A 72089-nucleotide genomic window follows, 5' to 3' on the forward strand; every position below is an offset into this window, starting at 1 on the left:
TATTAGTGCTACGATTGCCAGACTGAGTGTTTTTACATGCCATCGCTTCAAGACATACTTTTGTGTCTCTGAAAGCGAAACACATTTTTAGAGTGAATATGAGCTGGATTTAACGCCTCTTTGAACATTTTTCAAGTTTTAAAAAATGACGGTGACGTCACACTATTGTTCTTGCACTTGATTCTGAGCTAGGATATCACTGGTGAGTTTGAGCGTGAAATACACCAATCATGCAGCATCTATGTGAACCTAGTGATACGTCTTCGCACCACAATATATTTAATAGTAGTGAGTGAGTTGGGTTAAACGCCGCCTTTAACAGTATTCCATTTACTAGTATATCGCGGCGTGTCAGCTTAATGTGGGAGGAAAGCCCTAAGTGATGCGGTTCTTAGACGTTTACCACTTCGGTGAGACCCACGAGCACGGGTATGGTGCTGACAAACCTAGAAACATAATCGGGGCGAACCAGGATTCGAACCCACAACTCTGCACATGCGAATCGCGGCGCCTTAGACGACTGGGCCACCCGTGTCCCCAATTAAAAGTAACACAATATAAATGCAATGTTAGTGTATGGGTTTATAATTTCTACACATGCAGGAAAGGTATATTATTGATGTGTCACCTTGGTGACATCAGTTGCATGCGTACAGTGTTGCGATGAGCTTGTAGTTTATGAACCTTACACTTCATAACGTGACTCCAGTGAGGCACATTTGAACTCTGAAAACATCAACAATATCCACAGTCTCAGTTTCGTTAAGGACAACCAGAATGCCCATCGACCAAGAATATGAGACTTAAATATTCGGTCAGTTGCTAATTAAATATGCTTCACTGCTAAAGATACCAGTGACACGCACATACGCAAACACGCACAAAAGCACGCGCATAGACACGAAAGCACGCACGCACACACACCCGCGCAATCACGCACACACAAACTCACACACGCACACATCATCTGGTTCATATCTTTGTCCTGGGTCGTGTAAGTGGTATTTACGGTAGCGTTCACCAGCTGCTCCGCCATAACAATATATCTCCAACAACAATGTCTCCAGAATGTGCACATATGCTGCCAGAGATCGAACATTAACGGCTGATGGTTTGAAATGAAGCCGATATAGCGACATATCGGAAACAGGAGGCCTTTTGTAAAACATGGAAAATCAGTTATTTTTAAGGTATGGTGTATAAAATATAAATTGCTTGTCACGTGATGCGAACAGTGATCCACCAGAGATGTCACGTGATAGTTACACGCACACACCTCTCTCCATCCCTTCCTCACCCCAACACACCCCACCCCCAACACACACACACAAACACTCCTCTAAGAGAGACAACTAACGGGATTGGGTGGTTAGGCTCGCTGACTTAGTTGATGCATGTCATCGTATCTCAATTGCGTGGATCGATGCTCATGATATCAATCACTGGATTGTCTGGTCCAAACTCGATTAAAATATTACTTACTCTAATATGTATAATAGGGTCACCTTAACCACTCATAGATAGTGTTAGGGGCAAGGATGGCCCTCTCGTCTAAGGCACCGCAATTAGCTGTTCAGAGTTGCGTCCCTTGGGCATGCAAGAAACCTATGATCGTAGGTTCGAATCACAGTTGGCCCCGATTATGTTTCTAGGTTTATTCAGCACCATACCTGTGTTCGTGAGTTTCACCGAAGTGATAAACGTCTGAGACCTGCATCACTTCGGCTTTCCTCCCACATTAAGCTGACACGCCGCGATATAACTTGAATACTTTTAAAAGAGAAATGTCAGAGAAGAATCTACTGTAAACAGGGAATTTTTTGCGACCGTTTTATTATTGCGAGTTTTGCGAACGAGACTCAATCGCAAAAATTAAAAACGCAAAAATAAGTATAAATGATACATACATACTTTATTCATTGCAACATGTCATCAAATGTTGAAATCATCAACGAAAACCACAAGTTACTCAATAAGTTAAAAACACAAATGAATGCAGAATGGTCACACAATACATCACAAATGCCAGTGTAAACAGACCAATTAGTGTCACTGTTACCCCTTGCAATCCCTTCCGGTCAACTTTCCGGCCAACTCAGATTAACTAGCTTCTGAGAGAAGCTGTCTATTGTTTGGTAATCGAGGGGCCATCTCAACACGGCAACTCGCAAAAATATCTCGTCGCAGTATTGTCTTTGGTGTGGTAGTCGCAATATTTTAACGGCGCAGAAATAAAGCTGTTTACAGTACATTGTTCCATCCGTTGAAGGGGCGGTCGGGTAGCCTAGTGGTTAAAGCGTTCGCTCGTCATGCCGAAGACCCGGCTTCGATTCCCGACATGGGTACATTGTCTGAAGCCCATTTCTGGTGTCCCCCGTTGTGATATTTCTGGAATATTGCTAAAAGCGGCGTAAAACCATACTCACTCACCCTAATACATACAACATCGCTACATTCCATGACTGCTGCTGTATATATGAAAACAAAACACGCTCACTCACTACATCCATTGATTCTCAACATGGAATTAATTATGCACACTCATCAATTTTTGACGACATTCTTTGGCAATGAAGGCAATAATGGAACATATATATTTTTCTAGAAAGTTTCTCTGGTCGAATTTACATCAATTATGCGGAAATAACCCCTTTCAAATACCATTTGTACACATATAACAGCTAACACATTTATTAACAATTTGAAACACAGCGTGACACCATTCGATGATGTCTTGTGTTGTCTTGAGGCTAAACACGTGGAGATTCCGGGTTAGAATTGGTCCCCAGTGCTGGTCGTAAGAGGCGACTTAATGGACTGGGTGGTCAGACTCGGTGATTTTGTTGAGGGCGTGTCATTGTGGCCTGTCGGCGTAGGTCGTTGCTTATAATATTGTAAATTGCTCCCACGATTAACATATATATATATGAACTGTTAAAACAATTAAACTGTACAATAAACTTTGAAACTTGAAAGTGTCCGAACTTGGCGGCAACCGGAACTGGATCCATGTAAGGTAAACAATTCCGGAAGTCATGTGACCCAGAATGGATGACAATGAGGCCACACCTCCGAGAGCTGTCAAACTGCGATTTAAGTCAGCATGAAATCAAATCCTAATTAAAGCTTGGAATTAAATATATAGGATCGATTCTAGAACGATGCCTGTAAACATATGTAGATAAAAACCATTGACTGTGATGGCATCATCACGCCACTTGATAATGTAAACAATCCGGTCGGAATGACCTCGGATCCCCCGGATCGCGATGACAATCGACGACTGTCAAAACATCTAAATATAGGCTGTAAACTGCAATACTTTATACGCACGACAAATCACTTGCGACTTGAGATAACTGTAACTGTAACTTGAGTAAATACGATTTTGGAATATTCCGTCGGAATGGCTGTCGGAATCACGGGACTGTCAGACGTCATCCGGACGTCACCAAAACGTCATCCGGATAACCACAAAGGAAAATAATCACTAATCCACGATCAAATACTTAGAGAGCAGGCCAAGTATTAATATAAGCCATTTAGATTAGAAGCTATACAATAAAAATCTCTTAGAATGCGAAAAATATAATTTAGCTGTGACGTAACCCTGGGACCCTACCTTGCTTGTCAAAGTCAAAATTGCCGCCTCGAAGTTCACCTTGACAGGTCTATTTTTAGGTGACGTAAGGTCACATGACACGCAAATGTGACGTCAGAAAATCCAAGATGGCGACTGTAAACATGACTGACGTGACTCGGGTTGGAATTTACTGTTATACTTGATTCTGTAATTTGGAAAAACACTGCATAAACGGTATGTCATCCTTATAACGTACAACATGATGCAGGTACCATAGTTGAACTTAGTGTGAAGGCTGGGAGTTGTTCCACTGTCATAAAAGGCTGTAAGTGTGATCCTTGAAGTACGTGTTAACCTTGCTGGAACAGGAAGTTTTGTTACAGTATCAATCACTGGATTGTCTGGTCCAGGCTCGATTAAGTACAGATCGCCGTCATATAGCTGGAACATTACCACGCCAAACAACACACACATACATGCAGGCACGCACGCAAGCACGCACGCAAGCACACACACGTTCGTAACATGGCATGAATCATTGATCTCTTGTTACGCCCTGAAACGTCAGACACCTCGCAAACGTCACGTTACGTCTAGCGTGAAACATGCCCTACGGCGGAACTGGCGTCCTTGACCTCATGTCAAAGGTTGAAGAGCGACACTCCTAGGCCATGTTAAGTCCCAAAATGAAGCTTACAAATGTCTTTTTACAATGAAACACTTCCGGTGACGTCATGCACGAACGTTCCAATGGTTCCTCGGTGAAACACGCTGGTTCAGGTCGATCCGTTTACTGTCGATCATCTGCTATTCATGTTTAGGGTCCCCGTCAACACAACATCGGATCGGGCAATATGGATACGATAACTTATATATCAAAGGGGCACAACTCTGCTGACTTAAGTATCCGCCGCCGTAGAACCGACACAAGACTTTTCACATTTCTTCAATCCTTAGCACAGTCTTTCTCCGCGGTCTGTGATAGTTCCACGTCCACTGCTGGGACTTCTTTCCAGAGCATTCCTCCATTACGACATGCTGCGTCGCGTTCACGCTCAAACAATTATTGTGTCGCCTTATCAACTTGTCCTGGAACACAGAAATAAACACTGTCAGTCAAACAGTCACCACGTCCCTCTTATTAACTTGTCCTGGAAAACAGAAGAAACAAACACGCCATGTCAAACAAGTATTGTGTCGGCGTATTAACTTGTCCTGGAACACAGAAACAAACACGATCAGTTAATCAATCACCATGTCGCCTAATTAACAAACACGGTCAGTCAAACAATTATTGTGTCGCCTTAATAACTTGTCCTGGAACACAGAAGAAGCAAACACGCCAAGTCAAACAAGTATTGTGTAGCCGTAATTAATTTGTCCCGAAACACAGAACACAGAAACAAACGGGATAAGTGAGTGAGTGAGTGGGTGAATGAGTGAGTGAGTGAGTGAGTAGATGAGTGAGTGAGTGAGTGAGTGAGTGAGTAGATGAGTGAGTGAGTGAGTGACCGGATGAGTGAGTGAGTGGATGAGTGAGTGGATGAGTGAGCGAGTGAGTGAGTGAGTGAGTGAGTGGATGAGTGAGTGGATGAGTGAGTGAGTGAATGAGTGAATGAGTGAGTGAGTGAGTGAGTGAGCTACCTTGTATTCCCAGGTGTGGTCCCGTGACCCCCAGTTGCTCTTGTAGCCAGACACACCACCATGCACACGGGCCAGACAACGGTTCAAGGACACAATCTCTCCAAGATCTGTCATGTCGAATAACTGAAATACCAAATAAAATAATATGAAATGTGTGTGTCCAATAGTGACGCAGGAACATGACATTATGGTGAATCTTATGTGGTATTCACGACGGGTAGCGGATCCTGACACGATTAATGGACGTAACTCTACACAATCAGGATTCATTCTTCAACCAAGCACTACATGAAACCAATACTTTCCCCCCGCCCTCGAAACATTTTGGAAAACCAGCAACAAGCGAAACAAAGCGGAGAGGAAATAAAATTTTAGCTTTCACTGCAAGTACGAGTAGTTGTTAGAGAGGTTTGTTTGTTTATTTGTTTGTTGTTTAACGCAGCAATATTCCAGGTATATGACGGCGGTCTGTAAATAATAGAGTCTGGATTAGACATGCCAGTGATTGACACCATGAGCATCAGTGCACGCAATCGGGACATGTATCAACAAGTCAGCAAACATGACCACCCAATCCCGTTAGTCGCCTCTTACGACAATGGGCGACCGCGTAACCTAGTAGTTAAAACGTTCGCTCGTCAAGCTGAAGAGCCTGGTTCGATTCCCCACATGGTTACAATGTGTGAAGCCCATTTCTGGTGTCCCCCGCCGTGATATTGCTGGATTATTGCTAAAAGCGGCGTAAAACCAAACTCACTCACCCACTCTTACGACAAGCATGGGTTGCTGAAGACCTATTCTGACCCGGATCTTCTCGGGTCTGTAAGAGATGTATTTGTCAGTACACCCTGATAATTCTGATACTCTTTTTGTCTCTTTGACTCTTTGTTTTCTTAATAACTTCGGCTCCAGGGGCCTTCAGTTAGCTCACCTGGGTACCCCCCTGCCCATGACAGTCAAACATGGCGGGGTGACCCCCTTCTTTGGACGTCATCATGTCGAGGCACTTTTTTGGAAAGGCTTCGTTACGTATCTGAAAAAATGGAAAATACTGATGAGGTCAAATACTGAACTTATGGATGTCACCTTCGTTATTATGAGGAACACATTAATGACTTCTCATCCATAAATTGGCATCAAGATATCTATATATTCTGTGTATCACTTCTAAATGCCATTCAAAGAGAGAATAATCGAAAATGTGCAACCAAAGTGGCACTGTTATGCTTCCGTACATGTATAAAGGCCATATCCCACAGTAGAAACCCAAATAGAAAGATTCATGCGTTGTATATTCGTATTGCAGACAAAAGATCAAAGTTCAGGGCATATAATTATTAATTTGGCTGGTTAAACTGCCCAGTTTCCATTTTAATATGTTTTCATAATCGGATGTACATTCTGTACAGTGAATACATTCTAGAAACATCACTCGCGGATAAGCCAATCCAGCCATGCTTTCGTTTGTTTCAGCAGTTAACTGTGTCATGTTCAACTGAGAGAAAAGACAGCTTCCGGTCGTCTTTAGTCACTGACTTACCTCCCCTGAATATACTCCATCTCCAGGCAAGGCCACTTCCGGGTATACGTTTTGGATGTACCAGGAGAAAGGCTTGCATCTGATTCTCTCCCTCAGCTTCAGGCGTTCAGAGACATCTCCTGGTTGCTGCGAAGCAGTAGTTAGAACGTGGGTGAAGAAAAGGTCCGGTTGGATTCACAAATTACAGGGTGTGATGAGGGTACCCATTTTGGGTATACATAAATTAAGAAATGAGCAAATGTTGAAATCAATATGATAGTTATCAGATGCGTTTGTATTGATGCGTATAGGAATTTGTTTATTTCCATACTTGCATGTTTTGGACATATAAAAAGGTAAAAATACTAATTGTACAGTTAAACCTAAAATGAGTTAAATGTGCTTATTTAAGAGGTTTTCAGAAAGTTTATTTCTAATATTTGAACACGAGATCCGGAGTAGAATAGGTCTTCAGAACCCATGCTTGCCGTAAACGGCGACTATTCTTGTCGTAAGAAGGCACTAACGGGATCGGGTGGTCAGGCTCGCTGACTTGGTTGATGCATGTCATCGTATCCCCATAATGTGGATCGATGCTCTATCACTGGATTGTCTGGTCCAGACTCGATTATTTACAGATTGCCGTCATACAGCTTCAATATTGTATTATTATCATTATTATATATAAAGACAATACACATATACACGACGTCGTATATATGTCACGTTTCTATCCTTACTCAATTTAGCCATAATGCAATTTATAAGTATGTGATAATGTCAAAAGTTCAAACCTTGCAAGTGTAAGATAGGAAACAGGTCAGCTGTTAGTCTGTTTCGCAGTCGCTGAACCATTTTATTTCCCCTTCCACCCATCCCTTACTGCTATGCTAAATGAACAAGTTTAGATTTTCCTCAGGTCCATCTGACGTGGACTTCTTTTAAATATTTAATGGACCCATGAAGATCCGGGGTGGAATAGGTCTTCAGCAACCCAAGCTTGCTGTAAAAGGCGACTATGCTTGTCGTAAAAAGCGACTAACAGGATTGTGTGGTCAGACTCGCTGACTTGGTTGATGCATGTCATCGTATCCCAATAGCGTGGATTGATGCTCATGATGTCAACCACTGGATTGTCTGGTCCAGACTCGATTATTTACAGACTGCCGTCATATAACTGGAATATTGCTGAGTACGGCGTTAAACAACAAACAAACAAACACATATTTAATGGAGTATTTTTTGTTTGTATCAAAATTAAATATTTTTAGAGATCGAACGTTAGTGTGTAATTGTCATAACAACATTTCAAAGTTTCCGCAACTTAAAATTGACATTTCCTGTGAGCCAAAATATCCCTTATCCTAATTATCCTTCGTACGGTAAGGACGATAAGGGGACAGTAGATGCTATATCTATGCGTTGGGGTTGTAACGCCGCTCTGAACAGTATTCCATTTACATCACGGCGTGTCAGCTTGAAGTGGGAGGAAAGCCCTAAGTAAAACAGTTCTCATCAGACGTTTACCACTTTGGAGAAACCCATTAGCATGGGTAGGGATATGCTGACAAACCTCGAAAAATAATCGTGGTAAACCGGGATTCGAACCTACGATCATAGGTTTCTTGCATGCCCAAGGGACGCAACTCTGAACAGCTAATTGCGGCGCCTTAGACGAGAGGGCCATCCTTGACCCTAACACTATCTATGAGGGGTTAAGGTGACGCTATTATATATATTAGAGTAATTTTCTATATAAAGACGTACGTAGCGTTCTTTACTCATCGGTCTCCTGTAGTGGCCGTAGTACTTCTTGTAGTCATCCATCCACACCTCTACAACACGGGCGTTGTTTACCTCGCCGGCCACGACGGCCCCTTCACGGAGTCCCCGGTAGCTGCTGTGGCTGTGAAACACGTGACCGACACGTGAACAGATGGGCGTCTCAATCCGCCCGCCGCACATCCAGATCTGATGAAGTATTCATGGTAGTATCGTTATCGACAGGAGAGGTAATTACGACATGGGCGTCTCAATCCGCCCGCCGCACATCCAGATCTGATGAAGTATTCATGGTAGTATCGTTATCGACAGGAGAGGTAATTACGACATTGGCGTCTCAATCCGCCCGCTGCACATCCAGATCTGATGAAGTATTCATGGTAGTATCGTTATCGACAGGAGAGGTAATTACGACATAATTATAAGCTGAGGTCCTCGTGTAATTTCACGCTGTTTCAGTATATTTTCAACCTTGATCATATGTTTGCATACCGATGACCATAAACCAAAACAGTCTTCCAAATAGAGATATCGCTTGAGGGTAAGTTTAAGAAATATCTCGTTGTACCATATGCATTGTGATGTCATCGGATAGACGGTTGTGTGTTAAAATCGTCGAAATCTGGTTCTCCCAAGGGACGCAAAACAGTAAATTGCGGTGCCTTAGAATTGGAGTGAGTGAGTGAGTGAGTGAGTGAGTGAGTGAGTGAGTGAGTGAGTTGGGTTTAACGCCGCTTTTAACAGTATTCCAGTTATACCACGGCGGGTCAGCTTAATGTGGGAGGAAAGCCCGAAGTGATACAGGTCTAAGACGTTTACCACTTTGGTGAAACCCACGAGCACGGGTATGGTGCTGACAAACCTAGAAACATAATCGGGACGAACCGGGATTCGAACCCACCATCATAGGTTTCTGCCGTGCCCAAGGGACGCAACTCTGTACAGCGAATCGTGGCGCCTTAGACGACTGGGCCACTCGTGCCCCCCGGTGCCTGAGAAGACTGCACCGCCCGCTCCCTATTGAAGTTAGTAAGGAACATAATCGATCAATGACACTAACTGAAAACAGCATTACAACTTGACAGCAGTGTTTTAAGAATTTTACAATGCATTTCCAATTTGCTTGTCTTGTGGTGGCATTTGTTAGATATAAGGGTGGGGGCAACTCCTATGACAATTCCTCTTGGCCCTGAAGAGTTGAATATCGACCCGTGAAGATCCGGGTTAGAATATGTCTTCAGCAATGTATGCTTGTCGTAAGAGGCGACTAGCGGAAAGGGGTGGTCAGGCTCACTGATTTGGTTGATGCAAGTTATCGTATCTCAATTGCGTTGGTCGATGCTCATGATATCAATCACTGGATTGTCTTTTTCAGATTCGATTATCTACATACCACTGTCATACAGCTTGAATATTGCTGAGGGCGGCGTTAAACAACAAACAAACAAAATATCAATGCATAAAATATAGGGATGAGGAAGTTGAACTTCTATATTATGAGGAACACAGCGTTTATACTCCGAAACGGTGTGTTCCTCATAATAAAGGAGTTGACATCAATAAATTCTCTTCCTTCTGTGTATCAGTTCTAAATGTTATTCAAAGACGTACAAAAAGTGAATTGCTTTACTAGAAATTCTTAAAAAATATTAGAAAAAAATACTTTGAGAATACGAGAATGTTTCACCCAAAACGATGTCACACAGTATAGACTCACCTTAAACGACATCTCGATATTCTCCCCACCCCATATTTTCATCCCAGGGTCAAATCCTCCCAGAAGATCGAAGTACTCCCTAGTGATGGAGAAGAGGCCTCCCGCCATTGCTGGGGATCTGTGATGTGTAAGAAGTTGAATGTCAAGTCGATTATGTATTACACGTAATGGTGAGGTGAGGTGAAATGGGGTTTAAAGTCGCGTCTAAGATTATTGCACTTATATAGCGACGTGCATGCACGTGTGTGTGTGTGTGTGGCTGCTTGTACTAGACCGGACTAATGCCGATTTATAGTGCCAGCACACTGGGATACAATGCATACACAGTATACTGACTCCGAGCCGACCAGTCCTTGTTTTAGCCCCTTAATGCCGAGCGCCAGACAGGGTAACAACAAGTACCATCTTTTAACGTCTTTTGGTATGACGCGGCTGGGGATCGAACTCCGGACCTTCCGCTCTCCGGGCGGACGCTCTACCACTAGACCACGGAGGCGGTCTACACGTAATGGAACCGTGTGTTATTACGTTGAGTGTATTTATCCATGAAGGTAACAGGATGAACACACCCAAACCGAATATGACCACTGGCGGTTTGGAGAATCAGGGCCGATCAAACAAGGAACGAACTCGAGACAAGGAACGAATACTTGACATGCCTCTGCATGTGTTTGTGACGGTGCAACTGGTGGGGCAGGATACGTCCACCTTTTCGCCAACGTCTGGTATCATCACTATTTGATTGTCACACACATGTCATGTATACCGTATTTAATTATAAGCCTAATTTAGGAGGACAATACTACGTAACACGGGTCGTAAATGTTTCCACTTTAGGAAACACGGTAACACGGTAACACGGTAATACAGCGCTGACAAACCAGGGTTCATGATCAGGACGGGTCGGGGATTCAAACCCATTATTTGAAACGACAAAGGAACGCAACTCTTGACATAAACCGCCGCCTTTGATCCTATGATGAAAGCAAGCTGTCAATTGATTCAATTTGTGTGTACAAATGCACATCGATACATAACAAAACTAAATATATCACCTGACAGGCTCCAGCTTGCTCTTCCTCCGTTTCTTCTCTCTTGGGGGCTGAAGTCGCCAGCCAAACTGGAGTGTCGGGAACTCCACCACCCCCACCAACACAGCTGGCCCCACACCAATGCCGAAGTTGTTCTTGTCGATGCTGTCAATACAGGGCGTGGTCACCACCTTGGGGTCCGTGGCTAGAGGGGTCAGCAGGGGCTCCAGCCACCCTGAAGTCATAATGACGACGCTTGTATTTCTACTTAATACATAGTGAAGTAAACTGACACATCTTGATGTAAACTGACACACCTTGATGTAAACTGACACAAAATGATGTAAACTGACACAAAATGATGTAAATCGACACACAATGATGTAAACTGACACACAACGATGTAAACTGACACACAACGATGTAAACAGGCACACGATGATGTGAACTGACACACAACGATGTAAAATGACACAATGATGTAAACTGACACACAATGATGTAAAATGACACACGACGATGTAAAATGACACACAATGATGTAAAATGACACACAACGATGTAAAATGACACACAATGATGTAAACTGACACACCTTGATGTAAACTGACACACCTTGATGTAAAGTGACACACAATAATGTAAATTGACACACAGTGATGTAAACTGACACACAACGATGTAAACTGACACACCTTGATGTAAACTGACACACAATGATGTAAATTGACACACAATGATTTAAACTGACACACAACGATGTAAACTGACACACCTTGATGTAAACTGACACACAATGATGTAAACTGACACACAACGATGTAAACGGACACACACCGATGTAAAATGACACACAATGATGTAAACTGACACACAACGATGTAAACTGACACACAATGATGTAAAATGACACACAATGATGTAAACTGACACACCTTGTTGTAAACGGGCACACAATGATGTAAACTGACACACCTTGATGTAAACTGACACACAATGATGTAAACTGACAAACAACGATGTAAAATGACACACAATGATGTAAACTGACACACCTTGATGTAAACTGACACACAATGATGTAAACGGACACATAGGGTTTATGAACATGACGGTGTACAGTTTCAGTAACTCTAGAACAATACAAGTCTGCCCAGCCATCCACATTACCTGGGAAACATTCACAGTGAGAGTCCAGGAATGTGATGACGGGCGCCGTGGTGTAGTTGTAGCCCAGCGTCCTCGCCACCATCAGCCCCAGCCCCTTTGAGGCTCGGACTATCTGCACCTTGGGGAACCGAGCCATGTACACGTCCAGCGGCCTGCCCAGAAAATCTGGAAATGGAGAATCCGTATACTTACTCGATTCTGATTGGTTAATCAGAGGTTTTAAACCGCAGTTTCAACACAGCTGACCGCTGACGGCGATCTGACGGCCGCATTACCGCGAATGTTATTGTAGGAAAATACTCTGTTCTTAAACATTATCGGTACTGGCATTTTGAAATAATTGTATAATGTAGGTTACAAATGCCAAAGTATGGTTCCTAGAATAATCAAATTATGTGTGGCGGTGCGTTTGAATAATAAATCTTGCATGATTCAATCCAACTCTCTCTCTCGCTCTCTCTCTCTCTCTATCTCTCTCTCTCTCTCTCTCTCTCTCTCTCTCTCTCACACACACACACACACACACACACACACACACACACACACACACACACACACACAACCATTATTGCCTGTCACGAACAGTGCACCTACCCCATGACGAGCCATCGTCGACGAGGATCACCTCCTTCACCAGGTGCGGTGGGGTGTTGTCATGGATACTGTGAACCAGCCTTAGCAACGTTGACCACGCCTCGTTGACGAAACAGATGATGATGCTGGTCTGGGGGAGACCGGCGGAGGAGTAACGCTCGGCACAGCTACATTGTGGGAGTAAATGTATTATTGTACCGAAGACATGAAAATACATGAACATTTCCGAAGCAAGTGTTTGTTTGTTTGTTGTTTGTTGTTTAACGCCGCACTCAGCAATACTCCAACTACATGACGGCGGTCTGTAAATAATAGAGTGTTAACCAGACAATCCAGGGACTGACATCATGAGCATCGATCCACGCAATTGGGATACGATGACATGCAAAAACCAAGTCAGTGAGTCTGACCACACGATCCCGATAGTCGCCTCTTACGACAAGCATAGTCGCCTCTTATGACAAGCATGGGTTGCTGATTCTAATTCGGATCTTCATGGGTCGTTCGTTCGTTCGTTCGTGAGTGAGTGTTTAACGCCGTAATCCGGCTTCTAACTAATTTAAGCGCGTTATAACTGTAGTTCGTTATAAGTACATATGCAGCATTACTAAAGCAAGTAGTCGGGACCAAAAAGTAAGTTCGTTATTTCCGTCAGTTCGTTATAAGCGTGTTCGTTATAACCGTAGTTTACTGTATGTCATGGCGACATGTAAATGATCAATGAAATGAAGAGTTCCTGGACAAAGACAAGCACAAATTAATTTGACCTTAGGTTTTGGATGATGTAATTATAAAAAAAGAATATTGTGCGCCTGGAAAAATACTAAACCCATCTATCTGGAAATTAATCGAATCGTGAATCCATGAAAACATTTATTTGTAAATATGTTATTTACAACCATGGATACGTAATATGAAACACCGTATGTGAAAAAGTCATTTGTAAACCGTGCTTCTGTAAACCCCGTATCCGTAAATCACCAGGCCCGTAAAGATCCGGGGTAGAAATAGGTCTTCAGCAACCAATGCTTGCCGTAAAAGGTGACTATGCTTGTCGTAAAATGCGACTAACGGGATCGGGTGGTCAGGCTCGCTGACTTGGTTGATGCATGTCATCGATCCCAATTGCGTGGATCGATGCTCATGATATAAATACTGGATTGTCTGGTCCAGACTCGATTATTTACAGACCGCCGTCATATAGCTGGAATATTGCTGAGTTTGGCGTTAAACAACAAACAAACCAACCAACGTAAATCAACCTTCCAAACCAATCATCTGGATCCCTCACCCCTCAAGCCTTGGATCTCTCAGTCTCCGTCTCACGCCGATGATGTTGCTGACGTATTCGTTCATGGCGTTCTTTCTGAAGGCAGTGTCATATTTCTTGAGCTCCTCTGGGGGTAATCTTTGAGGGTCTATTTTAAACGCTTTACCGCCATCGCCTACAAGATATAATTTTTCCATAAGTATAACGTCATCTTCCCGACGTTAGGGAGTTAACTGACTGTAAAAGTGGAAGTTGGACTTTTAAAGTCAGTTAACTCCCTTGCCTCGGGGAGATGGTATAACATTGAATTTCACCATTCAAATCTAAGTTATTAAGAAATCAAGCTCCTACCTCTAGCTCGTAGAAATGGTTATAAAACTAGTTTTTCCAGCTGATCTCTCACACAGTGATTTTCATATAACCATGTGCAGAGGGTAAGTGCGTGAGTGAGAGAGAGAGGTTTTACGCGGGGTTTAGCAGTACTGCAATATGACATCTTCCCGAGGCAAGAGAGTTAACTGACTCTAAAAGTCCAGTTTCCACCCTTGCCGAACTAGGCTAGAATTCCTGGGCTCGATCGTAGCGCCACCAGTGGCTATTACGAGTCGTGTCCTTTCTATGCCTCTCCTATTGACCAATCAGATTCAACCTCTCGTGTCACATGCATTTGCTTCAAACAAAACGGTGGCGCCCACTCAAGACGATCTGATCGATAATCAAGATCTTACATCGCGAAGTGCATCAAATCACGTGAGCACCTTGATTAAAAACATGAAAAGATTTAGAAAATATCTGTTGACAACGAGTTAGTGGTGCACATGCTTTGCAAATCCTGCAGTCAACCGAAATCTGCATGACACTTTACGAACCGGATTTCGATTTCGGTGAGCGATTTTGATTTGACTATGCATAGACTCGTTAGTCCAGCCAAAAAGTAACACCATAATACGAGCCTAGTTCGGCAAGGGTGGACACTGGACTTTTATAGTCAGTTAACTCTCTTGCCTCGTGAAGATGCAATATGACGATGGGGGACGCCAGATGTTCATTTGGATTGATTTGTGATCTTTAATCATAATGTCCATAATGAAATAGTTGAATGTATACTCGAAATTGAAATATCTGTCGGCAACCTCAAGCTTAATTATCTTGGCGATGTACATTTTCGTTCAGATTGTCTTGACTGGGCGCCGCCATTTTGTTTGAAGCCAATAGAGGGGACATAACTCTTATAGCCATTGGTGGCGCTACGATCGAGTCTGGAAATTCCAGCCTAGTTCGGCAAGGGTGGAAACTAGACTTTTATAGTCAGTTAACTCACTTGCCTCGGGAAGATAGGCGATGTAGTAACCTGTTTATTGTTGTTTAATGCCCCCACGCAGCATTATTCCAGCATCATTATTCCAGCTATATGCCGACGGTCTGTAAGTAATCATGTCTTGACCAGACAATCCTTAGCCTTTAGTTGGGATTGAAAGAAGACAAGAAAAACAAGTAATTATGGCGATGTGATCTTGTGTTGACAGACTGTAACGTACCAGCATTTGTAATATTGAATAGTTGTCGCACAACATCAAAGTCTGGTTCATTAGGCATTGGTTCAGGAGGCAAATCACCTCTGAACACAACAGTAGCGTTGCCGGCGTCATCTTTAACGTTCCTCTTAACGTCGCCTACTCCGGCTTTCTTGGACAAATACGCCTTGTGCACTTTGTCGTCCCCGTGACGCTTTGCGGGGTCCTCCCTTCCTGTCGCTATTCTGTATTCCTCCTTTGGAAAGACGTCTCCCCTGATCCTCGGCCAGGACGATCCTTCACCCTCCATGTGTGTCCACATCAGGAACAGGCAAGTCATTCCAACCCACAGAAACACAACTGTCAGAAAGTACACGCCTTGTCTGCGCCGAAAACTTGATAGCATTTTGAGGATGAACATGAATGCCCTGACGACGACGATGGAAAAACCTGAGTGTTATAATAAAAAAAACAAATGAAATTTCATTGCTGAGGTAAGTCTACGCAATACAGGTTTAGGTTTGTCATTACAGGTGTGGGGGTTAGTCATTGCAAGTGTGGGGGTTTGTCATTACAGGTGTGGGAGTTTGTCATTTCAGGTGTGGGGGTTAGTCATTGCAGGTGTGGGGGTTAGTCATTGCAGGTGTGGGGGTTTGTCATTGCAGGTGTGGGGGTTTTCATTACAGGTATGAAGGTTTGTCTTTACAGGTGTGGGGGTTTAGACATTACAATTGTGGGGGTTTGTCATTACAGTGGTGGGGATTTGTCATTACAGGTGGACGGATTATCCTGATTTTTTTTACCTATGAGAGAAAATCTCCCGTGGTCCAAAAGCAAAGAGATTTTTTGGCGTGTGATGAGATTTTGCTTTATTTCAGAGACATTTCATCTTCACACTGGAATCTGTATTTGATTTTCGGTAATTGTGGTGACTCTAATAATGTTGCAAGTAATATTACCAGATTATATAGATATATCCTCGGATATCCTACTTTCGAACATTAGTTATTCCACTGCGAATACATGTATTTATAAATATTAGCATTAGTATTAAGAAAACATTACATGTGTCTACTTTAGGAGAAATTACACTTATTTTTATGTATTTCTGTTCATTGTCGACTTGATGGGGAATTATTCGCGAGGACAATTATAGATAATTTAGGAGGCATGTTTACCACCATCAGCTGTTCATTTCGTTGGCATACAGGAGACAATCTGCAGTTATCAAATTTCGACAATGTGTGTTTAGATCTTAACTCAATAAATTTAGAGTGATGACATGAAACCGCGACTGTTGATGCGTTCTGTTGTATTTTTGTTGTTGTTGTTGTTGTTTAACGCCGCACTCAGCAATATTCCAGCTATATGACGGCGGTCTGTAAAATAATCGAGTCTGGACCAGACTATCCAGTGATTGACATCATGAGCATCGATCCAGGCAATTGGGATCGATGACATGTATCAACCAAGTCAGCGAGCCTGACCACCCGATCCCGTTAGTCCCGACAAACATAGTCGCCTTTTACAGTAAGTATGGGTTGCTGAAGACCTATTCTACCCCGGAATCTTCACGGGTCCGTTTTGTTGTAGGTGTGGCGATGACACACAAGGGACTATTATTAGGGCGTATCAGGGATACGAACAAATGATTAGCCTACTGCGGTGCGTCAGACCACTGGGTCACTCAGTGGAGGTCAGGGCACCTGTACCACTGTAACGAAAACGCACCGAACAAGGACTGCTGTAGACAGGTTTACGGTGACGGAAGACACAGCTGTGACCAGTCCGGGGTCACCCTGACCTACAATGTCAGGATACCTCCCACTATCGATCGACCCGTGAAGACCCGCTGACTTGGTTGATGCATGTCATCGTGGATCGATGCTCATGAAGTCACTCACTGGATTGTCTGGTCCAGACTCAATCATTTACAGACCGCTGTCAAATAGCTGGAATATTGCTGAGTGCGGCGTTAAACAACAAACAAACAAACAAACCCACTATCGATCACTGGTTTCACTGATCAAGACTCCATTGCCCGCTGTGATACATACTGATGACAAAGGAATACAATCTCTCACCTGATTTAACGAACCCCGTTGTGCTACTAGAAACAAAATAAAGGCATGGTGTAATGAAATTTTTAATAGAATTATCATAAGCAATTGTTCGGAATACATACCTAAAACAAGTCTATCCGGCCACGCGTCCTCCTCGCGTCACAGTGGCGTCAACGTCGCCATTCCGACCCCAGTACAACAAACGGATGATTCACTGAGGTAAACTTAATACTGTCTATCAACACGGATGCCCATGCTGCGTCGACTAAACATAACCTTATAATTCACCAGAACTCACTAACCTAATTTGTCTATGAGAACAGCAACGCAGCCACGGCTAAGAAGAGCGTTGCTGTACCGTAGTCTCATCAATAAAGGGCGTGTCCTCCACGTGTTACTTGCACGATGATGGATTGCTTCTGAAAATTGATTTTATTAGCACGAACAGTACACGATTCTAGGAATAATACACTCTGAGTTTATTGATGTTAGGTGAGTGTTTATGGTTTTACGCCGCTTTTAGCAATATTCCAGCAATATCACGGCGGGGGACACCGAAAAAAGGGCTTCACACATTTTACCCATGTCGGGAATCGAACCCGGATCTTCGACGTGACGAGCGAACGCTTTAACCACTAGGCTACCCAACCGTCCTTATTGATGTTTAGAAACAAGAGGCGCCGATGATAATTCATTACCTATGTTGGGCCGTGGAAAACTATATTACCTATATTGGCCCGTGGAAGACAATGTTACCTGTATTGGCCCGTGGAAGACTATATTACCTGTATTGGCCCATGGAATACTATATTTCCTGTATTGGCCCATGGAAGACTATATTACCTGTATTGGCCAGTGGAAAACTATATTACCTGTATTGGCCAGTGGAAGACTATATTACCTGTATTGGCCCATGGAATACTATATTACCGATATTGGCCCATGGAAGACTATATTACCTGTATTGGCCAGTGGAAGACTATATTACCTGTATTGGCCCATGGAATACTATATTACCTGTATTGGCCCATGGAAGACTATATTACCTGTATTGGCCAGTGGAAAACTATATTACCTGTATTGGCCCATGAAGGACTATAGTACATGTATTGGCCCATGGAAGACTATATTACCTGTATTGGCCCATGGAAGACTATATTACCTATATTGGCCTGTGGAACGTAACAACAAAACAGGTAAACAAATTAGGTCAGAGTGCGTGGCACAGCCGGGCTATCGACCACCAGCAAAGCTGTTCAACTCTTCTTTAGAAAATGTCCGGTATTGATTCAGCCATATTTGAAGTGTCTGCAGTACAAATGATATTTTCACATTAAGCCATTGGACGCATCCATAAATAACGATGAGTGTGTGAGTGAGTGAGTTAGGTTTAAGCCACTTTCAGCAATATTCCAGCAATATCAGGGCGTGGGACACCAGAAATGAGATTCACACATTTTTACAACACGAGCGTGTGAAATACCCTTTTTTCACAAATGGTTGTCATTTTCTGCTAAAAAGTAATTACTACACGCACGTGCGTTTAAGAAAATAAGCCAGTTTCTTTTTGTTTGTCATATGCTTTCATGTTTTCAAGGTTTTCGATATATGCCTTACAATATATTTTAGGCATACAGAAGGAATACTTGGTGCGTTGTGCTGTACGGTAGTGTCCAACAGCTGTTCCGCTGTATCAATGATTCAGCGATGATGTGAGACACATACGTTACCAGATCGAAGAAGCTATAACAATGGAATGCCTGTTACGGTCTCCTTATAAGCAAGGTTAATATTTTGAGTAGGATGTGAAGAAGAACCTTATTTATAAGTGTATAAAACGAGCTCACAAAACAGATGTCACTTTTTAAAGGTGGGGTTAAATGGAGTTTAACGTCGAGTTCAAGATTATGGCACTTGGATAGCGTGCGTGCGTGCGTGCGTGCATGCGTGCATGCGTGCATGCGTGCGTACCTTCTTGTACCAGTGCTTGTTTTATCCCATAATGCCGAGCACCAGGGCAGAGCAACAACAAGTACCATCCTTTAACGTGTTTTTGTATGACGCGGTAAAGACTCGCACCACCGACCTGACCCGTGAAGGTCCGGGTTGGAATAGGTCTTCAGCACCCCATGCTTGCCGTAAAAGGCGACTAGAAAGATAATTGTCGAAATAGGTGAATAACGGGTGGTCAGGCTCGCTGACTTGGTTGATGCATGTCATCGATCCCAATTGCGTGGATCGATGCTCATGATGTCAACTTACTGGATTGTCTGGTCCAGATTAGATTAGTTTCAGACCGCCATCATAAAGCTTGAACATTGCTGAGTGCGGCGTTAAACAAACAAACAAACAAACAAACAAACAAACAAACCACCGACCTTCCGCTCTCCGGGCGGAAGCTTTATCCACTAGACTATGGAGGCGGTCCATTTCTTAAACTCTTTTCATGACTCTTTTGTTCTGTTTGTTGCTTAAAGCTACAACATTCCATCTATACGACGGTTATCGAATAATCGAGTCTCGACCAGAAAATCCAGTGATTGAATCATGAGCATCGATCTACGCAGTAGGGGTGCGACATGCAATGAGTCTGACAACCCGATCCCGTTAGTTTGCTCATACGACAATTGCTTGCCAGGGACCAGTACTGTAACCCGGAATTCCTACGAGTGTTCGTTATCATCGTATTTTGATATCGATATTCTGGCCACAAAATAAGTGTAAATGTGTCGTGACTCTTCACTTATTTATTAGGGAATATATTACGTAGATATCCTTCTCCTCTTCCAAACAAGGGGGCCCAGGTGGCCCAGTCGTCTAAGGCGCCGCGATACGATGTGAAGAGTTGCGTCCCTTTGGCAGGTCAGAAGCCTATAATCGTGCGTTCGAATCCCTCTTCGCCATGATTATGTTTCTAGGTTTGTCAGCACCATATCCGTGCTCGTGGGGTCACCGAAGTCGTAAACGTCCGAATCCTGCATCACTTCGGGCTTTCCTCCAACATCAAGCTGACGCGCCGTGATACAACTGGAATACTGCTATTAGCGGCGTTAAATTAAACTCAACTTACTTACTCTTATCACGAGTGTATCTTGTATAGACCTCCTGCCCCAACCAAGGAGCATATCCATTATACACCTGCTTTGACCTGAGATTATCCCGTGTATGGACCTCCTGCGCCAACCATTGACCTACTGTTCCAAAGGAGGTGTATATCGTATGTAAACCTCCCGCTCCAACCGGGCAGTACATGTTATACAGACCTCCTTCTCCGACCCGGGATTACATGCTACACAGACCTCCTTCGTGGACCCGGGATTACACGCTACACAGACCTCCTTCGTGGACCCGGGATTACATGCTACACAGACCTCCTTCGTGGACCCGGGATTACATGCTACACAGACCTCCTTCGTGGACCCGGGATTACATGCTACACAGACCTCCTTCTCCGACCCGCGATTACATGGTTTATAGACCTCCTTCTCCGACCCGGGATTACATGCTACACAGACCTTCTCCGACCCAGGATTACATGTTATTCAGACCTCCTTCTGCGATCTGAGGTTATATGTAATATAGACCTTCTTCTGCGACCTGGGGGCACGGGTGGCCCAGTCGTCTAAAGCGCCGCGATTCGCTGTGCAGAGTTGCGTTCTTTGGGCACGCCAGAAACCTATGATTGTGGGTTCGAATCCCGGTTCGACCCGATTATGTTTCTAGGTTTGTCAGCACCATACCCGTGCTCGTGGGTTTCACCGAAGTGGTAAACTTCTGAGACCTGCATCACATCGGGCTTTCCTCCCACATTAAGCTGACACGCCGCGATATAACTGGAATACTGTTAAAAGCGGCGTTAAACCCAACTCACTCACTCCCTCTTCTGCGACCTGCAAATATATCTCCTTCTCCGACCTGGGATCATATGCTAGAGAGCTCTCCTTCTCCGACCTGTCACTTCAATACAAAATGAAAAGGTTCTGTTTCAAATATGATCTTGCAATCTAAGTTAAAGCTGCCTATGTGAATGTAGGGGACACATGTGGCCCTGTTGTCCAAGGTGCAACAGTTCGTATGATCCTTGATCACATGTTCGAATCCCGCTTTGCACTGAATATGTTTTTAGGTTTGTCACTTGTGCTCCTGGGTTTCAACAGGGTGACAAATGTCCAAGACCTGCATCACTTCCTCCTACACCAACCCACATTGTCGTTGTAATATTATTGAAATCCTATTCAAATATACCGTATTCAACGTAATAAGCGCCCAGGGCGTTCTCAAAATTAGAAATAGGGGGCTCTTATTAGAATATTTTTTTGGTGGAAAAAACAGTTGAAAGATAAATTTCGTGGTTTATGCGGAGGGCCTGACAGTTTATATACGACAGATATATTTTTCCAGAAGTTAACTTCCCATAATTAAGGGTGCATATAACACACGAGTGCGTATTATACACGAATAAATAAATCTTGTGTACATTGATCAATCGGAAGGGGTGCTAATTGGGATTGTTCACTTGCCAATATATTAGCAAATATCGCCGTGGGCGCTTTTAACAGCGGGGCGCTTATTACGTCGAATACTTTAACTGAAATACTGTTTGCTCACTTACTCTTCCAATGTAGTGCAGAGTGTGTGGTAGTCTTGCATACCTTAGACCGGGTTCAATTCCTCACTTTGGTCCGCTTATATTGCTGGAATATTGCTTGAAAATCGAGGATTCCTGGTAATGGGTCTCATCTGGAGGATGTACGACAAACTTTATCTGACCTGCAGCCCGCACCCAGGTCAGTCTTCATTCAAGCATCCGAGGCATCTAGAGAACTGCCACCCAGGACTTTCCACTACATGCATCTGTAGAACCACCACCTAGGACAGTGTTCCACTACAGCCATCTGTGGAATCACCACCCAGGACAGTGTTCCACTACATGCATCTGTAGATACTGCACCCAGGACAGTGTTCCACTACAGCCATCTGTAGAACCACCACCTAAGACAGTGTTCCACTACAGGCATCTGTAGAACCACCACCTAAGACAGTGTTCCACTGCAGGCATCTGTAGAACCACCACCTAAGACAGTGTTCCACTACAGGCATCTGTAGAACCACCACCCAGGACAGTGTTCCACTACAGACAACTGTAGAACCACCACCCAGGACAGTGTTCCACTACAGGCATCTGTAGAACCTCCACCCAGGGCAGTGTTCCACTACAGGCATCTGTAGAACCACCACCCAGGACAGTGTTCCACTACATGCATCTGTAGATACTGCACCCAGGACAGTGTTCCACTACAGCCATCTGTAGAACCACCACCTAAGACAGTGTTCCACTACAGACAACTGTAGAACCACCACCTAAGACAGTGTTCCACTGCAGGCATCTGTAGAACCACCACCTAAGACAGTGTTCCATTGCAGGCATCTGTAGAACCTCCACCTAAGACAGTGTTCCACTACAGGCATCTGTAGAACCTGCACCCAGGACAGTGTTCCACTCCAGCCATCTGTAGAACCACCACCTAAGACAGTGTTCCACTGCAGGCATCTGTAGAACCACCACCTAAGACAGTGTTCCACTACAGGCATCTGTAGAACCACCACCCAGGACAGTGTTCCACTACAGACAACTGTAGAACCACCACCCAGGACAGTGTTCCACTACAGGCATCTGTAGAACCTCCACCCAGGACAGTGTTCTACTGAAGGCATCTGTAGAACCACCACCCAGGACAGTGTTCCACTACATGCATCTGTAGATACTGCACCCAGGACAGTGTTCCACTACAGCCATCTGTAGAACCACCACCTAAGACAGTGTTCCACTACAGCCATCTGTAGAACCACCACCTAAGACAGTGTTCCACTACAGACAACTGTAGAACCACCACCTAAGACAGTGTTCCACTGCAGGCATCTGTAGAACCACCACCTAAGACAGTGTTCCATTGCAGGCATCTGTAGAACCTCCACCTAAGACAGTGTTCCACTACAGGCATCTGTAGAACCTGCACCCAGGACAGTGTTCCACTCCAGCCATCTGTAGAACCACCACCTAAGACAGTGTTCCACTGCAGGCATCTGTAGAACCACCACCTAAGACAGTGTTCCACTACAGGCATCTGTAGAACCACCACCCAGGACAGTGTTCCACTACAGACAACTGTAGAACCACCACCCAGGACAGTGTTCCACTACAGGCATCTGTAGAACCTCCACCCAGGGCAGTGTTCTACTGAAGGCATCTGTAGAACCACCACCCAGGATAGTGTTCCACTACATGCATCTGTAGATACTGCACCCAGGACAGTGTTCCACTACAGCCATCTGTAGAACCACCACCTAAGACAGTGTTCCACTACAGACAACTGTAGAACCACCACCTAAGACAGTGTTCCACTGCAGGCATCTGTAGAACCACCACCTAAGACAGTGTTCCATTGCAGGCATCTGTAGAACCTCCACCTAAGACAGTGTTCCACTACAGGCATCTGTAGAACCTGCACCCAGGACAGTGTTCCACTCCAGCCATCTGTAGAACCACCACCTAAGACAGTGTTCCACTACAGGCATCTGTAGAACCTGCACCCAGGGCAGTGTTCCACTCCAGCCATCTGTAGAACCTCCACCCAGGGCAGTGTTCCACTACAGGCATCTGTAGAACCTCCACCGAGAACAGTGTTCCACTACAGACATCTATAGAACCTCCACCCAGGACAGTGTTCCACTACAGGCATCTGTAGAACCTCCACCGAGAACAGTGTTCCACTACAGGCATCTGTAGAACCTCCACCGAGAACAGTGTTCCACTACAGGCATCTGTAGAACCACCACCTAAGACAGTGTTCCACTACAGGCATCTGTAGAACCACCACCTAAGACAGTGTTCCACTGCAGGCATCTGTAGAACCACCACCTAAGACAGTGTTCCACTACAGGCATCTGTAGAACCACCACCCAGGACAGTGTTCCACTACAGACAACTGTAGAAGCACCACCCAGGACAGTGTTCCACTACAGGCATCTGTAGAACCTCCACCCAGGGCAGTGTTCTACTGAAGGCATCTGTAGAACCACCACCCAGGACAGTGTTCCACTACATGCATCTGTAGATACTGCACCCAGGACAGTGTTCCACTACAGCCATCTGTAGAACCACCACCTAAGACAGTGTTCCACTACAGACAACTGTAGAACCACCACCTAAGACAGTGTTCCACTGCAGGCATCTGTAGAACCACCACCTAAGACAGTGTTCCATTGCAGGCATCTGTAGAACCTCCACCTAAGACAGTGTTCCACTACAGGCATCTGTAGAACCTGCACCCAGGACAGTGTTCCACTCCAGCCATCTGTAGAACCACCACCTAAGACAGTGTTCCACTACAGGCATCTGTAGAACCTGCACCCAGGGCAGTGTTCCACTCCAGCCATCTGTAGAACCTCCACCCAGGGCAGTGTTCCACTACAGGCATCTATAGAACCTCCACCCAGGGCAGTGTTCCACTACAGGCATCTGTAGAACCTCCACCGAGAACAGTGTTCCACTACAGACATCTATAGAACCTCCACCCAGGACAGTGTTCCACTACAGGCATCTGTAGAACCTCCACCGAGAACAGTGTTCCACTACAGGCATCTGTAGAACCTCCACCGAGAACAGTGTTCCACTACAGGCATCTGTAGAACCACCACCTAAGACAGTGTTCCACTACAGGCATCTGTAGAACCTCCACCTAAGACAGTGTTCCACTACAGACATCTATAGAACCTCCACCCAGGGCAATGTTCCACTACAGGCATCTGTAGAACCACCTCCTAAGACAGTGTTCCACTACAGGCATCTGTAGAACCTCCACCCAGGACAGTGTTCCACTGCAGGCATCTGTAGAACCATCTCCTAAGACAGTGTTCCACTACAGGCATCTGTAGAACCTCCACCCAGGACAGTGTTCCACTACAGGCATCTGTAGAACCACCACCTAAGACAGTGTTCCACTACAGACATCTGTAGAACCTCCACCTAAGACAGTGTTCCACTGCAGGCATCTGTAGAACCACCACCTAAGACAGTATTCCACTACAGACATCTGTAGAACCTCCACCCAGGACAGTGTTCCACTGCAGGCATCTGTAGAACCACCTCCTAAGACAGTGTTCCACTACAGGCATCTGTAGAACCTCCACCCAGGAGAGTGTTCCACTGCAGGCATCTGTAGAACCACCTCCTAAGACAGTGTTCCACTGCAGGCATCTGTAGAACCACCTCCTAAGACAGTGTTCCACTACAGGCATCTATAGAACCTCCACCCAGGAGAGTGTTCCACTGCAGGCATCTGTAGAACCACCTCCTAAGACAGTGTTCCACTACAGGCATCTGTAGAACCTCCACCCAGGACAGTGTTCCACTACAGGCATCTGTAGAACCACCACCTAAGACAGTGTTCCACTACAGACATCTGTAGAACCTCCACCTAAGACAGTGTTCCACTGCAGGCATCTGTAGAACCACCACCTAAGACAGTGTTCCACTACAGACATCTGTAGAACCTCCACCTAAGACAGTGTTCCACTACAGACATCTATAGAACCTCCACCCAGGGCAGTGTTCCACTACATGCATCTGTAGAACCACCACCTAGGACAGTGTTCCACTACAGCCATCTGTAGAACCACCACCTAAGACAGTGTTCCACTACAGGCATCTGTAGATACTGCACCCAGGACAGTGTTCCACTACAGGCATCTGTAGAACCACCATCCAGGACAGTGTTCCACTACAGGCATCTGTAGAACCACCACCTAAGACAGTGTTCCACTACAGGCATCTGTAGAACCACCATCCAGGACAGTGTTCCACTACAGGCATCTGTAGAACCACCACCTTAGACAGTGTTCCACTACAGGCATCTGTAGAACCACCACCCAGGACAGTGTTCCACTACAGGCATCTGTAGAACCACCACCACCTAAGACAGTGTTCCACTACAGGCATCTGTAGAACCTCCACCTAAGACAGTGTTCCACTACAGGCATCTGTAGAACCACCACCTAAGACAGTGTTCCACTACAGGCATCTGTAGAACCACCACCTAAGACAGAGTTCCACTACAGGCAACTGTAGAACCACCACCTAAGACAGTGTTCCACTACAGGCATCTGTAGAACCACCACCTAAGACAGAGTTCCACTACAGGCAACTGTAGAACCACCACCTAAGACAGTGTTCTACTGGAGGCATCTCCCAACAAAACAAATCCAGGAAAGAGTGTCATTTTGGTTCTACCTTTATTTGAAGCCAGTTGTACAAATATACTGCATCTATGTCTGCTACTGCTGCAAAGTGTATAACATTGTAAGCCGATACCTAAGTACATTCACATGTACACGTTTGAGTAGAATACTTGTCAGTAGACAGCCTAATTACCAAAAGCTTTGACAATCATCACTCTCGATAGATTCATCACAAAAAACTACCAACTCTCAACAAATAGTCTTTTTACAATTCTTTCCACTCTGGAACATTACCATGATTACTTGAATACAAAAACTCTATGAGTTACAAGACAGTTGATCAATACCATATTTGAATACATGATACTTTTTATGGATAGCAACTTCTTTTATTCTTTGTATGCCATGATGTTTCAGAGCTACTTCTTGCTCCTTCATCAGGTGAATACCTATAAAAGACTTTATATCAAATTTAGTGAAAGAATTGTCACTCAGGCCACTACAACTGATAACTTGTTCATCAGAATCAAAATAAATAAATTACAATGTGTCTGTTAATTTGGGATTACGGTCATAAGGTTTTAGTGTATTACAAAACACAATCACAACTAGTGTCAAGAAAACTTAATTAAACCCCAAACATCAATCAATAGTCAAGTTAAAAAGTGCTAATAAAATGACAGTTGCAGTAGTAGCTTCTAATCGTTTTCCAGGGATTATATGAAAAAAAAAGGTTTCCCCTACACTGGGGAGGTTTGTGGTTCAATCCTCAGGTGGTACCTGTTATTACTCTGCTTGGTGCCCAGCTTTATGGGGCTCAAACAAGGAATGGTTGCCTTGGAGTCTCCGACCTTGGATAATATCTTATACAGACCTCCGTCTCCGACCTTGGATTCCCTAGATGTAAAATGATGGTACTTGTTGTTACCCTATCTGGTGCTCAGCTTTATGGGGCTCAAACAAGGAATGGTTGGCTTGGAGTCAGAATACTGTGACTGTGTGGGGTATCCATGTTAAAATGCAGCATGGTATCTCAGTGGGATAGCACTATAAAACCGACATTAGTCCGGACAAGTACAAGCAGCCACACACACACAGAGACACAGCTTTCACGTTAGTATGTAAGTGCAATAATCTTGAAAGCAATGTTAAACCCCATTTCGCCTCACCCACAACCTTCTGATCAGAGATGGCAACTCTACGTACACATTACGACTACCTAAGTGAAAGCATACTAAGTATGTACCACAGCTCAGTGAGTGAGTGAGTTCAACGCCGCTTTTAACAGAATTCCAGTTAAATCACGGCATGTCAGCTTAATGTGGGAAGGAAGCCTGAAGTGATGCAGGTCTCAGATATTTACCACTTCAGTGAAACCAAAGCGCACAGGTGTGGTGCTGACAAACCTAAAAACATAATTGGAGCGAACTGGGATTCGAACCCACAATCACAGGTTTCTGGGGCGTCCAAGGGATGAAACTCTGCACAGCGAATCGCGGCGCCTTAGATGACTGGGCCAGCTGTGCCCCCCTCACAGCTCAGAAGGATATTGACATTCTGTCTCTATTTTCAGGAACAGTTTGTCATTTCAACCAAATAATAAAACCGACTCCAAGCTCTTGTACTTCAACTCTGTGAACAAATAATCAGTTTGTCTTGGCCTTAAGTACACGCACTGACTTAGACTTGTAGCACTGTGGCTGTATACAACCATCAGCACATTGTATAGTTGATACTGTCATACATGTAACATAATATGAAACATGAATACAAGAGAATAACCAGTTTAGATTTTCTTCCGAAACAGATTCCATTTGGCATAAAGGCCAAAATTACTGCGAAAATATATGAATGGACCACTGAAAATCAGTGATGACACCAGGTGTTTGCGAAAAGGGTAAGCATGTGCTGCCAGTAGCACCCTCCATTCACATGTAAGTATTTATTACAGAAGTACAGCTATGCTTCAAGCCATAGTGAAATTATGTGAGTGAGTGAGTGAGTGAGTGAGTGAGTGAGTGAGTGAGTGAGTGAGTGAGCGAGTTGGGTTTAACGCCGCTTTTAACAGTATTCCAGTTATATCGCGGCGTGTCAGCTTAATGTGGGAGGAAAGCCCGAAGTGATGCAGGTCTCGGAAGTTTACCACTTCGGTGAAACCCACGAGCACGGGTATGGTGCTGAGAAACCTAGAAACATAACTGGGGTGAACCGGGATTCGAACCCACAATCATAGGTTTCTGACATGCCCAAGGGATGCAACTCTGCACAGCGAATTGCGGCACCTTAGACAACTGGGCCACCTGTGTCCCCTATAAAATTAGATACTGATACATCTTCGGAGTCTTGTTTGAAATGTGCCATTCATTATTTCTTTTGTACTTTGGTAACTCTTTTCACATTGTCAGTCATTTGTTCATTTGTTTATGTGACAAAATAACAACTAAAGTTGACAAGGTAAATAGTGAGTGAGTGAATATGGTTTTAAGCCGCTTTCAGCAATATTCCAGCAATATCACGGCGGGGGACACCAGAAATGGGCTTCACACATTTTATCCATGTTGGGAATCGAACCCGGGTCTTCGGCGTGACGAGCGAACGCTTTAACCACTGGGCTACCCGACCGCCCCGAAAAGGTAAATAGAGTACCGGTAATGCTATTTCTGTCATAATCCCATAACAAGGAGCTCAAGAAGTTCTTCTCCAAGGCATTCAACAAACAAGGTAAAATGTCCTGCACACTTTAAACAGTCAAGTAGTAATCAAATCAGTATATAATATCATGACAAGCAGTATAACTACCAACCTCGACACACAGGGTGTATTTATACCCATATTACTCTGATTATCAGCCTGGGCCTGCTTCTTGTAGGGGAGGACAGAAATTTGATTCAGTTCTCATTCACACAAAAAACTTTCTCCATATAACTTATCATACTGATTTATTGTCATAGGCTTGTAGTACAATGTTTGTACAATAGTTGTAGTTAATAGTTGTACTTAATACATGTTTTCTTAACTACTGGACTTAAATGCTGTTTGACTTAAAATATTATGACAAAGTTCTTGTTTGATCTGTTATTTTAAAAGCTTTCATTCAACTTTTTCTACTTTTTTTCAAGTACCGTCTTGTTCTGACCAGGATCCAAAAGCAACAAGGAATTGTTTTCATCAGATAATACGGAAATTAACACAACCCTGGTGTCTTCAAGTGGTTCAACCTGAGCAATAGAGCATAGATATAAAATCATAGATGTAAAAAAGACACATTCCCAAAATACAAATAACTTATAATCTGAAATATTAAATAATAACTATAAAAATGATATATTGAATACACAGACATGTTATAGAACAAAAATATCACAGAGGGGCACACAGAATTTAGTGACAATTAACTAATGCCAGACATCAAAAGAGATCAGATATACCTGCGCAAAGTAAATGCATATTTGATTTTTACTCTAAATCTTTGATAGTAAGTAATATCTTCTCTTTGTATTTAAATTACAATAAATAAACAAAAGCACAAATTTACCAACTGTACAGGAAAATATTGCTATGTGTCTTTGACAATATATTAATATTTGTTTACAAATCAATTACAGATCAGACCAAAATATACACTAATGCATCACAGCATATTAACAGCATGCAAGTAAATAGTAAGAGAGATGATCTATGGATGTCAAAATCTGTATTATGAGGAACACAATGTTTCAGAGTATATGCCTACTCCTTCATCAGGTAAATCAGTGTATGCCTAGTCCTTCATCAGGTACAACAGCGTATGCCTAGTCCTTCATCAGGTAATCAGCATATGCCTACTCCTTCATCAGGTAAAACAGTATATGCCTACTCCTTCATCAGGTAAATCAGTGTATGCCTAGTTCTTCATCAGGTACAACAGTGTATGCCTACTCCTTCATCAGGTAAACCAGTGTATGCCTACACCATCATCAGGTAAAACAGTGTATGCCTACTCCTTCATCAGGTAAATCAGTGTATGCCTACTCCTTCATCAGGTAAACCAGTGTATGCCTACTCCTTCATCAGGTAAACCAGTGTATGCCTACTCCTTCATCAGGTAAACCAGTGTATGCCTACTCCTTCATCAGGTAAACCAGTGTATGCCTACACCATCATCAGGTAAAACAGTGTATGCCTACTCCTTCATCAGGTAAATCAGTGTATGCCTAGTTCTTCATCAGGTACAACAGTGTATGCCTACTCCATCAGGTAAACCAGTGTATGCCTACTCCTTCATCAGGTAAACCAGTGTATGCCTACTCCTTCATCAGGTAAACCAGTGTATGCCTACTCCTTCATCAGGTAAATCAGTGTATGCCTACTCCTTCATTCACCTGATGAAGGAGTAAGCATATACTCCGAAATGTTGTGTTCTTCATAATAAAGAAGTTGACATCCATGAATTCTCTCTCTTATGTGTATCAGTTCTAAATGCCATTCAAAGACTTGCTAGTAAATAGTGTTAAAGTACCATAACAATGAACAATTCGTAACATTCTAATGTCATTCCAGTAACTGAAAGTATTTTCCACATTCGCCTGTAACAAAGTATCAAAAGTTCTTAACACAGAACCAGAACAATAGTAAAAGACTTTACAACATAATCACCAAGTTTTGATTACTATTAAACACCATTGTGTCCGGTGAGAAAAGATTTGAGCTTTCACATCGATCGCAACACAACACAACACAACACAAAATATATTAACTATCAAATTAGGAGTCAATTTGGTCAGGCCAGGGCCCACTTGCACAAATTGATCTCAGCACAAAGATGATCCTAACTCCTACACTTTTACATAGGTTTACGATAGCTGTAGCGCTAAGATCGCTTTGTGCAAGTGGGCCCTGGATTCCAGTCCCACACTGGAAGCACCTGCACTCAGGCTTTAGTGAGTGAGTGAGTGGGCGAGTGAGTGAGTGAGTTTGGTTTTATGCCGCTTTTAGCAATATTCCAGCAATATCACGGCGGAGGACATCGGAAATGGGCTTTACATATTGTACCCTTGTGGGAATTGAACCCGGGTCTTTGGTGTGACGAGCGAACGCTTTAACCACTAGGCTACCCGACCCCCCCTTGAGACATTAGCATGGAATACATCACTGGGAGTGAGTCAGTATGGTTTTACGTCGCTTTTACCAATATTCCAGCAATATCACAGCATGGGACACCAGAAGTAGTCTTCACACTTTGTACCCATGTGGGAATTGAACCCGGGTCTTTGGTGTGACGAGCAAACGCATTAACCACTAGGCTACCCCACTGCCCCTAAATAAATCACTGCTTGGAGAGGATGTCTGAATTTCTTTTTTCCATTTTTTTCATAGAATACATCCTTGATTGGAGAGAAAGCATTAATTTTTTATATTTTTAATAAAAATGGTCATACAAATCAAAATTTCTAGCACAGAAAATTCGAATTGTCTATTGTTATAGGGTTCAATCCATGATATGTTGACACGTAATCTAATGTAATATATCTAATTGAGCAATCCACACATTAGGATTGTCTAACCCACTCTCAGCTGTGAGGAGACAGGTGACTGAGTATTGGCTTTATTTTGGTTATTTTTAGTTTTTGTTGGGTATAATATATTTACGGCCTTGGGTCCAGTCTGAAGGGCATCCTAAACCAATGAGTGAACTATTTAAAAAAATCCTGCTCAAAAAGCTGTTCTAGTGACTTCTGAGTGTTATATGAAGAAAAGCTGGCCCAAGCGTCTCATAAACAGCGATACGCAGGTCTAAGCTACAGTACATCAATCACTTCAGTCAGTTCACGTATATGTGCTGCTTGCATTGATCATCAGATGAGAATCCTTTGGAAACGCAGGTAGGCAAGCTGAAAAGGCCTTACTGGATAATACGCACAGTGTTGCTAATATAATACTTTACTAATTTTTTACATTTTTCATGAGTATTTGTATGCAGGCAACTCAAAATTAATTGGGTTGTGGTGATATATTTTGCATACCGTATTCAACGTAATAATCGCCCCGCTCAAATAAGCGCCCACAGCGATATTTGCTAATATATTGGCTAGTGAACAACCCCAATTAACACCCTTCCCATTGATCAATATATACAAGATTTATTTATTTGTGTATAATACGCACTTGTGTGTTATATGCACCCTTAATATGCACTTTTCTTTTGTAACATTTCAGGCTGTCAGGATAAACCACTAAATTTATGATCTTTCAACTCTGTTTTTTTTCCACCAAAATTTTATTCTAATACAAGCCTTCTGTTTCTAATTTTAAAAGCACCCTGGGCGCTTATTACATCGAATAGGGTATTTCTACAAATACACAACTTACCTGGAGCTATAATATAGGGATTGAACATCAAAGAAATAACTATTTATTTAAACAAAATATATACTTTTTAAAAAATCTCAAAGCTTGTGAAAATGATCATAAAATGACTTTTCCCTATATATGTTAATATTTTTTAAATATTCTTAATTTTTACTTTGATATCATCCACGACAAAACAATTATCAAATCACCCAATATAGCAAACATAGTAAATATGCAAACATGCACATAAGCATCATAAAGATTTATGCATGCAATACATTTTTAGAATAATTCTAACAAATTCTATTCACAACCCGAACCATTTTTGATAATCTGTCAAAGTATTATGCATCGAATTGAAAACATCATTTACAAGCTCATAAACTAAATGTTCATATCCAATCCATTTATTACTGATAAAAGTTTATTGCCTTGGTTACTTGGTAGAAAACTCCAGCAACGGAAACCAGAGGAAGTTGAAAGTGACGGCAATTGCTTCCTGAACAGCTGACATGTACTTGTCGTCATCCTCGTCAACATGCATCATGATTGGCAGCGTGCGATTGGTTGCTTTCAAAGAAGACAGTTTTAATTTGGGGACAGTTCCGCCGAGGTTATCTGTCAGTGACCCTCTATACTGCACCATGTCCCCGATCTCCAGAGCAAGAACCGTTTCCTTGAAATTATCGCCAGCTTCTATTTTGATGTTCTGATCCCCAGTAAGCATGAGAATTTCGAAAGTGTACACATTGTGGTTCTTAACATGGCATGAATGTCCGAGTCCACGCATGATAACGCAGAAACTGTAACCCTTCTTACTGAGCAGTTTCCGGTCACACTGCGGAAATGGCTGCCCATACATGCAATATAAAGGCTTCGCTACGAAAGAGGGAAGAGTGCCAATGACGCTTTCGGCTGTATTCTCAATTTTTACAACGGTCACACCTTCAACCGTTCCAGTCCATGTAATTTTTGTACCAATGAGATGGCTGCAAGTAATTTGCTGCGGGACATCATTTACCACTTTTTCTCGGAAACATAAAGAAGTGTAATTTTCGTACGACAGTTCAACAGGGACCTCTTTCTTCCATGCAGGAATTCTGACAAAAATCAGTGGCACCAAAGCTAGAATGGCAAACACAACCATGATGACCTTTTTGGCAATTCCAAACTTGGCATCAAATTTTTTTCCAAAGATTTTCTTGGTCTGGGTCATGAGAATCGGTACAGCAAGAAGGACAACAGTCACAACGATCTTCCCAAGCATCTCTGTCTGGAAGGCTTTGTAGACGACGAAGATGAACATCACAGCAACTCCGACGAGGCTGAGTGGGACTAGCACAGGGAGAAGCATGTAGCCAATGGTGGCCCGAGCTAGCCCCATCCAGGAGGTGAAAGGGAAGGTCGAGGTCAGGATGTTGAACCAGAAATAACAGACAAGATGGGGGATTAGGACTCGGTATGTTCCTTCCCACGACTTCCGAGTGGCCATTCGAACAAAGAACAAGGGGATTATTGCATATGCTACTGAGGGAATACTGACATTAAAGGTAATACCCACACCAGTGTCCAAAGCGATGAATGGATCTGTGAGGAACCCGATAATCTGTTTAAGTAACGGCACTGATGGGAAGTTGTGTAGAAACACAGGCAGTGAGGACAGCAGGTTGGCGAACAGCGCGAAGAAGGTCAGCTTGTCATGGTGGTCGCTGAGGCTGAAGAAACATAATCCGGTCATGACGAAGGAAATGACTGTAATCTCGGCACAAGGAACGTAGGATTTGTTGCAAAGCGAGAAACTCGCGATAACGAGCGGCAGGTTGCAAAAGAAGACGATGTAAGGAGTGAGTGAGTTCCAGGTGAACTGAGACTCTGTTTTGTCGAGATCTATGGTCACGTCGAGTTCTTTGAGAACACCAGCCAGAGTTGCAGCATCGTTCTGCTTCTTCTTCTTGTAGAACATCTGCAAGGTGCAGACGATGATGGCAGCGAAGGAGAGGTAGAAGATGAAGAGCGGGATGAAGAAGAACATGAAGTCAGGAGTGATGAAGCTGTAGACAAAGAGCAGGCCAAGGACGTACAGCTGATTGGTGGGAATGAGGGACACAACCCAGTTCAGCCCCTCCTGGGAGGAGTATTCCAATGCCTGGTCCATCACGGAAGAAAAGGTCTGTCGGGGGTAGCGGTAGATCTGCAACACAAACAATGATCATCTCATCAGATGCTCCTTTCAATGCCATAAATTAACCTTTTAATTTTCCACCTGAAATAATATACCCTTTGACATTTTCTAATTCAACCCTGTTTTTGGAATTCCTTGATTTGTTTTTGCTCTCATCAAAATATGCTTTGTAGCTCACCTGAATATTTTCTGGACTATTTTCAACATAATACCATATAAATAAAGTTATAAGAAACAACAGTAAAGAATGTGCAGAAAGAAACAAAGTTTCTTTGCAACAGTCATTGATACCTATTAACACATGATTTAATGACTTTACACTACACACTCATAGATGAGTGTGAGTGAGTGAGTTAGGTTTAACGCTGCTTTTAACAGTATTACAGTTATATCGCAGCGTGTCAGCTTAATGTGGGAGGAAAGCCCAAAGTGATGCAGGTCTGGGACGTTTACTACTTCGGTGAAACCCACGAGCAAGGGTATGGTGCTGACAAACCTAGAAACATAATTGGGGCGAACCGGGATTCGAACCCACAATCATTGGTTTCTGACATGCCCAAGGGACGCAACTCTGCACAGTGAATCGCGGCGCATTAGACGACTTGGCCACCCGTGCCCCCGACTCATAGATAAATAATTGGCCATGGAAAGGGTAAAACATGAATACTAACATGTAAACAACATTGTGACAACACTAAGATAAGGTTAAAACGACCACATATGACACTAAGATGAGGTTAAATCATCCATATATGACACTAAGATGAGGTTAAAATGACCATTTATGACACTAAGATGAGGTTAGAACCATATATGACACTAAGAGAAGGTTAAAACGACCATACATGACATTAAGATGAGGTTAAAATAACCATTTATGACACTAAGATGAGGTTAAAACAACCATATGACACTAAGATGAGGTTAAAATGACCATTTATGACACTAAGATGAGGTTAGAACGACCATATATGACATTAAGATGAGGTTAAAAACGACAAATTATGACACTAAGAGAAGGTTAAAAACGACCATATATCACACGAAGATGTTAAAGACGAGCACGTATGGCAAAAAGACAAGGTAAACACGACCTCATACGTCATGAAGATGTTAAAAAAGCCCATGGATGACAATAAGAGGAGGTTAAAAACAACCATGTTTGACACTAAGATGTACAAAAAGCCCATGGACGACAATAAGATGTTAAAAACAACATTGTACGACAACAAAATGAGGTTAGATGTTAAAAATGACCATGTATGACACCAAGATGTCAAAACAACCATATATGACCATTAATGACACCATAAATGTCAATGAGATGATGCAGTATTATATTGGTCAACTGTTCATGAATTCCACCTGGTGCCACCTGAATAGGATCGCTCCACAAACATTCAATCAAACTGTCATAAAAATATGGAACTCAGCATTATCAAGTTGATTTTTGTGTCATTTACTGAGCACACATGTAGTGTTGTGACAGGTGTGCTGACTCAGCGTTGCTCCCCGTGTGCAACAGTGTCACCATGACACTCTGACTCATCCCTGGAGACAGGTACATGTATAAACAATTCAGCCTTGCGGAACTGCCCAATAGTTAAGATATCATAAGGACCAGTACAAATTGGCCATTTATAAGGGTTTTGCTATATGTTATCATTGTAACAATCTCATTAAAATCAGATCTTAGTTCTCGCTACCGCTAAACAAAGATCTGAGGACATCCCATTACGGGTCACGTCAGACCGACCTTGCGCGAAATTGACCGACCAATGGAATGACCAATCAGAAAGCAGCTTTCTCGTGCTTTACGGCACTAATTTCAAATTGGTGACTACACTTCGAAACATAGTTTGACAAACACTCGATTACAAATTTGAAACCTGAACAAAAGAACATTCTGGTATGGCTAATAGATGGTCTAGATTGTATGGATTCAGTTGTTAAACCCGTAACTATCGTTCGGAGTTAAAGTTTTCGAGGTTGCATGAATAGAAATCACATTCCGACGGTTACTTTCATAATCTGGTAAGCGATTCTCTGATTGGTCGGAAGAATGGTCGTTCTGACGTGACTCGTAATGGGATGTCTTCAGATCTTTGTTTAGCGGTAGCGAGAACTGAGGTCTGATTTTCATGAGATTGTCATTGTAAGGACTACTGGACTAAAAATATTAGTTTCTACCCCTAAACACACTTCTATAGCCTGATACACACAATACATACACCTGTTATTCCATTGCAGAAACAATATGTTGACATTTAATTGTCAAATTACAACAAATATTACTTATAACGAGTCAGAGTACGGCAGTTATGATATATGTATCCATTTTCTGTCAACTAAGGAGCATTTATAGGTGTCAATAGCGGTGATATGAGCGTGGTTGCTGTAAATATCGGTGAGTTGGTAGAGCGGACCTTATGGAACAGAGCAAATTGAAGTTGTAAGTACTGGAGTGACACCGAAATTAATGTAAATATTATTGAATGAAAGTAGATTACGTAAATTACAAACATATCCAGATATACATTTAAACACTTTTTATAACAGATGGTGCAACGACAGGATTATTTTGCGTAATTCAAAACGGATTGTTGATATTCTATTTCCGATGTCAGACCATGACGAGACGTAGTTTAAGGTTGGGGGTAGGGCTTATCTACCACTTATAACAGTCTGATACAGATTTCAAGGACCAAGTTAATACCTCGGCCTACCTATGAGAACGGCTTTTCTACAGTCATATACTGTACAGTCAAACCTCATTATGTCGAACTTGATATGTCGAACCCCTGGTTGTCTCGAACTCAATTGGGAGTCCCAAGTATCCAAATTAACAAAAAGTGTTCCCGATGTCTTGAGTCCCGGATAACTAGAACTGTTTTTCTGGTCCCCATGAGTTTGGCACAATGAGGTTTGACTGTATATATAAAACTTTAACATAATTTAACAATAAAAATACTTGGAATATACACATTGGACGATACTCATGTCCAACTAGTTATACAGATAAAGCTGTGAGCACATGCAATGGCATGTTGTCTGTCGTCAATCTGTTCAATTTACCATTGTCATTGCATTTTGCATTTTCAACATGTCCCCTGAGATGGCAAGGCCTATAGGGCTGGAACTAAGCAAGAATGAGTGAGTGAGTGAGTTGGGTTTAACGCCGCTTATAACAGTATTCCAGTTATAACACGGCATGTCAGCTTAATGTGGGATGAAAGTCAGAAATGATGCAGGTCTCAAACGTTTACCACTTCGGTGAAACCTGCGAGCATGGGTATGGTGCTGACAAACCTAGAAACATAATCAGGGCGAACCGGGATTCGAACCCACAATCATAGGTTTCTGGCGTGCCCAAGGGACGCAACTCTGCACACAAATTGCGGCGCCTTAGACGACTGGGCCACCCATGCCCCCTAGCAAGAATGATCCCAAGTATGGTGTCTCTATGCTCACAGAAGTTTATAGCCAACACTGAGGTGTTTGGTTAGTTGTCCATCTGTGTACACAGCAATCCATGAAGACAATAACCAATAGTAACGACATTTTAAGTTATTTACACAATATATTTGTGAGGGTGCCAACCCCCTTTTGATACGCCGAATGTTGAGTGCTGTTAAGTGGTATTCCAGATGCTGGAGTGCAGTTTCCTGTAGCCCATGAAATGTTTATCTGGTTCGCAGTAGCCAATATTATTTTAATGTTGAAGTTTATTTTTTGTCTTTTTTTCTCTTGCAAAGAGTGACAAATCAGTATATTATTATATACTTTAGCATGTAAGACTGAATTTTCAGAAAAAAGAGATAGTTTCATTGCAGTGAACATAATGCTTGATATTTCACTGCAGTGAATATAACACTTTGACGGAACTATTGTCATACAAGAGTTACCTCCCCTAAAATTGTCTCCCTTTATCGTAAGTGTCAAGCCCATACACAAACGTGGATTTTGTATAAAATCATATAGAAATGTATAATAAACAATTTTCATGACCCTAAATATGTTTTTATACTTTTGCAACACGAAACTACTTTTTAAGTCGCAAATACAAGGGCTCTTGAACCGTCCCTGTGTGTTAGGTAAGGACAATTAATTTACTTTTCAAGGTTTGACATTTGTAATGAAATAATTTAATTTTCCGGTAGACAACTACATAAAAGGTATATAATAAAAAGGATATTCCATGTGTCTTGTGAAATATCATATTTCTCTCATCTCCAGATATTTTCAAAATATCTACAACGAAATGCTGAAATCACTAATTAATCAGTCTCGTTAATCCGGCACAGTGATCAGTGTACTCCGTGGTCATCTGCCCGCGAGTACACAGCCCTGTGTTTTGATGCGAGACGAGTCGGCGAGTAGCTGCATATTTCAACGGCTGCAGAGATAAACTTGCTTAACAATAAACAATTACTGCTTTAAATAAACAAAACAGGATTAATCACAAGCCTAGATTACCTCAATCTCATTAAAATCGGATACAAGTTCTCGCTTCTGCTGAGGACATCCCATTACAGGTCACGTCAGAACGACCTTTCGCGAACTTTGACCGACCAATGAAATTATTAACAGGAAGTCGACATTAGCCACTAAGAAAGCAGGTTTCTTAAGTATTGCGGCACCGGTTTCAAAATTTTCATTTTCCTACATGTTCGTATCGTTATCTATCGTGTAGTTGTCCAATTTTCGATCATGAACGTTGATACTACCTAATTAAATTAATCCGACATACTCATTAATCTGACATAATCATATGCAACCAACAATGTCGGATTAACGGGACTTGACTGTATTGTTGTATTTAAGATCTATCTGTCATATATGGTCATTTCTAACCATTTTTAACCTCATCTTAGTGCCATAAATGGTCGCTACAACCGTCATATTGTGTGCATCCTTGCGTTTTTCTACCATTAGTCCAACTTATAGTACCGGAAGTAATTGTCATATTGTCTTACCTTTGTCACATATCCGGCCGATTCGTATGACACGTTGGTGTCGGCTAGCTCCTCTGTGGTCAAGGTCACGGTCCCTTGAATTTTCTTCGAAAGCATCTTCACAAATTCATTCTCAGATATTTCTTTGCCGATTTTCCTACCTGTGTAGTAAACGGATTTGGAATATAGTGAACATCTGAGGTGTGAAAATGGCACAGGATGAGAAAGAGAATGAGATACTGATGACAGTGGTCAAGGGGATAATTAATGTAGGCCAAGAATATAAAATACTGGAGTTTCAGCTGATGTAGGCCAAGAATATAAATACTGGAGTTTCAGCTGATGTAGGCCAAGAATATAAATACTGGAGTTTCAGCTGATGTCGGCCAAGAATATAAATACTGGAGTTTCAGCTGATGTAGGCCAAAAATATAAATACTGGAGTTTCAGCTGATGTAGGCCAAGAATATAAAAACTGGAGTTTCAGCTGATATAGGCCAAGAATATAAACACTGGAGTTTCAGCTGATGTAGGCCAAGAATATAAACACTGGAGTTTCAGCTGATGTAGGCCAAGAATATAAATACTGGAGTTTCAGCTGATGTAGGCCAAGAATATAAATACTGGAGTTTCAGCTGATATAGGCCAAGAATATAAACACTGGAGTTTCAGCTGATGTAGGCCAAGAATATAAAAACTGGAGTTTCAGCTGATATAGGCCAAGAATATAAACACTGGAGTTTCAGCTGATGTAGGCCAAGAATATAAACACTGGAGTTTCAGCTGATATAGGCCAAGAATATAAATACTGGAGTTTCAGCTGATGTAGGCCAAGAATATAAACACTGGAGTTTCAGCTGATGTAGGTCAAGAATATAAACATTTGAGTTTCAGCTGATATAGGCCAATTAATTTAAATAGATACCCCAGAGTAAAAACTCAATTGCTCAAAAGGTTATCTGGAGCCCTGCTGTTCCCCCTACCTGCAGCCATCAGCAGCCTCTGCTCCTTCACCTTCCCGGTGACGCCTTTAATGGCGTCCATGTACTCATCCTTCGAGAGAGCCTCCTTGTGTGTCGTGTTGATTCTCTGGAACAAGCTGCGAGCCGCATAGCGGATCTTCTTCTCATAGGACGACGTCTTCAGGCACCATGTGATGTCATTGGCATCCCTCTCGTTGATGCCTGCAGAATCACAACGTCATCAGCAAACTTATAACAATTGTAAGTTGGTTGGTTGGTTTGTTGTTTAACGCCGCACTCAGCAATATTCCAGCTATATGACGGCGGTCTGTAAATAATCAAGTCTGGACCAGACAATCCAGTGATTAATATCATGAGCATCGATCCACGCAATTGGGATTGATGACATGCATCAATCAAGTCAGAGAGCCTGACCACCCGATCCTGTTAGTCGCCTTTTACGACAAGCATAGTCGCCTTTTACGGCAAGCATGGGTTGCTGAAGACCTATTCTACCCCGGATCTTCACGGGTCTAACAATTGTAAGGGCTAAAGAAGTAGCTGTCAGTCCAACCTACCAGAATCTTATGCGGGTTTCCAGATTATCTGTCCTGTCCACACTGTTACACATATTATATGTTATGTGTCCTTAGGTAAGTGGCTTTATTTGAAAAAAGGTTTGTATACTTTGCATGGGGTACTAAGGGCCTATTCAGACCCATACGACACAGGTTAACAGTACGTTAGACTAACATTTAGTCCCAGAAATAAACTTATGTTATCAAAAAATAAATATCTACAAAATAACATCCAAAAGGAGCCCAGAGCAATGCTTAGAGCTGTGGCAATCTAGACTTGCCAAATCATTCTAGACTTGATTTGGCTCCTTTTTTAATTTATTCTCTAGGGTCTGGGAGACAGGATGTGAAAAGGTGGAAATACACTATGCCTCAACATTGTACACATTTTACACTTGAAACTGCAAATTATTTTCTTTCCATGGCTTATATCTCTTTCTTATTCTGACAACACATTTTGGGCCTACACATCAAGCAAATGATTTGAAATATCTAACAGTGTTTACAACACCCAAACAAGTTTACAAAAGATGAACACTTATACCACAGGATCATTTATTCTAAGAATAATCTGATCTATTTTTAGCTAATACCCATGTTCAGTGAGCTTTTGCTTAATCCAAGATTATTTTGCACAGTGGGAAGTAAATGTAGACATGGTCATATTTGGGTATCACCACTCCCTCAAAATTCAAATTCAAACAGAAATTGAAAATAAGTTCTTGTTCTTTACATTATTTCATCATGTTCATTGTAGCATACCCACGTGAGGGTATTAAATCTTACCAGGCAGACTCCTGTTGACACAACTCTGCAGCAGCTCTGTTGCCTCCTCACTACCCTGTTTGGAGGCTCGAAGCAGCCAATCAAGAGCCAGGCCTCCATTGCGGTCCCTCTCTATATCCGAGTCGGCCAGAGACAGGAAGTGTTTTCCCAGCTTCAGCTGATGCTCCTCGGAGCCCTTGTTAGCATCAGACTCCCAGGACCGAATCACCTCCGGATCTGCGGAGTAGGGCCATCATGTGAGGAGGCAGGACATGTTGTGTGATGTACCCCAGCCATCACTGACTATCAGTGGTACCACAGCCATATCCAGAGTCCGAAATAATTTAAAAACCCGTCAAGACAGTTGGGCAGGTGACCCCAAAGTGTTGCCTGCCCATCTTCAAAGTTACCTGCCTGCATTCAGGTATTATAAATATTAAAAAATCACAAGAACTAAGAGACAAATCATGTCTTAATTCAATTGAAATATTGCGAACAATTACTTGAGAATCTACAATGAATACATAAATAGTCTTAACATTATCTGCCAGACAGTCGGGCAGGTGGAGGAAAATTTCATGCTGCCCGACAGAAAAGTCACAAGCCAGGCAGGCAGGCAGGCAGACATTTCGGACACTGGTCATATCTCACAACTATGTCATAGATGTATCACACAGCCATATCACACGTACATATCACACTCACAGATGTATGACAGCCATAATCGCCTTTCATGGCAAGCATGGGTTGCTGAAGACCTATTCTACCCCGGATCTTCACGGGTCGACATCTATGTCACAGATGTATCACAGCAATATCACAATCACAGCTATGTAAAGGATATCTGATGTGTACACAAGGACAAGTACTTCAGATCTATAATGTCCACTGCGCCCAACTGCACATGTCCTCAAGGACAGAAGACTGGCCTGACAAGTTTATTTGTAGCAGGACGTGGAGTCATCCCACAGATGACATCCTTACCTTGTCAGCTTGCTGACGGGGTTAACCTCTTTGGTCATGTGGACAAGGCGTCCGATGTGTGATCAGAAGGTCCGTGGTTCAAATCCCATCACGGGACTCTGAAATTTTATGGCCACTACATATTAACAACGAGCTTGGATATATACAGGAACAAGGACTCACTGACTGGGGGCTCCTCCTTCTCTGCTTGTGGCACAGGCTTGTGCACAGGCTGTGGCACAGGATCTGCCACAGTCTTCACAGGAGGCTTTGGCTTGGGCTCTGGCACAGACTTCGGCTTAGGTTCTGATACAGGCTTAAACTTTGGTTCTGGCACAGACTTTGGCTTAAGTTCTGGCACAGATTTGGGTTTAGGCTCTGGCACTGACTTCGGCTTAGATTCTGGCACAGGGTTCAGCTTCGGCTTCGGCTCTTGTTCAGGTTTCGGTTTAGGTTCTGGTACAGGCTTGGGCACAGGTGCCGACACAGGCGCTACCACAGGCGCCACCACAGGTTCTGGTTTCCGTGCTGGTGTTGGCTCTGGTGCGGGTGCGGGTTCTGGTGCTGGTACCTGCTCTGGTTTTGATTCAGCCAACTTTGATGCTTCATCAGTTGACTCTGTAACATTAATCAGAGACAGATGATGGCATGACCCACACCTCCGTAATTAGTAATTCTGTCAAGTAATTCTACACAAACAAATAATCATTTTATGCTTAAGCAGTTTTATTCTGCTTGGCAGTAAAGAGGAATTAACTGAAACTAAGGAGTTACATTGTAAAAAAATGTTTTAACCTTCAATTAACCCTATAAATTTTATACTTCTTCTTTAACTTACATCCAATCTGAATGTGTGAGTTTGGTATGATAAAAAGTCTGCTTAATGATCGGTAGAGAGAGAGGTGAGATCAGGTTCTTCAATATCTGCTGATAAAATTCCCAGACACAGATAATGTTCCATGCTCCAAATATAACAGTAAGTTCAATTAAAATCATTTGCACATATAATTATATATCTTTTCCAACAAAATAAATAACTGGACTACAACCAAGAAGAATGCAGAATTAATAAATAATGGGTTAATGACATTTGGGTACATCGTTATGCAAGATTCACAGCATAATGTAACTGGCTTTATCAGGATTAAAATTATTTGGGCTTATATTGTGATAATTATTCTTTTCATGCTGTTTTTTGTCAAACCATTTAAGTATTTTGATTACAGAATGTTGATGCAATGAAGGCCAGACTTCAGTTATTTCTTTGTTCACAGATTCCCCTGTGAATGATCCTGGTGGATAGATGGGAAGAAAATGAAACAAAAGTAGACAATGAAGATTTGGAAAGGTTTTCTATGATGCCTCGTGTGCTGTGTATTTTATGCTGGATGTTTTTGTCTTGCAGATATTGTATTATTAGGGGTCAAGCAGGTCAACACATTTGTTCGGGGGGTTATGATTTTCTGAGATTATTTATTTTTCACTTTGCGTTATATTAATTGGCAGATGTGCCAATTACCAAAATAGTATCATCTTATATTAAATATATAAGTAGTGATTGAGTGAGTTTGGTTTTACGCCGCTTTTAGCAATATTCCAGCAATATCACGGCAGGGGACACCTGAAAATGGGCTTCACACTTTGTACCCATGGAATCGAACCTGGGTCTTTGGCGTGAAGAGCGAACGCTTTAACCACTAGGCTACCCGACCACCCCAAATATATAAGTAGACTTTGATCACCGGTAAGGAGCCTCTGAAGCAACTGTTTGGTTTTTTGTTGTTTAACGCTGCACTCAGCAATATTCCAGCCATATGATGGCAGTAGTAAATAATCAAGTGTGGACCAGACAATCCAGTGATCATGAGCATCGATCTACGCAAATGGGATGCAATGACATGCATCCAAATATATAAGTACACTTTGATCACAGGTAAGGCGCCTCTGAAGCAACTGTTTGTTTGTTTGTTGTTTAACGCCGCACTCAGCAATATTCCAGCCATATGACGGCAGTAGTAAATAATCAAGTGTGGACCAGACAATCCAGTGATCATGAGCATCGATCTACGCAAATGGGATGCAATGACATGCATCCACCTAGGCAGCGAGCCTGACCACCTGATCCTGTTAGTTGCCTCTTAAGACAAGCAAAGTCGCCTTTAACGTCAAGCAAAGTCGCCTTTTACGTCAAGCATGGGTTGCTGAAGGCATATTCTACCCTACATCTTCATGGGTCTGTGAAACAACTGATGGTCAGTAGACCTCCATATTGTCAGTAGTCTTCATCTTCCCGAGGCAAGAGAGTTAACTGACTATAAAAGTCCAGTTACCACCCTTGCCGAACTTGGCTAGTATTATGGAATTACATTTTGGCTGAACTAACGAGTCCAATCAAAATCGCGCACCGAAATCGAAATCCGGTTTGTACACTGTCATACAGATTTCGGTCGATTGCAGGATTTGCAAAGCATGTTCCCTGCCAACTCGTTGTCAGCAGATATTTTCCAAATGTTTTGATGTTTTAAATCAAGGTGCTCACATGATTTGATGCATTTTGCATTTTATCACAATATAGATCTTGATTGTCGATCAAATCGAACTGACCGGGCACCACCATTTTGTGTGAAGCAAACGCAAGTGATACGAGAGGTGGAATCTGATTGGTCCATAGGAGAGGCTTAGAAGGGACATAACTGGTTTTAGCCACTGGTGGCGCTACAATCGAGCCCAGTAATTCCAGCCTAGTTCGGAAAGGGTGGAAACTTGACTTTTAAAGTCAGTTAACTCTCTTGCCTCGGGAATATGGTAGTCTTAGGTCACAGGTCAGTCACTCTGTCTGCACTGAGATAATATGCCACTGAGCTATTCCATTCCATCAAAGTATTTACTGTAACAACTTTGACAGCTTAGCACCAGGGAAGTTCAAACATACAAGTTGTTAAAAATACCACACAATTTTGAACTGTGAGTGCAGCATGCTGTTATTGGCTGTGATGTTCTCAGCAGCTAAACATGAGTGAGTGAGTGAGTGGGTTCAACTCTGCTTTGAACAGTATTTCAGTTATATCACGGTGTGTCAGTTGCATGTGTAAGGAACGCCAAACTTGTGTGCAGGTCTCTGATGTTTACCACTTTGGTGAAACCCATGAGCATGGGTATGGTGCTGACAAACCTAGAAACATAATCATGGTGGACTGGAATTTGAAATCAAGATCATAGGTGTTTGGCATGCCCAAGGGACACCACTCTGCACAATGAGCTGTGGTGTCCTCGATGACTCAGCCACCTATGCCCCACAGTGAAGCATTAGAATTTAATTGGTTGAAGGTTGAAGAAGAATGCCTAACATTTCTGAGTAAATACCATTGTATGCCTAATACAAAACACACCTGGGCACCGAATTAAAGCATGAATGAATCAGTGGGGTAATGATAGGATTATAAAATGTAAACTAACAAAATTAAAAAATTGTCAAAGTTCACATAGGACCAACCATGTCTTGTTCAGCTCTGGTCAAGACAAAGCCATCCACTTAACTGACTAATTGATCATTGTCCATGTGCTAATATTTAATCAAACATTCGATTCTACTATCTCGACCTTTGGTGAGCTTATCATATTAGAGTAATGGGAGTTTATCTCAACCTGCTCTCAGAGGCTGATTTTCGGACTGAAGTCTGCAGCAAATGTAAAAAAAAATCCCAATTTGAATTAAAAATTCCCCAATTCCTCCAAATTTACAAATATAAGAAGAATAAAAACATACAATTTTAAACAATATTATAATATTTTCCAATTTTCCTGCAAAGTCATTGAGTTTGGAAATCTAGATAAATCACCAAGTAGAAGAAATTGTGAAAGTGACTTGGGATTTGTACAGGTGGCTAAAGTCACAGACTAAGTGTTGGATTTATAAAGACCTGTGTGAGTAAGTAGTGACATCCCCCACCATCCAGGCCCACCTGACCCCCACCATCTCAGCCCACCTGACCCCCACCATCCAGGCCCACCTGACCCCCACCAACTCAGCCCACCTGACCCTCACCATCCAGGCCCACGTGACCCCCACCATCCAGGCCCACCTGACCCCCACCATTCAGTCCCACCTAACCCCCACCATCAAGGCCCACCTGACCCCCACCATCCAGGCCCACCTGACCCCCACCATCTCAGCCCACCTGACCCCCACCATCTCAGCCCACCTCACCCCCACGACCCAGGCCCACCTGACCCCCACCATCAAGGCCCACCTGACCCCCACCATCCAGGCCCACCTGACCCCCACCATCTCAGCCCACCTGACCCCCACCATCTCAGCCCACCTCACCCCCACGACCCAGGCCCACCTGACCCCCACCATCCAGGCCCACCTGACCCCCACCATCCAGGCCCACCTGACCCTCACCATCCAGGCCCACCTGACCCCCACCATCCAGGCCCACCTGACCCCCACCATTCAGTCCCACCTAACCCCCACCATCAAGGCCCACCTGACCCCCACCATCCAGGCCCACCTGACCCCCACCATTCAGTCCCACCTAACCCCCACCATCAAGGCCCACCTGACCCCCACCATCCAGGCCCACCTGACCCCAACCATCCAATCCAGGCCCACCTGACCCCCCCCCCCCCCCCCCCATCCAGGCCCACTTGATCCCGACCATCAAGGCCCACATGACCCCACCATCCAGGCCCACCTGCTATCCAGGCCCACTTGACCCCCACTATCCAGGCCCACCTGACCCCCACCATCCAGGCCCACCTGACCCCCACCATCTCAGCCCACCTGACCCCCACCATCCAGGCCCACCTGACCCCTCACCATCCAGGCCCACCTGACCCCCACCATCCAGGCCCACCTGACCCCCACCATCCAATCCAGGCCCACCTGATCCCCACCATCTTGGCCCATCTGACCCCCACCATCCAGGCCCACATGACCCCCACAATCCAGGCCCACCTGACCCCCACCATACAGGCCCACCTGACCCCCACTATCCACCTGACCACCAAGCACAAAAGTACCCACCTAAACCCACCCATGAAACTATCCACCTGACCCTCAAGCACAAAACTACCCACCTAAATCCACCCATGAAACTATCCACCTGACCCCAAAGCACAAAACTACCCACCTAAATTCACCAATGAAACTATCCACCTGACCCCCAAGCACAAAACTACCCACCTAAATCCACCCACTACTCTCATACAGACAGAGAAACTAAATATCTGAAAAGTCTGGAATCTTCAGTTTCTGAAACTGAAGTGACTCTGGCCTCCTTTCTATTATATATATTAAAAGACAATTTAACAAAACAAATGTTCAACTATGTTCACTTCAGAGACTAGAAGTTCATCAAACTCTACTGCCAATACAAGTAGAGAGTGGTTGGTCCGAGCATGTTAATGATGAGAATGGTATACATCCTAAGTGCAAGTGCACTGGTGCCAACGATGATGTATCATAGTGATGAAGATGGTATGGCTCGAAGTACATGATGCCATGGCTTGGATTATTGTAATGACGGAAAAATGAAGTTTTACATCATAATGAAATATTGCCCCGGAAAACAGACTTTTCTGATTGATACAGTTCTGGGTTTTTTTCGGATTGAAAGGAATTACTGCACCAAAGCACTGTCACTCTGGGAATAAGAGAGCACTGTTATGTTGGGATATCAGTAATATATATGAATGCAAAAAACATAACTCCTGAAGTCTATGTATCAGCTTGGCTGGGCAAAGATTACGGGAAACAACATGCAAAATTATATATCTCTGAAAATAATAAATGTTATAAAAACGTGAACCCTTCACACTGTCATCATATGCATTCGAACAAGAATATATCTTCTGGGATTCGTGATACAAAAAACATAAGGATTCTCTTGGAGCAAGCAGTATTCAGCATGCCACTGCACACACACACCAAATACACAGGTCATAGATGACATAACACTTGCTGAACGCTCAACACTAACTAGCAAGGTTGAGTGCTTCCTCTTCTGGTTTAGGAGTAATGAACGCTGCCTCCAGGGTTGAAACAGCCGGTTCCAAGGTGAAGGTCGCCTCTACTGGCTCTTCTGATGCTTCCACAACGGGTTCTGCCTCTCCACTCTGCAAGGTCAAGGACACCTCAGTGGCTTCCGGTTCTGGAGAAGGGTCCCGCCAGGATTTGTATCTCCTTGGTTTGAAGTCAGATGCTCTTTTAGATTCTGTACCAGGTGTTGAAGGTTCATCTGCAGGTGTTGATGCTGACCCCCACCGGCGCCGTGGGGTCTCCTCTGTAGGTGTTGTTGATGTTGCTGACATGTCAGATGTCCTTGTTGATCCTGATCCCCACCTACGTCTTGGGGTCTCCTCAGATGGGGCTGAGGATGTTGAGGATGTGCCAGATCCCCATCTTGGAGTTGAGCCAGAGTCGTCCGATTGTGTGGGCATAGAACCTGGGCCCCATCGACGCTTAGGGGGTTCATCAGACTTCGTGGATGTGGGCGGGGCACCCCATTTGCGGGTGGCAGCAGGGTCCTGGTAGGATGATCCTGTTGACCTTGTTGACCCAGCACCCCACCTTGGTGTGGTGGAAGATTGCTCAGAGGATGTCGGCCTAGCGGTTCTTGATCTCGATTTGAAATCTGACTCCCAAGGCTTTGGGTCTGAGGGAAGGAAGACTGTTGTGATGAAGGCCTGTGAATCTCCATGGGCACAATGGATGGGGAAATATGAATCAAAGATGTACCTGAGGATGGTTATGGACATGCTGCTAGCTTAGCAATGAAAGATGCATAGATGTACTGGAGAATGGAGTGATGGATGGTATTAGAAGTTGACCCTTTGAGTGATGGAAGGAATTAGCAGTTGACCTCCAGTTGATGGAAGGGATTAGCAGTAGACCACTGAGTGATGGAAGGGATTAGCAGTTGTCCACTGGTTGACGGAAGGGATTAGCAGTTTACACTGAGTAATGGAAGGGATTAGCAGTTTACACTGAGTGTTTGAAGGGATTAGCAGTTGACCTCAGAGTGATGGATGGGATTAGCAGTTGACCACAGAGTGATGGAAGGGATTAGCAGTTGACCACTGAGTAATGGATGGAATTAGCAGTTGACCTCAGAGTGATGGAAGGGATTGGCAGTTGACCTCAGAGTGATGGAAGGGATTGGCAGTTGACCTCTGAGTGATGGATGGGATTAGCAGTTGACCTCTGAGTGATGGAAGGGATTAGCAGTTGACCTCAGAGTGATGGAAGGGATTAGCAGTTGACCTCAGAGTGATGGATGGAATTAGCAGTTGACCTCTGAGTGATGGAAGGGATTAGCAGTTGACCTCTGAGTGATGGATGGAATTAGCAGTTGACCTCTGAGTGATGGAAGGGATTAGCAGTTGACCTCTGAGTGATGAAAGGGATTAGCAGTTGACCTCTGAGTGATGGAAGGGATTAGCAGTTGTCCTCAGAGTGATGGATGGAATTAGCAGTTGATCTTTGAGTGATGGAAGGGATTAGCAGTTGACCTCTGAGTGATGGATGGAATTAGCAGTTGACCTCAGAGTGATGGATGGAATTAGCAGTTGACCACAGAGTGATGGTTGGGATTAGCAGTTGACCACAGAGTGATGGATGGATGGGATCAACGGTTGACCACAGAGTGATGGATGGATGGGATGAATGACTGTGGATGGATGGTATCAACAGTTGACCAGGGAGTGATGGTATCAATTACCGTTAGTCCATTGAGTGATTAATGGGACTTCCAACTAAACATGCAAGAATGAGTTCATGGAACCAACTACTGAACATTTACGGACAGATGGATGGATGGAATGGTGTGATCGATGGGAATATTGGCTAAGGTATAGAGACCATGGGTTGACATGGATGACTGGTTTTGGATGGACATGTTGACTACCTCCATACTGCACACAGATGTGTAGAGAGTACATCAAAAAGAAACAATTACATATTGATGTATCTGCACAATTGGGATACGATGACATGCATGAACCAAGTCAGCGAGCCTGACCAACTGATCTTGTTATTCACCTCTTTCGACAAGCATAATCTGCTCTTACGGCAAGCATGGGTTGCTGAAGTCAAATCCTTACATGCATTTTCACATATGTATTTATTATATCACATATGTATGTATAATACCTCACTGAGATAGGTATGTAATATGATTAGTTGGTTGGTTGGTTTGTTGTTTTACTCCGCTCTCAGCAATATTCCAGCTGTATGACGGCGTTCTGTAAATCATCGAGTCTGGACCAGACAATCCAGTTATTAATGTCATGAGCATTGATCCACGCAATTGGGATCGATGACATGCATCAACTAAGTCAGCGAGCCTGACCACTCGATCCTGTTAGTCGCTTTTTACGACAAGCATAGTCGCCTTTTACGGCAAGCATGGGTTGCTGAAGACCTATTCTACCCCGGAATCTTCACATGTAATATGAAATAAGCATGTTTATGATGTGTATGTATTGTATCATGCCATGTACGTAGATTATAATCTACACACAGTACAACACAGAAGCAAGTTCTAAATACTGTAAATCTTGAAATTAACGCAAATATGAATTAAATGTGAATGGTCTTTGCCCGCATTAATTAACTTCGCATTTATGTCTCCAAATGACTATCAACAATAAGACAGCCTCACTGCACACTTTGGATAGCGGAAATACCAACTTGAATATAAACACGATTTATTGAGCAGCAGTTAACAAGTATAGAACAATGTCATTCAAAGAATAGGAATTACACAATGGGCATCCAGTGAGTTATCACTGCTGGGGTCAGGAGTTCTTTTACCCGCTCGTGTCAAGCTTGTTGGCACCTTCTGCCCTCCAATCAGTGAACAGATGTTGGATCAGTTATTTTATTGCCTTGAACTTCCTTATTCACACTCAACAGAGTAAACATATAAACTGTGTGTTATAAACACTGTTTATTGTTTTTACTAATAAGTGGTGCTATTTGCTGTTTGATTGGATTAAGGTAAGGATATGTATTATTCCACTGGGGATGGGGTGGAGGATTCACATTGATATTGAGTCGCATTTTTGGCTAGGGGTCAGTAGTCTATTAATTTGGAGATGCATTAATTTCGATTTACAGTATTATATACATGTAAAATATGACACTCATTCTCATTAGATACAATTTTTATGAAATAAGTTGACATCTGTGGTATCTGACCCAGTGAAACCTGGATCAAATACCTAGAAAGTTCACAAGTTTCATAGAAGTGGTATCTGACAAGAATTGCATGGTATTTTATTCATTACCCAGAGCTACGGACAAGCAGCGTAATTGCGTAAAATACCCCCCAAAATATTCAAAACCCAATTACTTTCAATTAACTTGTGTACAGAAACGCATGCATTAACTGAAAAACTCAAATGTATAAAACCAGCACGCGTAAATACCCAATGTAGATTTTTCAGAATGCGTACAAAGGAGCTAATTTCTGAAGCACAATTATCAGCTTATTTGCTTTCCGAGTCAAGCCTATATATTTAGAACAGTTATAATGGTTATATACATCTAAAACATTATTTCATTTTTTTAAGTCTTAAAATGTTCACTCTTTTGGGGAAAAACCCAATAGAGTTATGAATAGATGAGTGAAAAAATATTGGTTACCCAATGAAAAATGTAATAACCCAATTAAATTAAGAATCCTAGAGTAAAAACTCAATTGCTCAAAAAGTTATCAGAAGCTCTGATTACCAATGTTAAATATGTGTAAATAAATAACAATCTATGTCCACTTAACAGACCAAACCTAAACCTGTTGCAAATCAGGTTCAGTATGAATACTTATATGTGCCAAAACATCGACATTGTTGACATTTCTGTGCATGTGTATATATAAACATTATAAACTATTCCTACTCAAATGTCAAGCACACTTTAATGTTGCGACATCCAACCTATTAATGTTGAATGAATGAGTGAGTATGGTTTTACACTGCTTTTAGCAATATTCCATCAAAATCACGGCGGGGGACACCAGAAATGGGCTTCACACATTGTACCCATGTCTGGAATCGAACTCGGGTCTTTGGGATGAAGAGCGAACGCTTGAACAACTAGGCTTTCAGACCGCCCCTGTTATGTTGAAGGCGTCATTAGTTTTTAAGAATGAAAATAGAGTGCCAGTGTGATGTTTCATGTGTGACCTAAGCAAGGTCACAGTTATCCAATCAAAACAAATAAAATGAGGTCAACATTGTACGACACTCGTCTCCCCACCAGTTTCTTAAACCCGTAGGTAATAAATAGATATGCCCAAAGCAGTTGTCCTAACTTTACCCAATACTAAAGCTCACAGATCACAAGTAATGATCAAGGTTATCAAGAAGTCATTGGACGCGATCTGTTACAAGGACGCAGCGTGCCCATTGTAGACATTCGCATCCAGGACCAACTTGCTCAAAGCAATCTTAGCGCTAAGATGATCTTAACTCCCATACTTTAACATAGACTTACAATATTCTTAGTGCTGAGATCGTTTTGTGCAAGTGGGCCCAGGAGTCCTACAGCTAGTTCAGAGCATGCAATATTTCACACAAGTATCAGATAGGAGAGACGCTGTGCACATGTGCCGTGAACACTGAACGTGACATTAAGAAATTATGAACCATGTGATGTACTACTAGTGGTCACCATGGAGACTGCGTTACCATGACTACATACCCATCTTTGTATGTTCCTTGTCCTACTGGGTTATAGCCTCTCTCTTGGTTTTTCACCTGGAAAGAAAAATGAAATAATTAAACTTAGTATCATCTATATGATGGTGGTCTGTAAATAATCGAATCTGGACCAGACAATCCAGTGATTTACATCATGAACATCGATCCCAGAATTGGGATCGATGACATGCATCAACCAAGTCAGCGAGCCTGACCACCGATCCCGTTAGTCGCCTTTTATGACAAGCATAGTCGCCTTTTACGGCAAGCATGGGTTGCTGAAGACCTATTCTACCCCGGATCTTCACGAGTCTGAAAGTGAAGTACAGAGAATGGATGGGTTTATACAGCTGAATGGACGGGGGTGTGGTTACAGAAGAGTGGACAGGCATGTTATGTTCAAAATGCAGGTAAAATAAGGTAAAAAGTCTTAAGTTACTATTCAAGCTGTTATCCATAAATTGTGTCTACATGCCTACTGTCAATAAATTGTGTCTACATGTCTACTGTCAATTAATTGAGTCTACTTAGTATTCCATCAACTTCTAAAAAAGGCTATCAAACAAGAATATATTCTACCTCAATATCTGACAGCTTGCCTCTGGGGAAGGCCTCACAGCATTCTTGTATATGTGCCCACTGTTTGGTGCTGGAGTTTTATATCTGTATTGCCGGGGTAGGTAACACTAGACTAGTTCTGACCAGATAAACATGCATGAATCAATTATAGCCGGTGCATTGCAACACTTGCTACTGCTAGAACTCGTGACGTGAAAAATACCGCACATTTTCCACCAGGATAACCTGGTCGGCCGTTGTCAGGTAGTTTTCACCCAATTTCTCAAGGTAACTAACAAACACGGCCCAGAAGAGCGAGATGCTGCGGGCAGTCTATTTATACACACTCGGTATAGAGTACAGCGCAACTTGTTTTGATGAAAGATATGCATCGCTACACCCATCTCATTCACTGCTGGGTTAGCAGAAGAGCTGATTATGGAGATGCGAAGATCCGCAACAGTGCCACTTCACAGCGCAAGTAAATGATGTAACTATATTTGCATGTGTGACCATGGTAGTTAGCGGTTGTAGAAAGCAAACAAACAGGTGATAAGGAGTGGATTTACCTGAGCTCGAACTTGAGGCAAGACGAGCAGGGACCTCACGCCGCCATCTACACTTCCTCAACATGTACGGTGATCATGTGACCTCGCAGTACGCTTTAGCTGGTCACATGACGCATGTCAAACTGTTTTGGGCACCAGTGTTGTTATTCTGGGTTGCGTAGCATCTTTCGTATATGTTATCAACAGACATGAGTGAAGTTGATTAGACTGATCATCTGTATTTTTGTCTTGACAAATGTCTTCGTATCTTAAAGTTTTAATAAGAAAAAGTGGAGATTTTACGAGCGCTTCAAAGAATGGGTCGTTCGGTTGGGGCGCCTTACCAGGTCACCAAAAAAGGTCACGTCAGTGGAGGCTGTCTAGACTTTACCAGTCTCTAACCATTATGATACATCGTGGTAAATATAAGACTGTGTCTCAAACAACGAAACAACCTGCTACAAGAATAGAAGCAATGGTTTATCCATTGTTTACAAAGGATATTAATTCATTCGCCGAAGGATAAAGATAAATATATATATATAAAATTGATTTTGAAGCGTAACCTATTTCCAGTTTAGGGAAGTGTTGAAAAAGAATTAGAAACTTCTGGTGAGGGCGACAAAATCGATAGTTGTGAAATGTAAAAATATGAATAATAATTTTCTATTGATGCCAACAAACGTTACGGACGAATAATAATATATGGACCACATGATGTCATCTTGTTTTAGGACACTCGTGTATTGATACTATCCTACATTACAGATGTGGCCTTGGGTTGTCTGGCGATACCGTCCCGCCAACGATCACATGGCGAACAGGTTTCTGGTGTGGATGGCGGTAAAAATTTCTCCCAAAATAATCTGTAGCCATATATTTTAAAACGTCCTTACAAATCCGCCGTTTGCAAAAGAATTGAAAGTGAATCAAATTTTAAAAAGTGAAAAACGGCTTTTTTATTCCGCCGAGGAAGTAAAAATAAAGTATTAAAGAACACAAACTCATTTACTGGCGCTATCAATATAAATAAATTATTCAAAATACTATAATTAAAACCTATTGAAAATTTATATTGAACCCTTCAAAACCCAATGAATAAATGACCCTTTTTTTACATGAAAAGTTTCATGTATACATGTTCTTCAAACTTCTAAATTCCTATCAAAGACTTCATTCAAAAGCCATTGAATCCCTGTTATTTTACTTTTTGAAGGGGCGGTCGGTTAGCCTAGTGGTTAAAGCGTTAGCTCGTCATGCCGAAGACCCGGGTTCGATTCCCGACATGGGTAGAAGGTGTGAAGCCCATTTCTGGTGTCCCCCGCCGTGATATTGTTGGAATATTGCTAAAAGCGGCGTAAAACCATACTCACTCATTCACTACTTTTTGAAATTTTATATTGTTTATTTATATTTTCAACCTACTGATCTGATTTTTGGGCCACACATCCGTAAACCTGACATGAGGTCTGGTCTTAGATGACTTCAACCTGTTGAAATATACGTCAAACAACCTTCTTTCCCTATTTGTCAACAACGGAAGTGAAATAACTCTAAACCTTTTTTATCCAGTTTTTAACACGCGTTTGTTGACAAGTGATTAACAAAATACACGTGTAGAAAGAATGACACATCCATCTCTCTTACACCCCGAGGCGTCATATATGAGCTAGGACACCCCCACTCCACAACGCACGCACGCGCACACACACGCACAGATCCCCCGTGGGTTGTTGCAAGCTGAATTTAATTCATCGCATTATCATCATCTTATATACTGAACACCAATATGTGAACTTATAACAGACTACGAAAACTTTATTTTTGAAAATAATGACTTTCGTTTTTAGTCACATCGAAGACGTGTGGACGTCTTTGGTCACATCCACATTTTAAATATTTAGTGGCTTTCTAATATGATTTTACAGCGCTTCTTTCGATATTTCCTTTTCAGTACAACCCTTCAATGACAAAAACAACAGTTCTTTCATTCGATAAAAAAAAAAAGCAAATATTGATTGACACATGTCTTGGACAAGATTGAGATTCGATTATGGTTGATATTTAATTCTGAAATGTTATAACAAACAAGAAGGCGGTGACACTGTTATGAAGGAGTAATCTCCCTTACACCATAGCTGGGAAAAGGACACTTGGTGGTGATTCCACGCGAGGCGGACCCTGTGGTGGCCGAGAGGGGACATCGCTTTACCGCTCTATCGTTTTCTCGCGGTTAAGCAATATATCCCCTCTTTACCACTATAGGGGCCACATGTGACATCTGCTGCAATTGGGAGGGAATGTTGAGCTTTTCTCACTATTTACTTAAAACATAATTTAACTGTACAGACGTAGGTGATTTTAAAACAATCCACCGAGTTTTACGTAAAATGTAATTGGTTGATTTACGGCCCTATTCAGTTGTATGTGACCATCACGCCGAAAACGGGTGGCAGATCATGGCAATACGCTCTAAATAAATCAGGTTAAAATCTAAATATATACTTTTCAAAAGAAGTTAAGAAGACTGTGGTTAATTAGTCATGGCTGAGTGTTTTGCAAAAATACAATTTTACAATTGTGGGTGTTCTATAACTTGTTTTCGGTAGTATATGATGTTACAGTGTGTCGTACTGTTGTCCGTAAATATTCTTTTTGATATTTGATGTATGTTTAACTTTGTGTCTCTTGTCTTGTGCAAATCTACAATATGTACTTGCATATGATTATTTGATAAACACCGCTGTGAGTAAGTGAGAATGGATTCAAGTCGCTTTTAACAATAATCCAGTAATATCAGGGCAGGGGACACCAGAAGTGGGCTTCACACGTTGTACCCATGTGGGGAATCGTACTGGGTTTTCGGCTTGATGAGCGAAAACTTTAACCACTAGGCTACCCTACTCGCCCCATCGCTGTGGCGTTACCACAGTTGATATGTGTACTTGTGTAAACTACACATATGGAGAGACATAATAATTCGTGTGGCCACATAGTTAAAGGGATAACAATATGAAATGCATTACTATGATTATGTATAACATATGTGAGTGAGTGAGTTTGATTTTACGCCACTTTTAGCAAAATTCCAGCAATAGCACGGCGGGGGGCACCAGAAATGGGCTTCACACATTGTACCCATGTCTTCGGCGTGACGAGCGAACGCTTTAACCACTAGGCTACCAGATCGCCCTATAACATATGTTAAATCATCTATCAGTTTAAGATTTTATGTATAGTTTTGTCAAAATTATGTATGTGTGTGTGTGTGTGTGTGTGTGTGTGTGTGTGTGTGTGTGTGTGTGACTCATTGTCTGTGTAAAAATGTAGTAGATACCTACATAACTCACATCAGAACGCACAATTGTTAACCATACAGTTTAAATGGATAGAGAATTGTTACACAAATATGTATATTCCTGCCTGAGCCTATACTATAATCGGATATCTAGTCTCCCCTGGAGAAGATAAACTTTATTTTACAAGCACTTTAGCATTAAATTTAATTCCCGAAGAAAGTTTGACAGTAATTATAAGAAACAAGTTGTTTTTGAATAATATTTACAACGACACATTTCATTTCTATTGTCCAAGGGGTATTATGAATGTGAAAATATGAACAGTGACTCTTCTGTTGTAGCCTGTGAATCATGCTTATTTACTACACAACTGGAAAATAAACACGTGAGAATATACAAGCTAAAAGAAAAAAAATATGTATGTATTTGTAACATATTTATCTACTACAAGATGTTAAAAACATCTAATTATAAGAGGCAATATAGCCGTGAGGAATTGATCCCTAAATATCAGCAAAACCCGTTTTAATGTACGGCATTATGGGAAATATCGCTTTCCCGCTCTATCGCTTTCTCTGATGACTAAACATAGTCATATGAAAGAATCGCGTGTTCTTTACCTTCTTTTTAATAGTAGGTACAGGAAAACACTATTGTTTTTTGCGGAAGTACGTTCTACTCAGCGCTAATGAGCGGCAAAGGACGGCATCGTCGACAGCTCGGTCGAGTTCGGCGTTGTAGATCTGATGAACAGGGGTGATGTCTGTCTTCACTTGCTTCTTCATTCTGGTGAAGATGCGGATGTGTTCTACATTCTCGGTAGGAGGATGACTGTGAGGCTTGGTTGATGTAATGTGGTCGCCAATGGTGCTGCATCTGCCATTGCAGCCAATGGTGTTACACTTCCAGTGAACAGCAAGTTGCCGCTTGACATGCAGCCTGTACCGGTACCCAGCATGTAGTACTTACTGACAGCCTCTCTATGAAGTAACGAACTCAGCTCTTTGAAGATGTGCCATTTTCAGACTGAAGCACAAACTTAAAAACTAACACATATACCTATTCCTAAATTGGAGATGAGGTGACCCTGTTCACATTAATGTGAAAGCTATTTCGTTGATCAAAGTAAAGTGAGTTAGTGAGTATGGTTTTACGTTGCTTTTAGCAATATTCCAGCAATATCACTGCGGGGGACACCAGAAATGGGCTTCACACATAGTACCCATGTCGGGAATCGAAGCCGGGTCTACGGCGTGACGAGCGAACGCTTTAACCACTAGGCTACCCGACCGCCCCTGATCAAAGTAAAGAGACACAATAGTAGACTGACTGACTGACTGATATAGAAGATTTAACGTGCGCTTTCCGACTACAGCGTATTTCGCACACGGACACAATAGTACTTACAAAGGTATATATATACACTTACAGACATTTGGAGATGGGCAGAGCTGTTAAAATGCTCAGATTGGATTATATCAGGTAAGGTAATGTATACACACTTTTGAGATGAGTGGACCTGTTAAAAGTGGATTATAACTCTTACAGTAATCCTGTATAAACAGTCAAAACAAACTCAAGGATCAGATACCACTATGAAAACATCGGATTAGTTCAAAGGCCCATGTACTCAGGTAATTAATTCATATTAATGAATGAAATCATTCATGGGTTAATGGACAGTACCATTCTGCACAACAGGGGTGTGGAAGTAACCATTTGTATTTAGTGTAGGCCTGATGAGGTGTAGGCGATATAAGGTGTAGGCCAGATGAGGGCAAGCCATTTGCTGTTGGCCTGGGCGCGGGGGATCCAATAAAACTCCTTAATAGGGCCATAAATCAATCAAATTATTTTTTCGTAGAAATCCGTGGATTGTTATAAAAGCACCCGAGTCTGTACTGTTAAATAATGTTTAAGTCTTTAGTGAGAAAATGTCAACATTCCATCCATATGTGAAATGTGACTGGAAAAATCTCAGCTCTCTTTTATGATTAAAACCCACCTCAGTCTCCGCCGTCTGAGTTCAGGTTTAACAATTCATTAATGTTGTTTTACGTATATACTTTTTATAGAAACACATAATGCATGCGACCCATATAGAAGCCAAGAGGGAATAATGTTTTGAAGGTTTTGAAGATCCATTTTCAACAGGTTTTAATTACAGCATTTTAAATAATTTATTTATACTCATAGCGACAGTAAAATGGGTTTCTTGAAGCCTTTTACTTATTTCTGTTCGGCTCAATATAAATCTCGTTGCTTTTCATTTTTTTCACGTTTCAATTTCGTAATAAACCAAGTTTGAAAAAGCCTGGCCTAAACAACGTATAAAATGATTTGTTGTATAGTTAAATAGTTAAAGAGAGTGTTATTTCACTGGTAGATCCAGCATCTGGTTACAGTGAATGGATACCCAATAGGTGGTTAACTTGCCAGCGTTGCACCCAAAACCTCAATTGAAAAACGTCTTTTGAATGTGTGTGGAGAGAGAGAGAGAGAGAGAGAGAGAGAGAGAGAGAGAGAGAGAGAGAGAGAGAGAGAGAGAGAGAGAGAGAGAGAGAGAGAGAGAGATTGGAACGTGCAGTTTTGGAAGAGTGGGCATCCCCAATTGACGTCATCAGAAGGCTTACGTCATCCACGCCTAGGTAGTTACACAAGATATTGATGCCATTACCGAGGTGTTATAGAAACGTTCAAAAGCTTTATAATGAGACTTTCTTCATTTGAGTTTGGAGAAAAGTGCCATCTTTGGCCCCGGATGTGTGTCATTGCCTTTTGTTAAACCATCCTAAGTGCTATCATAATGGCATGGTTTTTTGGTTTGTTGTACCATAAAAGATTAAACTAACACATTAATGTCATATGGAATATGTACATTTCTTCTTTTTAAGCGGTCCAAATCAATGTATACTAAGTCTTTCTATTGATCAGTAGTTTAGATTATCTGGGCGATATCGTCACATTCCACGTGTTTTGTAACATCCGCTGGGGCAGCTAACTCAAAATTGATTATTTAATTTAAACCTATGTGCCAATAAACGAAAAACCTCGTTATTAAGCCCTTGAGCCAAATAATTTACCCATTTATCAGAAGACACAGCTAGACAAGAGCCCTGTATAGTAATAGTGTGTTCAATGATGTACACTATATTCTTCACAACAAACAACATCGATTTATCAAAATATGCATCCGAGGCGAGAGCCAGTTCAGTGATGTATACGTTATTCTAAACGACAAACTGTACCAATTTATAAACAAAATATACCCCAGATGAAAGCCTCATGGTGTTATAGCGCATTCAATGGTGTACCGTACTTTTATCAATACTACGAGAGAGTGAGTGAGTTGGGTTTAACGCCGCTTTTAACAGCATTCCAGTTATATCGAGGCGTGTCAGCTTAATGTGGGAGGAAAGCCCGAAGGGAAGCAGGTCTCAGACGTTTACCACTCCGGTGAAACCCACGAGCACGGGTATGGTGCTGACAATCCTAGAAACATAATCGTGACGAACCGGAATTCGACCCCACAATCATAGGGCCACCCGTGCCCCCCCATCAACACTTTGAAGACTAGAGGAGCCACTCCTAGCAATATCATACATTCGATCTGCATTTTGGCTAATGGCGTGTGCTAATTTTCAAAGGCCAATTACATAATAATGACTTAATTTTAAGATTGTCTCAGAAACATACGATGCATGGTCAAACATTGTCCGAACAGTTATTTTTATGATTTTTAACGAAGACGTAAAAGGACCCGGATTAAAGCCAGACCAGAGCCGTAGTGTCCGGATTTAAAGCATTTACTTCTTTCTAGTAGATAGATAATTCTTCATTACATCCATTGGGCTATGAGCCGGACTTAAATCCAGAAATACCAATACATAACACAGTTTAAATGCCGCTAATGCAGACCCCACATGTGGGATCCCTTCCATCTGAGTGCCCGCCTCACAGCACCACGTTAACAATAGCATCGCAATCATCCCACAGATAGAGTCGTCTTATGTAAAGCCTACTGTGTCATTAGTCTCATGACGGGGAATTTAGGTCGTACTTTGTCTTTGATTGAAGTTACATGGCATTTAATGCTACCTTGTCGAGGAAAGCACGTTTGTCTCATATACACTCGCTCGTTGAGCCTCGGAGAGCCAATCTGCCGTACGTGGGATCAAATATCGGAGGTCGGAACCAGAACCTGCAGAGAAGAATCTATGTCCAACCAGGCTGCTATTAATCTGCATCACTGGGAATTAAAATACACTGCGAGGCCGCAAGGTTTAAACCCTGTTTGTCAAACCTCTTTGGGAGTAAGGATTTGGACAGTACACCATTCTGCTGGGATCAGATGTTGCTTTGAATATCAGCAGATTGTTACCACCTGTTGTTCGTGAGTGTGCAAAACCATCATCATATGATAACTGACTTGATTTGAGGACCGGAAGTCTAAATCTTTTCTATAAATTCACAAATCCACATTTCCTATCATTGTTTTATTTATCTATCCATTCTTTTTCTCCATCCATCCAGCCGTCATTTTACCCATCTATTCGTATATTCATTTACCCATCCATCGTTTTATTTTACCCTTCCATCCCTTCATTCGTATATTCATTTACCTATCCGTTCTGTTATCCATCCATCTTTTTATTTTATACACCAACCCATCCATGCTTTCCCCCACTCATCATTTATAATCCAAGGGTTCTTCCATCCATTTATCTACCTAGTTCTCCCTTAGTTAATAATTCCACGTGTTCACTCCACTGTCTGTTCTTCCACCAGACCAATCATTCTTCCGCACATCCATATGTAATTTTTTCACCCGTGCTTCCATCAGTTGACACCATCCATGTTTCGATCAGTTCACCCTTGCTATATCTCCTCAATAACCCCCCTGCCAAACCCAACTCCCCCCTCCCCCTCCTCCCAATCGTCTGTATCCACTCAGAGGCGACTCTTTTGTTCTGAAACCCGGGACTGACGCGGTGTCAGTGGCAAGAAAACTCTTTTATTACTCTTTTTATGAACAGAATAGACTGCGATGATATTCTATTGATGAAATATCAAATTGAAGCATCAAGTATCAAATGCTCATTTTAGAATCTATTCATCATGCTGAATTGCTCCCCAGAATGTGAACACGTAATTTTCTCAATTCGGAACACGCTTTGTCTCATAATCATATTCTACAAATGTAAACTGAGGAAGATTCTACAACCAAAGTGGAAACGATTCCAAAGAATTGACACGCCAAATTTCAGTTGTACAGCGTCTCTCCGCTTTTAAAAACATGTCTGAAATGGAATTTGACATTGAAACAAAAAAGGCCAGAGATTGGATATTTTTTACAGAGAATTGTCAATAATCTCTTCGGAAATCGAGATAAATTAATTTAAACTTTTTAACTTTTTTAAAATATTTCATCGCTTGTCACCCTTGTTGACTCCGCGCATTCGGGCCAGACAAGCAGAGTAATAGAGTTCGACTTTTTATAAGGAGATTTATAAGGAGTTAATACGGTGCAGAAAACATACGCGCGCAGTTTTGGGATTTCCACTTCACCCTTCAGTTGTAATATCTTGTCACGTTGTAACTTTTCCAGGTGATGGAAATACGACAGAGAAGATATGTACAGATTACTTCACTCGATCTCGTTTGATACCAATTTTGCAAAAGGTGTTTCTTAGTAATGGTATCTAACACGAACGTGTGTGATATTACAGTTATTGACTGTCCGAGGCTCCACAAGTCACAGTCTGATCAATGTGTGCTTTCCTCGACACGGTAGCATCAAGCACACCGGAAATATGCCATGTACCCTTCATCAAAGACAAAGGTCGAATTCCCCGTCATGAGCCTAATGACACAGTAAAATAATGGATACGTGAATCGATATGTTGAATCTAAAGGTGAGTGATAGAGGCCATATCCACCATCAGGTGATGGGAGGTTTGCCCCCAGACGAAAAACAGGCATGAACAATTAACTCTAATTTAAATTAGTATCTACCCACAGTAGAATGGTGCACTGAACAAAGTCTTATTCCCTCAAGGGTAAAACAAAAAACGTCTTTAGCCTGTGGACTCACGAAGTGTTTTAATTCCTAGTGATACAGATTAATCGACATGCACATCCTCCTCTGTGATCCTCATTTGATCCGACGTACGTATCTCAGCCAAGTGTCCACGTCTCGGCAAGGTAACATTAAGAACCCCGGAAATGTGCCATGTAACTTCAATCAAAGACAAAGTTCGACCTAAATTCCCCGTCATGAGCCTAATGACACGGTATGCTTTACATAAGACGACTCCATCTGTGAGATGATTGCGCTGCTATCGTTGACGCGGTGCTGTGAGGCAGGCACTCAGATGGAAGGGATCCCACATATGAGGTCTGCATTAGTGGCATTCAAACTGTGTTTTGTATCGGTATTTGTTAGTATTAGTCCGGCACATCTCCAAATAGATGTAATTATGAATTATCACCCGGAAGTATGCTTTAAATCCGGACACTACGGCACTGGTCTGGCTATAATCTGGGTTCTTTTGCATCTTTTAAAATTAAGCCATTATTATGCAATTGGCATGTGGAAATTGCCAGACATGTTTACATGTCTTTAACCAGAAAGCAGATCGAATGTATGACATTGCACGGAGTGGGTCGTTTAGTTTCATAGGGTTTGTTAAAGTACATTACATGTGCATGAACATATTAATACACGATTTTCAAAAATATGGATGGAATCGGACAATAAATTAGTGGATATATGTTACAATTATGGAAATGTTGTTTGTCGCTTTCATTTACATATCACTCGGCAGAACATTCCTTTTTGCTTTTTGACTAAATGATATGCAACTGGCGTGAAGTGTAACTAAGGTGATCTGTTACTTGGTGATATGTAACTGGAGTGAAGTGTAACTAAGGTGATCTGTTACTTGGTGATATGTAACTGGAGTAAAGTGTAACTAAGGTGATCTGCTACTTGGTGATATGTAACTGGCGTGAAGTGTAACTAAGGTGATCTGTTACTTGGTGATATGTAACTGGCGTGAAGTGTAACTAAGGTGATCTGTTACTTGGTGATATGTAACTGGAGTGAAGTGTAACTAAGGTGATCTGTTACTTGGTGATATATAACTGGAGTGAAGTGTAACTAAGGTGATCTGTTACTTGGTGATATAGAACTGGAGTGAAGTGTAACTAAGGTGATCTGTTACTTGGTGATATAGAACTGGCGTGAAGTGTAACTAAGGTGATCTGTTACTTGGTGATATATAACTGGCTTTAAGTGTAACTAAGGTGATCTGTTACTTGGTGATATGTAACTGGCGTGAAGTGTAACTAAGGTGATCTGTTACTTGGTGATATGTAACTGGCGTGAAGTGTAACTAAGGTGATCTGTTACTTGGTGATATGTAACTGGAGTCAAGTGTAACTAAGGTGATCTGTTACTTGGTGATATATAACTGGAGTGAAGTGTAACTAAGGTGATCTGTTACTTGGTGATATATAACTGGAGTGATATGTAAATAAAAGCATAAATAAACATATTTTCCATGATCATAAGAAATCTTTACTAATGTACGATTCCAAATATATTTTTGAAAAGTAAGTGTTTATGAATCGCTTTCAAATAGTGATGATGTCAAGAGTTCGCGAAAACGTGAGCGTATCCTCTCCCACCGGAAGCTAATGGTTCAAAATAGGGAATCCTTGTGGCCACTGATGCTTAAAATTTGGAAATGTCCACCACAGTCATGTCTAGCTTGTAACACTGATCCAGTTTGCGTGATATGCAACTGGAGTCCTATGAAATTAGCGTCATATGTAACTGGATTAACGTATAACTGGAGTGACATGTAACCAGAGTGATATAGGTGTGATATTAATATAATCAACAGAGCCTGTGCAGTTTTAAAGGTTTAGAAAGAACAATATCACTTTAAAAATCCCATGTGTAATAAGTTCATACATCAGATAAAACGGGCACAGATTAGCCACTTTGAAGTCGGAAGTGATTTATCAAAGGTAACACTGTTTCTGCAAGGACATGAATAATCTTAACAGTAGCATGTGGATAGTTATTGTTTCCCAAGAATCAAAGCGGTAATTTGAAAATAAACCAGATGGCAGCTCCATCAAACACGATCACACTGATACGTGACACCCTGTCCAGACCATGCTTCTAGTCCGGCTGTGAACTTGGATATACATGACACGTATCTGAGTTGACAAACGACCCAGTTCACCAGGTGTATGTGCCCTTTGTGTACAGTTTCTTTCGTATTCTAACTCTCAGCGTTATGGACTTTCTTTTGCAAAAGTAGCTGCAAAGCTGTGTTGTTCTTTACGTACATACATGTCAGTACCTTCAATAGTATATTCAACGATGTTTGTTTGTTTGTTTGTTGTTTAACGCCGCACTCAGCAATACTCCAGCTATATGACGGCGGTCTGTAAATATTCGAGTCTGACCCAGACAATCATGAGCATCGATCCACGCAATTGGGATACGATGACATGCATCAGCCAAGTCAGTGGGCCTGACCACCCGATCCCGTTAGTCACATCTTACGACAAGCATGGGTTGCTGAAGACCTATTTTAACCCGGATCTTCACGGGTGTATATTCAAGGAAGAAAGCATTGGTGAGAATCACATTGTGTATTTTAATGTAAGTTTGTGTACATTCAAATAAATATTTTCAATACTGTTTTCAATATCTGAAATTTCGTAAACAAATATTTAAAAACAAGTACATCCCGACAACCTTCGTAATACTGGCATGAAGTGGGAAGGCAGTCAAGTCACATAACCTTTAAAGTGAAGTGGGCACAAGAATACAGGTGTTTGGATGCTGGACACTTTGGAGCTTATATTGTCGTGAAGAGCACTCAGAATCAATCCACGACAGAATAGTCAAAAATACACACGATAACTGGACCCGTAAAGATGCGGATAGAAGAGCAGATCTTCAGCAATCTATGCTTGCACAAAAAGGCGACGATGCCTGTCATAAGAGGCGACTAACTGGATCGGGTGGTCAACCTCGCTTGATGCATGTCATCGTATCCCAATTGCGTCGATCGATGATATCAATCAGTGGATTGTCTCGACCAATGTCGATTATTTACAGACCGCCGCCATATAGCTGGAATATTTCTGAGGGCGGCGTTAAACAACAAACAAAAATGATAACTGAAATACCGTTCAAAGCAGCATTAAAATCCAACACAGGCACCATATTTCTGTTACGATGAGAATGAAACTAAAAGAATCGAATCAGTCACAAATGTCCTGTCTTTTAATTCACACCAGGTCCAACAATAATTGAATAGATTTCAGTCAGTATTTATTATTTTATTCATTCGCACTGTTCGAATCTTCAAAGATGGTATTAAACTTCAGTGGTTTGAGACATCACTTTCACCAACAATCTTCATCGAAACTACAACGCTCAATCGATTTGAAAAACATATTACATTATGAATATGCAAAATAAAATTGGTAATAAGTCACGTTTTCAAGCGCATATAAATATTTCTGGTTTCCAAAAACGCTGGGAAACAGACCATTTAATAATTCTTGGAGGGTCATGGCATGAAGAAATACTGGAAAAAAATAGTCAAGCCTCAGTTCTAAATTCTCCCCAAAGAAAGTTCGCTGGACATGCTGGTTGTTCTGAGAATTAAATGTCTTGGAAGAGTGACTGAAAACATGCTGCCCCGCACCCACACACATACCCCCTCACCCTACACCCCCGAAGCCAGAATATCAAATTGTTAGTCCCTAAACAGCCTGTGACCTTACAGTCTCTCTGATCGGAAGACACCAAATACAGATTGATTAGCGGCATTACCAAAAATAACGCTCTCAAAATTGTATGTGATTCATACAGATGTTCATGAGCTTTTTGTTATGATTAAATAGGAATATAAAATCCCGTTTTCTATTGTTGGTCTCGGATTACAACCATGACAATAACAGAGAAAAACCTCCTTCCAGCCATCCGTTGTAATCATATTGCATGTCAGAACAAAAACTTGAAAATTTATGATTCGGGAAACTGCATGTTCTCGTAAATAACGGATCAGTTGTATTGACAATCGTGAGTTTGGGGAATTCTATTATTGTGCAAGAGTCATCGTATTGATTGGAAGATATCTTAAGACCAAATATGATCCCAAGGGTGTGAAAGAGGAAAGCAAGTTCCTGTTACAATCCACTGATCAATTAATACATCAATGCAGCAGCAAACAATGCGAGTAATCCGTCGGTTTTAATATTATTTCGCGACATGTCTTCCTATTGTACAAATGTATGCTGACATTGTTTACGCATCTTCACGACAATTACGACAAACACTTGCACTGTGACCCATTAATAAACATTCGCTCACCAGCAAATAAATCTGAAGCGTGAACATAACATATATTTTTTCTTCAGAGACCTGAATCTTTGGACTATGTTAGCCACCGAAGATAGAAATATGACAATATGTGAAGTTGTTCAATGTTTTGGCTGGATTTTAATGGGATGTAAAAGAATCAGTCACTTGTGTGGGAGGTGGGAGAGTTTGAATCAGATTTGATTGAGAGAGAAGAAAAAATATCTCGATGTCTTGTTGTTGATGCTTCAGTCTGGAGAGTAGAATCAGTCGGGCTAATTACTGGTTTGAATAACCTGTTCATCGCTAATGCTCTAACTGTCAAACTCACTGTCACTTATTCCACTCCGCACGGCCATCATCGGTCAGCGTACTCAGGTCTCAGTATTTGGACGTTTGCCACCGTTTGTTCACGGTACCATGTGGCCTGTGAGACATGATTTTATTGATGTGTTTAGTTCAGGGCGGGAGGCCTTCAGCTAGTCAGTATTTTTTTCCTATTTCTAAAGAGGCTGTGTTACTTCCGGAACAGATGCCGGAAGTGACGAAATGGACATGAATCACTTATCACAAAGAGTAAACCTGGACACGGAGATAATTTTAACTCGAAACATGTGACACTGTGAAAATAGTTCTTGTTATTATAATTTAATATAATCATATTTTGTGTTTCTTTTATTGTACCAGTTCTGATTAATTCATCTTTGGAATAGGGTGAGTGAATAAATGAGATTTTATGCCGAATTTAGTTTTCTGGTTCTGTCACAGGACACCAGGAATAGGTTTAAGAGCTAACGTTTATAAGGAAGCAGACTGGATCACCGTCTCTCTAAAAATTGTTCGAAATTTTTGTACTGTATTCGCCCACTGACTATATATCATCACACCCTAGTTAAAACCTTAACGAATTTCCGATGAATCATTTTTGCATGTATCTGAAACTATATACAGAAAACATTTCCTTTCAAGGTTGACCTCGATTTATTCATTTTGATTGGATAACCATAAACTCGCCAAGGTCACACATGAAAGTTCATGAAGCGACTTTTCTCTTTACTCACACCGAATTAAGCACGTGAAACACTTAAATTGAGAAAGATAGTCCTTTAGTCCAAGCCTATAAGTGTGATATGCACCCTGTCATTTCAATATTTGATGTAATGTAAAACATTGAGTGTGACTAAATGAAACCAGCATGGACTAGTTTGACGATATCTAGACTTGCTTTGGTGCCGCGGCTACGCCGTCAGTGAAATAGTCTCTGAAATAATCTCCCAGCCGACTCGATACATGAACTCTTTTGGCGATCACACTGTCAGTTTTTGTTTTGTCATTCTTAAAGTGAGTGAGTGAGTGAGTTTTATTTTACGCCGCTTTTAGCAATATTCCAGCAATATCACGGCGGGGGACACCAGAAATGGGCTTCACACACTGTACCCATGTCGGGAATCGAACCCGGGTCTTCGGCGTGACGAGCGAACACTTTAACCACTAGGCTACCCGACCGCCCCCATTCTTAAAGAAGAGTGTTAGAAAGATAATGTATATACATGTATACTCACTAAATCATTGTACTGAAGTCATAATTGAGATCCAACATTGAATAAATTATATCATAAAAGAAAGGAGAGTAGCACTTCAGAAGAATGAGTTGTGCGTTTGTACATGGTTTAGAGAGTTGCGGCTAGGGATTGTGAAAAGAGATAATTAATCATCACATAACATTATTTATCAATATATTCCATAGATAGAAAAAAGTGTTTCAAATTGACACATTTTACAGAAACGATTGTACCTTAAGTCAGTGTAGAATGAACAGACATTAAAAAATTACATTCGTCTTCAACAGCTTTTGAAATGCAGCGTTTACATATTGTTTAATGTCACTTCGTCAGTATGGGGTTGTCGGTTAAAATGAACTCTTTTAGCGATCATGCTGTTTTGTCATATTTAAAATGATGTGGAAATCGAACGATACTCATTGCTTAGCTGAGATGGCGGCAGTGTGAGAGACCGACTGCATGTCCCAGATTCAAGACTGTTTGACTGCGTGCTAAAAACTTGGCGCAAAACTTTTTCGTTAACAAAACGAAAATGGTTAAATCTTTCCATTGAATACATTTTTAACTTGGATAATAAATATAATTTCACTCTCATTCTCGTTAGATAACACAACTTTCAGTAAAACATGTTTCGTAAATATTGTTTCTTACGAGAATGAGTGAAGTACTCTCTCTATATTTTCTCTGTATTTCCATCACTGGAAAGTAGAATGTGACGAGATATTACAACTGCTGGTGTAGAATGAGTGAGGGACAATGGAGTGTTTGTTGTTTCACGCCGCACACAGCAATATTCCAGCAATATGACGTCGGTCTTTAAATAATCGAGTCTGGACAAGACAATCCGATGATTGACATCGATCTAGGCAATTGGGATACGACGCCACGCATCAACCATGTCAGCTGGCCTTACCACCCGATCGCGTTAGTCGTCTCTTTCACAACCATGGGTTGCTGAAGACCAAGTGTACTTTGTTATAGAGAGGTGCAACTGTGCATACTGAGCCATTCCATCGTCACAACTTGAGCTAAGTGGAAATATAATCTCTAGAAGTCCCAAGACCTAGCCCGCGTGTGGTTTGCACCATATGAGAACTTCCTAAAAGTCAAAATTGTAACAATACTTCACACTGGTGGTAGCGTCCCACTCTCTGCCCAGG

General features: G+C 42.1%; 2 protein-coding genes across 5 annotated transcripts; both read right to left on the bottom strand.

The window, feature by feature from the left end:
• Positions 1-1939: 1939 nt before the first annotated feature.
• Positions 1940-16266, bottom strand: LOC139464379 (polypeptide N-acetylgalactosaminyltransferase 1-like). The gene is made up of 11 exons (XM_071245909.1): positions 15849-16266; positions 14332-14485; positions 13041-13207; positions 12447-12611; positions 11301-11511; positions 10246-10363; positions 8514-8717; positions 6768-6893; positions 6159-6260; positions 5228-5350; positions 1940-4672 (listed from the first exon to the last, which is right to left on the bottom strand). Exons 1-11 carry the CDS (start codon positions 16243-16245, stop codon positions 4520-4522), a joined length of 1920 nt encoding a protein of 639 aa, XP_071102010.1. The 5' UTR covers positions 16246-16266; the 3' UTR covers positions 1940-4519.
• A 10895-nt stretch (positions 16267-27161) lies between these two features.
• On the bottom strand, positions 27162-55756 carry LOC139464893 (wolframin-like). Of its 4 annotated transcripts, none has more exons than XM_071246469.1 (8): positions 55694-55756; positions 54568-54623; positions 49844-50518; positions 44043-44477; positions 42918-43133; positions 41575-41775; positions 40613-40752; positions 27162-35645 (listed from the first exon to the last, which is right to left on the bottom strand). In XM_071246469.1, exons 2-8 carry the CDS (start codon positions 54569-54571, stop codon positions 33891-33893), a joined length of 3426 nt encoding a protein of 1141 aa, XP_071102570.1. In that variant the 5' UTR covers positions 54572-54623; positions 55694-55756; the 3' UTR covers positions 27162-33890. The 4 variants fall into 4 exon arrangements, with proteins under 4 accessions (XP_071102570.1, XP_071102571.1, XP_071102572.1 ...); XM_071246470.1 differs by lacking the exon at positions 55694-55756 and adding an exon at positions 55146-55389; XM_071246471.1 differs by lacking the exon at positions 49844-50518.
• Positions 55757-72089: the final 16333 nt, after the last annotated feature.

Source organism: Haliotis cracherodii, unplaced genomic scaffold (genome assembly GCF_022045235.1).
Source record: "Haliotis cracherodii isolate W230 unplaced genomic scaffold, xgHalCrac1.p SCAF_17, whole genome shotgun sequence".
Classification (NCBI taxonomy): Eukaryota; Metazoa; Mollusca; class Gastropoda; order Lepetellida; family Haliotidae; genus Haliotis; species Haliotis cracherodii.

What these genes read in the sequence shown, in the direction of transcription:
- LOC139464379 (XM_071245909.1), bottom strand. Translation starts at nt 16,245, where the DNA reads ATGTTCATCCTCAAAATGCTATCAAGTTTTCGGCGCAGACAAGGCGTG. An exon ending in ATTCAATATTACAAATGCTG is followed by an intron (nt 14,486 to 15,848) that starts GTACGTTACAGT and finishes TATATCTTGTAG; the next exon opens with GCGATGGCGGTAAAGCGTTT. An exon ending in ACCACACCTGGGAATACAAG is followed by an intron (nt 4,673 to 5,227) that starts GTAGCTCACTCA and finishes TCTGTGTTCCAG; the next exon opens with GACAAGTTGATAAGGCGACA.
- LOC139464893 (XM_071246469.1), bottom strand. An exon ending in GAAGGAGGAGCCCCCAGTCA is followed by an intron (nt 43,134 to 44,042) that starts GTGAGTCCTTGT and finishes CCTACTCCGCAG; the next exon opens with ATCCGGAGGTGATTCGGTCC. An exon ending in CGGCCGGATATGTGACAAAG is followed by an intron (nt 35,646 to 40,612) that starts GTAAGACAATAT and finishes TTTGTGTTGCAG; the next exon opens with ATCTACCGCTACCCCCGACA.